Raw genomic sequence first — 72089 nt, 5'->3', positions numbered from 1 at the left:
GATCGGCACAATTAGAAATAAAAAGAGACAGATAAACTTGGTGCCAATCAGCAATAGAAGTGGTTTGATCCAGTCGACTGAGTACAGAACCAGAAACCAGGAACTGCTGGTACTAATCTTAGCTCTGACATCAACTTCCATTGTGGTTTTGGGCAGATGACTTAACTGTCTCTCATTTTCCTCACATCTGTAAAAATGTGGATAACACCACAAGATTGTTGTGGAGATCTAGTTGCTAGCAAAGTGTCTTGAAGAAAAGCACAATGTAGGTATTATCATCATCATCACACACCAGATTGTTTCACAAAGATATTGAAGCTCTTCATCTTTATTGTGATTGGACTGTATAAATTCAATTTCAGATGATTTCACTACAACCTTGAAATCTCACTGCTCAACAGGAAGCATAAATGATATCAGACAGGGAAGATCTGGTACAAATGAGTAAGACATGCAAATTCAAAACCATCAAACTTCAATGATTTTCAAAAACTAAGCTGTGCAATCTCTGCAATAAACTGGACATTACCCAATGCATAAGGCACAAACATGGTTGAATTTCAGGCATGTGCCACCTTCTATTCCAGCTGTTTTTTCCTTGGGCAAATATATTTACTCTTGGCATAGAGGCAGAAGTCTTAGTCCCAGTTAGATCCCTTATTCAATTTTCAAATATATTTATGCAGTACAGGCTTGTTCCAAACCAAAGTCTCTACCTTTGTAATTCACAATGAAATGCTGAAGCCCCATTTGTCCTGACTGGCCAAAAAGTGACCATCACCAGTAGTCCCATTTTCTAGGTACTGAAAATAGCTGTCACTATCTGGATACAGGGTCATATGTGCCTGATTGCTTGACAGCATGTGCACTGACACCAACATCAATGACATGAATGCAGAACAGGGATAGCAGAAGTAGTTATCAAAGCATCATGACAAAAAAGCATTCCAGCTCCTTTCCTTCAGTATTTAAAGAGTGCAATTAGTTCCCTGTGCACTCTGCAGTGAAGAAGACTCCTTTCCTACTGGATGTCACAAAAAATGGAGAGGTAACTTTCGGACATATTATGCATATTCCATTCCAGGGTTAAACAATCTCCTTTGCCAAAGTGACCTACACTCACTCAGTTTCATGGTGGACCCCATGCTGCCTGGATGTACTTTAAAGCATCCACACACTCTAGAATGGTGTGACTCTCCTTCAGTCCTGAACCACTGCCTCCTGCCCTTTACATAACTCCATTCTGGGCTGCATGAATTATGTACGTGCCATTGATTTATGAAATGGAAAAGACAGCACTAAACTTTATTCATTATTATAAAGAAGTGCGCAGGGGAAAAGCCAAGGAGGGTTACCATGGCCTTTAGACTCTCCCTCTCTCCTCTCACAAGTAATTGATAGTTTCAAACATTCTTCTGAAATGTTAAAAAACGAAGTATATAGAATTCAAAATGGCCACCTTCAGGAAGTCTGCATACACAGCTGACATGCTGATTTCCATCATCTTTCTCTTTGATAACAAAGATTTTACATGCTAAAATTCCCGATGCAAAGTTTCATCACCTGATGCATGCATTCTTTTCCTGAAAGGTCCAATGCTAAGTGAGCAAATAGTTCAGCCTCCATGTTAAAGTTAAGCACATGCTTAAGTGCTTTGCTGGGTCTGAGCTGGTAAGCCATAGTTCTCACTAGGGACATGCTGAGTTAACAAAGACGGCAAGCTAACCAGCAGTCTGCCCTATACCACTGAGCGAGGTAGCTGCCTCACTGTCCCATGAACAGGACATGACTCATGGAAGGTTTGTGTCGGTTCTTGTTAATTTCCTACCAATCCAATCAAGATTAACAGCAAGTTAACCTTCTAGTAAAGGCAAACTAAAACTTTGATGGCTTCAAGCTACTAGCCTGTTGGCTGAGCCTTTAGTTTCATTTTTACTGCATGTTCATCACTTAGCCGTGAAATGTTGGAGACACAAGAACCAGTGTGTGGAACAATAGTATGTTGGCAATTTAGTTATCTTATGTTGGTATAGATGCTAAAAATTTGCAGTACCACCCAGAAATCTAATCCTTTATGTAAATCTGTTTAAGCAAAATGCCTTATCTAGAGCTGCTATTGTAACCTGATATCAAATCAGTACAGCAATCTGCCATGGGCATATCCTGATCTAATTAAGAAGATGTTCTGGAGAGGACTGAAAGATCTGAAGAAAATTCAGATAATAGAACAGGCAAAAACAAGAAAGGGAAAGGAGGAGCAAAAACAAGAGATAAAAGAAGAACAGAGAAAGGAGGATAAAGCTCTGTGATACAAAAATATAAGATTAGCTAATAGTGAAATTGTGGGAAAGGGAGAATAGAGCCACTTAGAAGAAAAAGGCCAGGAATGAAAAATCATATGTAGGTACAATTCATGCTACAAAAATAAATGCCATTGATTTATATATGAGTATGAAAATTCCTTCTTTAGGAGGAACAGGCTATGCATAATGTGTTTGACTTGAATTTTGTAAACAGTCCATTTTGACTGGAAGTCTATGGACATGCTGCTAATTGAGTTGACAGAGCTGAAATTTTATCCACACCTAATTACAACTACTTGGATTTGTCTAAGTTGATTGCACAGCATGGCACATGTAGCTGTGTAGAGCAACGTAACAACTTGCACAATGCTCACACATAGAGCAAAAATGTGGATGATTGTATTTCCAGTCTGATCAACATTTAATGTTTCATCTGAATGATGTTCACAAACATCCATGAAAATCCCTTTTGTGCCCCATTGAACACCAGCCATTATCAGCACACAGTACTTGAAAGTGAAAGATTATATTGTAATATTTCTTTCTTACAGCTAAAGAGAACAGGATTCCCATATGACCCCATCATCGCCATTCTTTAGTAGGAAGAGGGGATACTCTAGTGACACAAGGCCCTATCTTCTTCCATCCCTCCCATGACACAGCTTTCAACAGTATTTTCCGCTGGCCTGAGAAGCAAAGAAAAATGTAATATTACAAAATCACTGATAAAGAAGTGGACACATTTTCCACTAAAGCCTTTTTATTTTCCTTTTCCTTCATTTGTTGGGAAAATAACTCTTTTCTTCCTCCTTCCCCCTACCCAACTCTCTATTAGGTACACAGGTAGGTTGCTGGAATTAGAAGGGATGTGTGAGTCTGAATGGTGTCAAAGTGCAAAGGGCTCTGAATGAAAAGCCACACCTCTGAAAAGGAAAAGATCTCATTATAATTTGCACCTCTTTTGCAAGCATATATCTCGACACATAGCTCATTGTTTAGGCATGCATCTGAGCTAAACATGTGAAATGGAAGCCACTGCACAGAAATCTAACATATACAAACATACCGTGATTATTTTTAACTAGTAAGACATGGTTTATCCCCTTTGTTTAACAAACACTCAACAATGCCTTATCAAAACATTTGTAAAATTCCCTTTCTTGTTATTACTACTACTATTTACTTTTATAGCATCCAGTATACACAAGGTGCTCTACATACAGGTATGAAGTCAAATCCAGAGGGCTGACAATTAAGATGTGTCCCACCAAGTTCATCTGAAAAGAAAATTTTAACTTCAAAAATCACATTTGTCTCAGAATTATACATTTCCTGTAAGTAACACCCAAGAAGACTAGAATTGAAAGAAATTTGGAGAAATTTTTTTTTTTACTCCACTTATTTCATTTGGTTGTTTTTGATACCATCTGTGTCTGATCAGTTGCACTGCTTACCCTTAAAAATTAGTCAGTTAGCTCCTGATCTAGCAGTGGACTCTACACGGGTAAATCCCTTTAAACCCCAATGAAGTCAGTGGAGCTCCATATGGGGGCAAAAGTCTAGTCATGTTCATTGCAAAGTTAGGGCATTAACATCTCCCATGCTGAAAAGACTAATAAATATCACCAGGAAAGAAAAAGACACTATTAGAACAGATTTTTAAAGAATTATCTTTTAAAAATTCAACACATACTACTTAAAAGGTTGGTCTATAGAAACTGGACATCTTTGAAACTGGACAGTTACAAAATAGTCAAGTGGGCAGTGTCCCTTTAAAAAGAGTTGAAAGATAAACAAGTAATTTGTGAAGTTCAAAATATAAAGGTTTAATAAACGTATTTACCAGTATATGTTATCCCCCTTAAAACTATATAAACAAGTGCTTTAGACAAAAGTCCTCATTTTAAAAGAGCTGAGGCAAAATCCTTTTGGCAACATCTAAATTGCAAGTATAGTTACCTATACAGATTAAAAAAAAAAAATTCTAGAAGCACAAGCAATTTCAACACCATTGTGCTGTGGTGGAATTGTTTTAGGAGAGTGGGAGTGGGGATAAGATACATAAAAGATCTGTGAAAAAGGAAGCACTAGAACTAGCAGCAAGGTGGGGTTGCCTGGATAGACAGCCCTTCATTTGAATGCAAATGTAATTATGAGGCAGGCAGTTACCCTGACGTCAGACTAGATCTTGGTAAACCATTACCAACAGCACCTGGTAAAAACAGTTGTTGATAATACAGGATGAGGTAGAAGATTCTAGGTATAATATCATTTATTAAGATCAGGAATACAATTAAAAAAAAAAGAATGAAAGAAAACAGGATGTCTTAACAAGGTTCTTTCACTAGTTGCAACCATCATGTACGTGAGTTATCTTTTGGATAAAGAAACCAGCATGTATCCGGGATCCGTAAGGTGCAACAACAACCTACCAGTGCAAAATTTTGTCTCGACTCCATCCTATTCAGATTACATGGGATATCATCATGTGCCAAATATGGACAACCATGGACAGTCTTTGGGAGCTTGGGGATCTCACTATGGCACGCAAAGGGAAGACTGGAATACTTATGGCCCAGGACCCTCCAGCATAGTTACTGCTGCACAAATCAATGGCTCGTCTCCTGGGCAGATCTCCTACAGCTCTGCTGATTACAATTCCCTGCACCCTGCTGGATCTGGAGTTTTACCTCCTGTAGATACAATTAACACAGAGCAAATCTCTCCCAACAGTCAAAGGCACAGCTCTTATGAATGGATGAGAAAAACGCAATCTACCAGCTCAGGTAAGCGATCTTTCAACCCTCTAAAACATTTTCTATTATCTTTCACTGGTCTCATTTATAAAGAGTCTTAATTGGATCTCATACATAGCTGGATTGCTCATTATATTTAATATAACACTTTATAACTACAGTTTGAACTAAATTCGTACTAGTTTCACTTTTCTCTTATTAGTGTTTGATAATGTTGCTTGTGTGGAATGGCTGCTGTGTTCTACCTGAGATATGGCTGCATTTCACAAACTATAACGTGATCTTTGCACATACAGTCTGTAATGCACTTTAAGATCCTTTCAGATGAAAGGTATTGTAGACACAATATAGTATTAATGTTACATGCAGGCAACATTATTCATAACAACAATTATTTATCTAAAAGAAAAACTATTTAAGTTTTATGAGAAAGTGTTAAATGTACTTACTTTTAATAGTTATATTTGCAAAAATACTATGTTACTATCTTGCTAGCTATTGAGCAATGTATGTTTCGACATCTTCAGTTTGGCTTTATTCTTTCAACAATTCTTTAAAAGAGAATTCAGTTCAGGCCTCTCAAACTATGATGATTAAAACATTTTCTCTTGGTGTTAATATATTTTTTATTTCACTTACTGTATTTATCAATTGAGTAGATACATTCCCTGGCAAGAGATCAGCCTCAATTATGATTTTATTGACTGTATAAATTTTATTGGAGACATGACAGGTCCCAGTGAAAGGGAGAGCTTCTCATTTCGGTTTCATTTTCTTTTTAGTTGTCTTTAAAGGTATCTCCTTGTTCAGCAAGATTTTGTTACGTGTTACAGCTAGACATTTAAAAACTTCCCTTGTTCAAACTGTCAGAGCTTGATGTGCTTGATTTTGTGACAAACTGCATGCCAGAAGAACCTTTCTGTGTAGATCAGCTAGATGTAGATTATGTGTAGCAAGGCCTGTCAGTTGCTAAATCTATTGTTAAGGTTAAAAATAGTAAGTGTGTGTTACAAATCATCAAAGAAAATGGCCTAAGGAAAGAAGGGCAGTTACAACTGGAACAATCTTACAGGATAGATAAATTCAGTTACAGATGGATACTAATCACTCAAGAATGAGGTTAGTTTTGCAATTGTTTTTCATCCAAAATGTCCATGTTTATATTTCATTTTATTAAAAAATAAAAAATTAAACTAAGCCAGTCTTCAGATATCACAGTGTCCATTTGGAGCCTGTACATGTCCATACGTACATGGTTCCTCAAAACCAGGCATATTAATAGGGCCTGGTTTTCCCCTCACATTCTCTTGTGCAAATCAAGAGTTCATTCATGTAAAACTGATATAAGAGTTGGATGAGACTCAAAAGGGCTGTTGTGACTGAATTAAAGGGCAATGGGACAAAATTCATCCTTGATGTAATTCCACTGAACTCTAATTGGACTAGTATGTTTAAGGAATAAAATAGATACAAAAAATCAGGAAGCCTAGTTTCACACAGTACTTAAAAGTTTACCAACATCGGAAGCCATTAATAGGCCCAGACCTTGTAAAGACTTATACACAGGCTTAAATTAGTGCACTGAAGCCCTGATTCAGCCAAGCATTTAAGCAGATGCATAAGGCCATCTTTATTCAGCAAAGTACCTAACACATGCTTTGTGAACAGAAATGGATTGTTGAATTGAGGCCTGTGAATAGACTCAATTTAAGGGACAGTTAAGCTGGTACGTCTTTGCCTGATCAGGGCTTTAGTTTCCCAGGGCCCAATCTTTTGAGGTGTTGAGCACCTTCAGCTCTCCCATTTGACTTCAATAGTTTGAGTTCACTCAGAACCCCACAGGATCAGGTCCAAAATGTCTTAATCTTGTGAAAAATAAATTCCATTTGGGAAAATAAAATATATCATGTGAGATGTATATAACACAGTCAAAACAAGATTCCAGAGAGCTTGATTTTAAAAAAAAAGAAAGAAAGAAAAAAAGAAAGAAAATATTGAGTGTAAAAGGTAGTTAATGTTATTAGTGCCACATGTCACTAGTAATAGTCCAAATATAAATGCAGTTTTAACAATTTGCTAAAATGTCTCTACTTTAAAAAAAAAATGAAACACAAAAAAGATAAAATTAAATGAGGATAATATATGCTAACTGTTCAATGCTTTCTCTAGAAGATATTGCAATAAGAATAACTTAAAAAACATTCTCTCTCCAACAGAATTAAAGAAATCTAAAATGGAAAAAAACTGTTGGGTCATCGTATCCACCTTTACCAGCATAGAACTGCTCCCTCATATGTACTAACTAGAGCTCTGTCCAGTCTAATTTTACATGACTCTAGGAATAAGATTCCTATCACTATTCTTCCAAGACTACTTCATTGTTAGGAAACTATATCTGAAATATATGGCCCTGATCCTACAAAGATTTCATATGTACTTAATTTTACTCATTGTGAATAGTCTGATATAGCTCAACTTTATTTAAGCATATGTAAGTTTTTGCATGATTTGGGCCAAAATGTATTAAATTAAATGTGGGAACTTTCCTAAATGCAGTGCTGAAGATAGCAACAGAGATTACAAAAATAATGTCAAAGTCTTTTCTCATACTTAATGCATTAAATTTTGACAATATATTTTGTACAGTACATCAAAAATACTACATTTTGCTGGATAGATTTTAAATTCAGTTGCATCCAAAGCAAAACCATTAAAAGTGATAACTCACCAAACCAATTCTCAGGAAGAAAATGCTGTAATAAAAAAAGAACATTATGATTTGATACTTTCCAATATAATGGACTCTTTGAAATTTAATTATTTATAATTTTTTGTATAAACAATTACATATTATATTGTCCTCTAAAACTGTATTTTCAAAGAAAATGCTAAATTCCATTCTTCAAAAGCTCCAGTGCAATTATGCTGGGTTTTTAAAAATAAGAAACACATTATGCAACAAGAATTTTTTAAAAATGCAAATCGAATCAAGCTGGATGCCTTTCAAGACAGGGTGCCACGGGTAGAAAGGAACACATCCTTATTTCCCCAAGATTTGATCCTGTTCTCATTAGAGTAAAAAACAAAATCCCCATTGATTTTAATGGTGTAGGATCAGACCTTAAATCCAATTCATTTTTAAACCAATTCAAGTAATGCTATAAAATGAAACTCTGTATTTCCTTCTCTTGTATCATATTCTGCGAGGGGTGGAAGGGAAATGGAGGGAGGAAGGAAAACACCTTTGTATAGAGGTCCAGAGAATGTATTTCAAACTGCCTAAGAAGTGCATGTGGAAATTGTAAGGGGAGCAATCTGGCAAACTACACTGACAAAGATATCAGCGTGGAGTTCAGTGGGACTATAAAAAGTAAAAATTATTCATGCATGGCTTGCAGAAACAGGCCTTGGACATGTTTTCTGTTGCGATATATTACACACATTTTATATAGATGTGTGTGTTTAGCTAGACCACGATATACAATTAGTTTAGATGTCATCATAATAAAAATCTGTTGGAAAATGAAATAGGAAAGAAGCCATGAGGAAAAGGGCCAGGTCCCAGTTCGAATGTTAATTTATTTCACTTTGTAATCTAGCTGTGACATCTATTTTTTCCCTGGGCTACATTGTCTTGGGTTTTGAGGCCTATCTGTCATATTGAGGCAACAGACCCTTTTAACACTTCTCTCTGCTTTGATATGCAGCCTTGTCTCTTCCTTCTCCCTCTTTTCTTCAGGAGTTATATTGCCGGAAAGGGTGATGATTTTCACAGCAAATAAAGAGGCCTTCTCCTAGCTTTATTGTCTTCAGAAGAAATGCTCTGTGAATTTTATGGCCAAGCGGAATGGGATAAACTGTTCCCTCTATGATACCCCCTCGAATCTTGGTTATATTTACTGATTATGGAAAAGCTAGAATAACCCTGTTGAAGCTCTTGTTTTCACAAGTTAGATTAATGGCTTAAAATGTAATTGGAACATAATATTTAGACCACTGTTAACAGAACACTCATCACTTAAGGCAAATATTTCAAACCCAGGACTTTAGCCATCCTCAGAAAAGCAAAATATGGATTGAAATATTCAACAAATAACATCACCAATAAATGTGACTTTTAGTGATAGAAACATTTCCTATTTAAAGTAATATTGGTTTAGGAAATTGCCCTAAATTGTGTAGCTTCAGACTTCAGATAAACCACCAGGTACAAATCAGCTGTGCTGTAGTCTACAAATTAAAAAGTCATGAGCAAAGGAAATATTCCTTCATCTAGTTCTGTCCCTTTCTTTTTTTACTGAGATGAAAGAGAGTCTGACATTTGTTTAGGGCTTGTAAATTCCTAACCAATTGGCTGTGTTTCTGAATGTGAAAGAGGTTCTTGATAAGATCTTCTTGTAGCTCTTTTGTGTGGCGTGTGCTTCATCTTAACACCTCAATGGAGTTTAGGGAACCACTTTAAAGGAGTCTTTGTCCTACAGTTTGTCCCAAAAAAAACTCACATCAAAAACAACTTGGGAAGATCAGAAGGATTTTACAAAAAAAAAACAACAAAACACCACACACCAAACACACCACCCTTCCCAATCAACTTTGGAAAGTGCTAAAGAGAACAAATACAGTACAGAATGACCTCTCTATATTAACTAATCTTACTAACAGAAAATGTTCAAATATGAAAGCTTATCTTCCAAACACCAAGTAATAGTCATGGTAATATTACTAATTCAGCATATTTATGAGCATCTTCTGTCTGATTTTGTTTTGGAATGGAGTGACATTGAGATCGTTTTTTGTACACTAATGTTAGGGCCTGGTCCAGCACGTTATGATATGCCTTCAATTTCCAAAAGCAATTGAAGGCACTCTGTACCCCATAATATTAAGCTGAAGAGGCATTCCATACGCTGCAAACCTGGGCCTTTATTTTGCAGGTAATTCTAATTAAATGTTATTGAATTGGTATTTGTGTCCTAGAACTGAACAAGGTCATTGATAAACATTTTTACTATCTGTGTTTTAGTAGAACATTTCTTTAATTCTATATTTGGAAGAGATGTGAAACCAGTATCTTTATTTCTTATGATACCTTGTTTGTACATCTCAACCAGACATGGAATTAGAGCATGTTTCTAAAAAAACCAAACGGTGGCTGAATTTTAGTGCTGGGGCAGTTACTCCTGTGATGTATATGTATGCATATGCACACACAAAGACCACAGGCTCAACGCACCTGGCAGTGAAACAGAGCAACCTCTGGGGCAGAAGATAGCAAACATCAACAATGTATAGACTTACATCACATAATTTGTATAAAGTGCATTAGGATCCTCTCAGAAGAAAGGTGGCACAGGATATTTACTTTGAAAAACAATTTTGATTGCAGAGTCTTTTACATGTATTAGTAACAAAAAGTAATTAGGGAAAATTATTAAGAAATGAATCCCTAGAGCAATAATGGAAGAGAAAGTATTAGTAAAAGCATAGATATAAGGAGATCTGGATTCTGCTTTACAGCTATGCTATAGTCACACTGTGTGACTCTGGGTAAGTCACTTAACCTCTCTGCACCTCAGTTTCTAAATCTGTAACAGAGAAAATAATCCCATATGGGTAATGTGAGGCTGAATTCATTAATGTCTATAAAATTCTTTGAGATCCTCAGATGGAAGATGCCATAGTCAAAGTATTAAAATACATGTTTTTCTTAAACAGGTAAAACAAGAACAAAAGAAAAGTACCGAGTTGTTTACACAGATCACCAGAGACTAGAATTAGAGAAGGAGTTTCATTGCAACAGATACATTACAATAAGGAGGAAGTCTGAACTTGCAGCAAACCTGGGACTATCTGAGAGACAGGTAAACAGAGCAAATACAAGATTTTCTATATATTTCATATTTACAGGCTAGATCCTATTAACAGTAGTATCAGAGATGATAAGCCAATTAATTCAGTGCTGATGTTTTATAAGTATCATAGAACCAAGACACAGTTGATTGGTTGCAGCAATGTAGTTGCCATGGCTGTAGGTGCTATAGAATATGCTAAATACAAATAAATAACAGCCAATTTAACATAAAAACCTGCAGTCATATGTATTTTCTCTGGTTACTATGTGGGCAAAGTTTGCATAACTGAACATAAGAAATTAACCTCAAACTACAGACATGGAAAAGCACTCTTTCTTTCTTACACACCAGCTAACTACACATACACAGCTGGAATTTTAAAAAGACCCAGCTTAACATAACATAGTATTGTTTTAGTTCTCTCCGTAATAACTATGGCATTCTCCATTTTGCTTCATTCTTGCAGTCGCAACAAAATGGTGACCCAGAAGAGATCTACAGCGTCACGCTCAGTTCAGCTATCAGCAGCCAGAATGAAAATGGAGAATGCAAATAGCAATAAATCATAATGTCTATATATTTTTTGGTTTTGATTTATTAATATTATTTTTATGGGTCATATTTGCCTTTGATCTATGTGAATACAGTGCCTGGACTGAGGGTCTTTTATACCCCTGGATAGTCAGCAGTTTTTTCACCACTGCTTTACATTCCACAGGTAGAACACAGGTTACTTTAAACCAGAAGTTTTAGGGACAAATTCTTATCCCTATGCACAGCTCAGGGCCCTGATTCAGAAAAGCATTCAAGCCAGGGGTGGCTCCAAGCACCAGTGCAGCAAGTGCATGCCTGGGGTGGCAAGCCGGGGTGAGGGGGTGGCGGCGTGAGGGCGGTAGTCAGGGAGCCTTTGGTGATGTTTCTGCAGGAGGTCCGCCAGTCCCACAGTTTCGGCTGCAATTCGGTGGCGGGTACGCCGAAGGCATGGAACCAGCAGATCACCTGCAGAACCGCTGCCGAATCCACGTGACTGGTGGATCTCCTGCAGAAACACTGCTGAAGGCCGCCTGACTGCCGTACCTGGGGCGGCAAAAAATATAAGAGCCGCCCCTGACTCAAGCACACACCTAAATCTATCTCTAACATTAAGCATATGATTAAATGCTGTCCTGAATATGGATGTTTCCCTGCAATGGGGCCAAAGTATGCAGACACTGTTCAGGGGAAATCTATAGGGATTCAGGGTGATGAATTCCCCCCAGAAATCACTAGATTGGATACAGCACCTGTGGAGCACAGTTCTGTGGTGCGTGGGAGATATAAACTAGCGTATGGGGTCCCAGAATCCCACCTCTCCTTGCACAACAGAACTTAAACGGTTCTGCTGACGTCAGTAGGAGGAGACAGGATTTGGTAATATTGAAAAAACTATCACTTCTTCAATACTTTAGTGACAAGAGTGCCTCTTCCCTGCCCGGGCAGATCTAGAGATTTTTCTTTTTAGTTCTCTTCTGAGTAAACATATTCAGCTCTTTAGAATGGTTTCCTTCTTTAGTTGCCTCCTCTTCCTCCACATGCAGGCTAAGGCTAAGAGAAAACATGGAGTAGAGTGAGATCACTAGAGAAAAAAAGGGGTAATGATGCATAGATGTTCAATTTTAAAACCAGGCGTTGGATTTTGAGGAATACACAGTGTAAACCAGCCTACCTACATTACACTAAGGAGATTTCTAAGTAATCAGTGCCACTGCCTAGAACCAGCAATTAGTTCTCTATTATGTTCAGTTACTTTTCTCCTGTATAAAGGAGCCCTGTTTGTGAATGGCAAACTGTGCTTTTTATTAACGTGGTCTTTAATTTTATTGCTAGTAAACTTCTGATAAAATTTGTAATTATCTGCCAGCATTTCTAAAACACACATCACATACATATCTAAATGCTGCTTGTCTCTTTGATTCAGTTTCTCCACTTCTGTATATAATGGTGATCATGTGAGTGTCCTCCTTTGTAAAGCATTTTGAGTTCTACCAATGAAAAACATTATATGAGTTGGTGTTATCATCATCAATATCTATAAAGGAAGAGAAATGGTAGAATGCATAAGGAATGTCATGGAAAATATTGAAATTATTATAAAGTCATTATATCAATGCTACATGCTTACATGCAATACAGTGTTCAGCTCTGGTCACCTGACCTATCTAAAGGAATGTAGCAAAAACACAGGAGGCTCTGAAATGAATCAGTGGGGACATAAGAGTATTATTCAAGATAACAAATGATATGGTGAAGGTAGACTGGAGATTCCTATTTATCCCTTCTCATAGTACAAGATTGTGGTGATACACAATTACATAGAAAAGGCAGCAGATTTAAAACTGATAAAAGTAAAAAAAATTATATGCATCATTAGACTGTGGAACTCACTGCCACTAGATATCATAGACTCATAGACTCTAGGAGTGGAAGGGACCTCGAGAGGTCATCGAGTCCAGTCCCCTGCCCTCATGGCAGGACCAAATACTGTCTAGACCATCCCTAAAAGAGATTTATCTAACCTAATGATAACCTATATCTTTGAAGTCAAGAGCAGAGCAAGATTTAAAAAAACGTGAACATCCACCATTATGTTAAATAGTTTTAGAGGTTTTTTTTTTTTTTTAAAGTGTGGAAGGTAATAATCTCTCAAGCTTCAGGACATAAATCAACCTCTAATTAACAGAATAGAAAGAAACTTTCTTATGGGCATATTCCATAATTGCACCTTCCTCAGAAACGTCTAACACTGGCCACTGTCAGAGAAAAGATGGTGGAGTAGAGGGACCTCTGGTCTTTTCCACTAAGGTAATTCCTATGTTGCTGTAGTTCTAATCAAAACACAAAAATATCTATAACATGGGCAGACATTAGAAAGTAATAAAGTTTCTATTAGCTATAATATGTTTGCATAATAAACATAGCTTTTTCACTCCTTAAAGCTATTTTTCCTTTTCTGTTGCTAATGTTATTGTACACCGCTCTAACTACTTATAAGAATTAAACATACACTGTTTAACATTTCAGGTTAAAATCTGGTTTCAGAATCGCCGAGCCAAGGAGAGGAAAATGATCAAGAAGAAAATCTCTCAGTTTGATGGCAGTGGGGGCTCAGTTCAGAGTGACTCAGGTTCAGTCAGCCCAGCTGAGATGTCTAACCCCCTATTCCCGCCACCACATGCAATAAATGGATTACAGCCCATTGAGATACAGCAGGTCATAGTCTCAGAATGAACACGAGAAAGTGAAAAGGATTCATCTTTTTTCTCCCCTTGAAATGTCAATTTTGTAAAGGACAATTCTCATTCAACTTGTTTCAGATTGCTAGCTGTCCTGCACAGGAACTAGGACTGTTTTCAAAATTTTATAATCATTGCAGCTATCTCAGGGAACCCTTGCTGCTAAAATTCATCACTCAGAAAACTTTGAGTAGGAGATAATTTTGCTTCAGATACTGACAGAGTGAAACAACTGAAAACTCAGGTGAATGTAGTTCTAGTCTGTTTATATATTGCGGAAAAATTGTTGCTGAACTAATTATAATGGACTAATATACAGGGCCGGTGCTTCCATTTAGGCGACCTAGGTGGTCGCCTAGGACACCAGGATTTGGGGGGGCAGCAGTTCGGTGGCGGGAGGTCCTTCCGCGCTCTGGGTCAGTGGTGGCAATTCTGCGGCGGGTCCTTCACTCACTCCGGGACCCACCGCCGAAGTGCCCCAAAGACTGGGAGCGTGGAAGGACCCCCCCCCAGCTACAGAATTGCCACCAACGACCAGGAGTGCGGAAGGACTCTCGCCTAGGGCGCCAAAAACCCTGGCGCCGCTCCTGCTAATATACCAGGAAATGTATGATACTGGGTGTATTTGTGCATTACTTTTTAAAAATACAACTAGAGTAAATTGTAGCTGTTTACAAAATGTTCAGATTTAGACTATCAAATGCCACCTTTTAAAAAAAAGACAATAAAAGAAATGTTTTAACACAAGAAATAATATTCTGTTCTATGTAGGGTTTTATTTAACATGCTCATAATCATAGTCTTTTAGCATCCATATATACAGTGTTATGTTATAATCTTGGCAACAACTGAATGGCAGTATAAACAATATTAAGGACAATATAAACAATATATTGCATCTAGCTAAATAAAAAGTATCATCTTTGTCCTACATAACTGTACACAGCGCATTCAAGTTTTCTGAATACAACAGAATTTCAAATTTGTAGCATTATACACCAAACCTGCAAAGAGCTGTTCAATGCCAAAAATTTTAGCAATTTGTCAGCTATACAGACTCACAGTATATAGGAAGTGGTTCAAAAGATATAAACATTGTTCACTTTTGAGTGACTGTATATATTATTGTTTAAGAATGGGAAGGAAGTCTAACATTATCATGAAGTTGTTCAGTAATACTGTAACAAATTCTGTTTATCTAATGACATAAAAAGCTTAGAGTCAAATATCAGCCTCCAGCTAGCAGCAGGCACTACCCACTGATTTTAAATAAAATGTGCATTTTGGTCCATGGGCAGAAGGTAGCCCTTACTATTAATTTGGGATGACAGGTAGAATACCAGCAAAAGTGCCAGAGTACAGTGCGTAATCACTGGCAGCAGTCTTGCATTTACAAGCAACTCCATAACCTTACTGATATGGAAACAAAAATATTTTACTAAAGAACTATCATTCTGTTTCAGTCTTCAAACAGATTATTAGAAACAAGGACAAGAAAAAAGGGATACAAAGAGTAAAGAAAACATCAGCAGTTGTTCTCTGAAAGACTTTCACATGTCCCAAACATATTCATTACTTCAACAGGGTTGAATTATTTTTCTCAGAACTAAAGGATCAAATTCTCCCTTCACTACAGTCAAGCAGGATTAATAATAAGTGTACCTGGGAGCAGAAGACTGGTACATCATTTTTAATGCCAAGTAATGCTAACTAAATAAATAATTCTTTATCTGGTTTTAAAATTAAATAACTGCTTGCTTTCACTGCTTTCCCAATTTATTTAAAGACGTCCCACCGTAATTGCTATAAAATGGTTACCAAGATTCTAGCATAATATTCAATATTATTACTAATACTACTTTTTTATTTTTTTGGTAGAAGGAAATGTCTGTGGTTAGATTTTACAGGCAGAAAATCTGTAACCTAATGGATCAATAACCCAATGGATCAATAACCCATTCTGAGTGATTTCTCCAAGATACTTCCTAGAACAGTGCTTCTTAAAGCCGGCCCGCCGCTTGTTCAGGGAAAGCCCCTGGCGGTCCAGGCCGATTTGTTTAATTGCCGCGTCCGCAGGTTCGACCAATCGCAGCTCCCACTGGCCGCGGTTTGCCGCTCCAGGCCAATGGGAGATGCGGGAAGGGCGGATGCGGCAGGTAAACAAACTGGCCCGGCCTGCCAGGGGCTTTCCCTGAACAAGTGGCTGTCCGACTTTGAGAAGCACTGTCCTAGAATATGCTATTCATATGGAATTAAATTCCTACAGTTTATTGCAAATAAACTGCAAACAATAAATCTTTTGTGTACATGTAGGAATCAATCATTGCAGCTTTCCTAAAGTGAGAACAAAGTCAGATGATTAATGGTGCATGGATAGTCAAAAAGTGTTCAGTGGTATTATTGGAGGTCTATTAGTATGGACACTTTGGGGGACAGTTAATCATATCTATTAACACAAATATGTTTAAAGTAGTATGCCTTGGTTTATGCCAGAAGAAACATATCTGCCAACAGACTCGGCCCATACGTATGCTAATCTGCATTGTTCATTCAAAGAAGACATGTATACATCTATTCTGGTGAACGATTTGAGGGGACCGTTTCCTCAGTTTGACCAGTTTTCCTGCATATATTGTCCCTTTGTAGACATAAGGACCATGTGATGGCTGCCTAAAATATGGGATGAATGAAGGAGGCATAGAAAGTCATTCTCCCCACCCCAGCACTCCGATTCTGAAGGTAGCTGTAATGCTTTACAAATGCAAGAGGGAACATGTCTGGAGCAGGGCAACTGCCTTACTATACCAATTGCCCCCACACCAGCAAACATCAGGAGGTCAATTCTCACAGAAGGGTAGGCTACAGCTTTTCTGAAGGTCTCAATCACTGGCAAGCAAGCTCACCCTGACACCCCAGTGGTGTTACAATTATTCCTTCTCCTACTCTATGTAGGCGTAAATCCAGCCAGCCACAGCTATTCAGACAGTTCACCTCCCCCTCCCCCACAAGTGCTCCTCTGGCCTTGAAGGCGTAATTGAGACATAAATGTAACTTGTTAAATAGTGTGAGATTTTGCAAGTGGCTACAAGCACATGATGAAATGCATATTTTTCTAGTACTTTAAGAAACTGCTGCCCTTCTTAGGCCATGTCTACTACAGGGAAGGGACTATAGTGGTGCTGTAGCCATGCCTGCACAATCCCATAGCACAGATGCCATCTACAGCAATGTAGGGGGCTCTTCCATCACCACAAGAACACTACCTCTCCGAACTACAACAGCCAGGAGCATTCTTCAGTCAAACTAGCTGCTAGTCGCTCCAGGGTATGGATTTTTCACACTTCTGAGCACCATAGCTATGTCAACCTACATTTTAAGTGCAGACCAGGCTTTAGTGACTAATGTTATTCTGGCTAATTAATTGTAGGTATCAAGCAATGCTTGCTAAGTAATTAGCTTTTTATAACTTCTAGATTAGGGAAGCGTTGAAAAAAATCTCATCAAAATGCTACTGTCTGTAGCACTCTAGAGATGGATTTTAAAAAAATATAAACAAACAAGTAAATAATATTTTCTCTTCTGGTTCTCATCTAATGTATCAGTAGGAAGATTTTAGCTGAACTGTAAAAAGATTAACAAATAACAGTAAAATTTAGAACTGAAATAGCAGTTTATATTTTCAGAGCAGTGTATAAATGTTAACTCATCAATCCTCACCATACATGTGAGAAGTTGGCAAGTATTTTCCCATTTTACAGCTGAGGAAAATGGAACAAAGATTAACTGGTTTGCCCCAAAGCCACTTCAGGCGTGTTCTACACTACGTGTTTATACCGATTTTAGCAGCGTTAAACCAAATTTACGGCGCACCCATTCACACTATGATGCCCTTTAAATCAATATAAAGGGCTCTTTAAATCGGTTTCTGTACTCCTCCTCAACGAGAGGAGTGGCGCTAAGATCGGTATTATTATATCGGATTGGGGTTAGTGTGGCCGCAAATCGATGGTATTGGCCTCCGGGCCGTATCCCACAGTGCACCACTGACCGCTCTGGACAGCTATCTGAACTCGGATGCACTGGCCAGGTAGACAGGAAAAGCCCCGCGAACTTTTGAATTTCATTTCCTGTTTGGCCAGTGTGGAGCTCTGATCAGCACAGGTGACCACACAGAGTTCATCAGCACAGGTAACAATGCAGTCTCCTGAGAACAGAAAAAGAGCTCCAGCATGGACCACACAGGAGGTACTGGATCTGATCGCTATATGGGGAGAGGATTCAGTGCTAACAGAACTCCGTTCAAAAAGACGAAATGAAAAAAACTTTTGAAAAAATTTCCAAGACCATGAAGGAGAGAGGCCACACCAGGGACTCAGTGCAGTGCAGAGTGAAAATGAAGGAGCTCAGACAAGCCTACCAGAAAACCAAAGAGGCAAACGGAAGGTCTGGGGCAGAGCCGAAAACATGCCGCTTCTATTCTGAGCTGCATGCAATTTTAGGGGGCTGCACCACGACTACCCCCCTCCTGTCCTTGGATTCTGTGGTGGGGGTTGTAATCTCAGCCATGCCTGAGGATTATGCGGACGGGGAAGGTGAGGAGGAGGAAGAGGAGGACGAGCTTGAAGAGATCACACAGCACTCTGTTAGCCCCAACAGCCAGGAGCTTTTTCTGACCTAGACGGAATTACCGTCCCAGCCCTCCCAAGCCGCGAGCCCAGACAGTGAAGCCATGGAAGCGACCTCTGGTGAGTGTACCTTTGGTGAGTGTACCTTTGTAAATATAAAACATGGTTTAAAAGCAAGCTTTTTTTAATGATTGATTTGCCCTGAGGGCTTGGGATGCATTCGCGGGCAGTAAAGTTACTGGAAAAGTTTGTTAACATGTCTGGGGATGGAGCGGAAATCCTCCAGGGACATCTCCATGAAGTGCTCCTGGAGGTACTCCAAAAGCCTTTGCAGAAGGTTTCTGGGCAAGGCAGCCTTGTTCCGTCCACCATGGTAGGACACTTTACCACGCCATGCATGTAGCAAGTAATCGGGTATCATTGCATGACAAAGCATAGCTGCGTATGGTCCCAGTGATTGCAGGCATTCAAGAAACATTCGTTCTTTATCTCGCTCTGTTATCCTCAGCAGAGTGATATCGTTCATGGTAACCTGGCTGAAATTCAGGAATTTAATTAAGGGGGACAGAGATGGCCTTTTTCCTACAGGGGTGTTTGCCTGTTGCTTACAAGAAATCTTTCCTTGCATGTAGCCAAGCAGGGGGAGGGGAGGAAGGATAGCGCTGAGCTTTCTCGCGTTTGGCTAGCAGGAATCTTCCCAGCTACCAGCCACGCGGTGGAGGGGAAGGGGGGGTGATTAGCAGTGATCTTCCATGATACCAGCCATGCGGTGGGGGGAGGGGGTAAAGCAATCATCCTAGAGAATTGGAGGGGGTGTGGGAGTGGCTTCTGTGAATGGAAGTGAAGGCTGCTGAAGCCGAAAGACAATGGCTTACCATGGCCGCATGCAAGCCGAATTCTGATGTCCGGACCTGCGTCTGTGAGATCTGTAACACCAGAGCCCAGGCACTCAAAGTTAAGATGCAAAATGTGACCTTGTAGTGAAATCACATGTGCTGTGTAAGGTGAATAGTGTTGTTCACTGTGAAAGAGTATAACCATTGTTCTGTACAATGTATCTTTTTAAATACTTCTGTCCCTTTTTTCCCTCCCTCATGCAGCTGCACATTTTTCAAGCCTCCGTACTCCATCTCGAAGGCTAGCTCAGATAAGGCGGAGGAAGAAGAGGACGCGAGACGAAATGTTCTCTGAAAACATGGAAGTAACCCGCAATGAAAGAGCTCATCTGAATCAGTGGAAGGACGTGGTATCAAATTACAGGAAAGATGCCAGTGAACGTGAGGACAGGAGGGACCAACGTGAGAAGAGGAGAGACGCTCGAGATGAGAGGTGGCGGCAGGAAGATCAGAGGTGTAGGCAGGAAGATCAGCAGTGGCGGAATGAAACACTGGGGCTGCTGCGTGATCAAACTGACATCCTCCGACGTCTGGTGGAGCTTCAGGAAGAGCAGCGAGGTCACAGAGTGCCGCTGCAGCCCCTGTGTCACCACCTTCAGTACTCACCATGTTCCATATCTTCCTCACCCAGACGTGTAAGAACGTGTGGGGGAAGGCTTTGTGCACCCGCCCACTCCACCCCCGTGGACAGCCCAACCAAAAGGCTGTCATTACATTGAAATGATTTTAGTGGCCTTTTCCTTCCCTCCTATCCTCCTCCCAAACCGCACCCGGGCTACCTTGCCAGTTCTCTCCCTCTTTTTATAATGAGCTTTTTAATAAAGAATACATGATTTTTAAATGATAGTGACTTTATTTTCTTAAGCAAGCTATAATCGAAGGGGGAGGGTGGATTGCTTACATGAAATGAGTCAATCAAGGGAGTGGGGTTCATCAAGGGGAAACAAACACAGCAGTCACACCGTACCCTGGCCTGCGATGAAACTCGTTTTCAAAGCTTCTCTGATGCGCACCGCTTCCCGGTGTTCTCTTCTAATCGCCCTGGAGTCTGGCTGTGCGTAATCAGCGGCCAGGTGATTTGCCTCAGCCTCCCACCCCGCCATAAAGGTCTCCTCCTTACTCTCACAGAGATTGTGGAGCACACAGCAAGCAGCAATAACAAAGGGGACATTGGTTTGGCTGAGGTCTGAGTGAGTCAGTAATGTGCGCCAGCGCGCCTTTAAACGGCCAAATGCACATTCTACTACCATTCTGCACTTGCTCAGCCTGTAGCTGAACAGCTCCTGACCACTGTCCAGGCTGCCTGTGTATGGCTTCATGAGCCATGGCATCAAGGAGTAGGCTGGGTCCCCCAGGATAACAACAGGCATTTCAACATCCCCAACTGTTATTTTCTGGTCTGGGAAGTAAATTCCTTGCTGCAGCATTTTAAACAGAGCAGTGCTTCTGAAGACGCGAGCGTCATGAACTCTTCCTGGCCATCCCACGTGGATATTGGTGAAACGTCCCTTGTGATCCACCATTGCTTGCGGCACCATGGAAAAGTACCTCTTGCGGTTTATGTACTGGGTGGCCTGGTGCGCCGGTGCCAAGATAGGGATATGGGTTCCATCTATCGCCCCCCCCCACAGTTAGGGAATCCCATTGTAGCAAAGCCATCCACTATGGCCTGCAGGTTTCCTAGAGTCACAACCTTTTGTAGCAGCAGCTTAGTGATTGCTTTGGCTACTTGCATCACAGCAGCCCGCACAGTAGATTTTCCCACTCCAAATTGATTCCCGACTGACTGGTAGCTGTCTGGCGTTGCAAGCTTCCACAGGGCTATTGCCACTCGCTTCTCCACTGTGAGGGCTGCTCTCATCTTGGTATTATGGCGTTTCAGGGCAGGGGAAAGCAAGTCACAAAGTTCCATGAAAGTGCTCTTACGCATGCGAAAGTTTCGCAGCCACTGCAAATCGTCCCACACCTGCAAAACTATGCGGTCCCACCAGTCTGTGCTTGTTTCTCGGGCCCAAAATCGGCGTTCAATGGGTAGAACTTGCCCCATTACCAGCAGGAGCTCCAAAGCGCAGGGGCCCACAGTTAAGGAGAATTCAGTTTCCATGTCCTCATCACTCCCGTCGCCGCGCTGCCGTAGCTGCCTCCTCCTCCTCGCCTGGCTTTGCAGTTCATGGTTCACCATAGACTGCACGAGAATGCGTGAGGTGTTTACAACGTTCACGATCGCGGTGTTGATCTGAGCGGGGTCCATGCTTTCAGTGCTATGGCGTCTGCACAGTTCACCCAGGAAAAAAGGCGCGAAACGGTTGTCTGCTGCTTTCACTTAGGGAGGGGTGAGGCTGTACCCAGAACCACCCGCGACAATGATTTTTGCCCATCAGGCACTGGGCTCTCAAACCAGAATTCCAAGGGGCGGGGGAGACTGCGGGAACTATGGGATAGCTACCCACAGTGCAACGCTCCAGAAATCGACGCTAGCCTCGGACCATGGACGCACACCGCCGAATTAATTTACTTAGTGTGGCCGCGCGCAATAGACTTTATACTATCTGTTTTATAAAACCAGTTTATGTTAAATCGAATTTATCCCGTAGTGTAGACGTACCCTCAGATAGTCTGTATAAGAGCTGGGATTCGAATTCAGGCATTCCTCGCTCCCAGGCCCATTCTATTGCCCTGCTGCCTTCAAATCAAGAAGCAGAAATGGCATGAAAAAAGTTTTTGGAAACATATTACAAATTATTCACCGAATGGATGCACACAGGAATTTTTGCTATCTAAACAAGCTCTCTTCCCAACAAGTTTATTGTACAAACTGAAATCAAACCTTCATCTAGCAATTTATCTGGTTCAAATCCAAGATTATTCATAATAGCTAACATGCTGCAGTTCCACACAAGCTGCAGTTTGCCCACTAGCCTTTCCGAGAGACCAGGCTGCCAGGAAGCAGAGGTGTTCACAAGGGATGGGGGCAAGCAGGAAAGCCCCCCCGCAATATTCATCAAAAAATATGTATTTTTGCTCCAGCCCCAGCCCCTGCTACCCCTCAACTCCGGCAGCTGACCATTGTTCACTGCCCCAGCCCCAGCCGCTGCTCCAGCCCTGGCCACTGACCCAGCCCCCAGCCACTGCTGTAATGTGCCCCTCCAAAAGCAGTCAAATTTAAATTCCTGGGAACACCCCTGACAGAAAGTGTCATGGTAGGAGAAAGGGAGCAACAGAACTGCTGAAAGCACAAGATTATACTTCAGAACAGCCATTGTTTGTATAAGGATCTCCTCTAAAATGGGATTTGATTTTAGATGTGGATGTGCTAAGATGTGTAACAAGTGGAAGTCTGTGAATGGAACAGGAAGAGAATGGAGCATGTATTTAAACCCAAGAGGACATTTTAAGTAGATTCATTTTTTTCTATGAAAAAAGGTTGATGGAACAAAAAAAATAATTCTTTGAAATTTTCTATGATTTTTGTGCATTTTCATTAAAAAAAATAAAATGTTTTAGTTTCTGGCAAATAAAAACTGAAAATTTTCAACTGACCAAGCAGAATTTTTCAGTTTAATAAAAAAAAGTTTTTTCTAATGAAAACCCCGAAAATTTAGTCAAAAATGGTCATTTACTGTGGAAATTCCCATTTTGATAAAACAGACAATTTCCATCAAAAATGCTTGTGACTGAAAATTTTCAACCAGCTCGGCTTTAAAGGACTTAAAAACATATTACTAAAGATTTTGGGCTTGAACATCCAATTTGGCACTGGACTCGGGTGCCTCTAAGCCTACGTCATCTTATCCACCAATTCTGGTCCCAGACCACAGTACAGTTTAGAACTGCTCTACACTGCAGCCTTTTGTACCTACCTGCCACGGGCTCTTACAGTAGGATAGAATAGCCCTGGCCACATCCCCTGCCTGCCACTGTCAACCAGTCCTCTATGTCAGAAACCAGGACAGGAGGTCAGCACAGAGCCATTACACACCAGCTCTATGACAGCTCCTACAATGGGGCCCTGCAGGGCCATTGAAAGTCTTCATTATATCCCCTTAATGCTGCTGGAGCAGAGCAAAGTGGCTGCTTCATAAGGCACAATCTGGCCATTAATATTTAATGTTTATGCCCATGACATCCCAGGGTGAGAATACAAAGTGAAGGATAAAAATAACATTTCTCAATATTTATCTTGTCTCCTTTGAAGACTTCTCCACGGATCTTAATTAGACTCTCCCTTAGCACGATAAGGCAATTTAAAAAATAGTAAATCAAATACGATCTTTCTCACCCAGGGGTATAGTTTCCAACCTCTCACACTTCTTGTCTTTTACACTTCATATAAATATAAAATGACTAGACTGCAAATCACTATTTAAATACAGCTATTTGCTTGGTATTATTGGGCCGCATCCAGTGAAATGCTTTAAAACTATACAGATTATAAATTCCAGCAGCTAGCAAATCCTATTTCTTTGAATCATCTTTATTCTAACGTGGATGCTGCAGCTCAGCCAATGGTTTGCCAACAACTGCCTTTCTCAGGCCCACTTTCTATAAATACTTAATCAAGAACCAATGTTTTTGCCATTGAATTAATATGAAAGCAATGTGCAATGAAGTACTCAACTATTTGGATTCATGAATACAATCCTAAATACTGATCTGTTAAAAAAACCCCACTATTTAAAAACAGATTGGAAAGGACCACATCTGAAAACTTCCCAACTTCTAGAGAAAAGTGCAGAATTCAAACCCAGACCTTGTCACTAATTGCTATGTGTAGAACAGGTCAAATCAAAGCCCTTGATCAGAATTTTTCAGGGTCAGATATGGAGCCTGATTTTGCAACTTGGACCCAACTCTGGATTATACACTAATGGTCATTACCGGAGAGCACAGAACTAAATATTCCTGCACAGAGCAAGTTATTTCCTGGCCTTAAACAGTTATAAATGCCACAGAAAAGTAATTCAGTTCAGCCTCGATCCCTCTCACATCACCCATGCACTTGAATCCAGCAAATTGGCCTGTTCAAAGATGCCTAGTAATTTACATATGTTAACTAGTCCTGTAAAAAGTGCTTAGGATATCTCAAAGAGATGTTGGATATAGATAAGCGGGAATAAATTCCCATCAAACACAAAAACCAAGCAGTGAACATAGGACTCACATAAATGTAGGAATGGAAAGGACTTGAGGTCATCTCTAGTCCATCACCCCATACTGAGGCAAGATAAAGAAAGAAAAAGAGGTACACACAAGATTGCTAGTGGGATGCACTATGAAAAAGAGACTCACAATACCATGAAAATCAGCTGTATCTTTGTGTAATGTTTTCAGTCGATATAATATCTTTAATTCCCAGACAAAGAAATGCTGGGTAATATTAATGCATCCTTTTGGGACTGTTTCTAAAAAGATCACTTTAAGCCTCAGATATTTGACAGACAGCATCAAAATGGATGATTATTGGGAATTTGAATACTTCTAGGAGATGCCCTTTCAAAAAAGATAACTGAGGGGCAAATTTTGATCCCCCTACACATGTTTAGTAGCACCACTAGACCCATTAACTTCAATGGGAGTATTTGCAGATTAACCTCAGCAGAAGAATCATAATCTGTTCATGAATGATTATGAAAGAGAACAGTGTAGTCTAGTGGCTGAGCAGATCCCTGATTCTGACACCAGCTTCTGCCAAAACTTTCAGCAAGTCACTTAGATCCAATCCACAAAGGTTCTTAGATGCCTAAACCCCAGATTTAGGCACCTAAATCCCAGGCTCCACTGTGATCCACAGAATTCCTGCCAAATACTGAAGGTACCTAAACTCATCCAGCATCTATGTTTTCAGGGTAAAACTTCCCTACGTGCCTATGTTTCTGCCTCTGGGCATACATACTGCTCCCTAACTCTAAACACATCAGTCATACCTGCCACCTAAACCCCAGAACAAATCGGTGTTTGCACATAGCTCACATGCTGGACCTGATCCAGAAGGCATCCTGAGGCTGCCTCCTGGATCAGCTCCCATTAAATAGCTGGCTAAAGACAGACAAGGTGGTGGTGCTATTCACCTTGTAACTTTCAGCCCTTTGGTTAGATCACACATTTGTGATATGGAAGACCCAGTTTCAATTCTCACCCCCCCTCCACACACACACCTGTATCGGAGAAAGGAATTTAACAGGTGAAAAATCATAGAAATGTAGGGCTAGAAGGGACCTCAAGAGATCACCTAGTCTAGACACCTGCACTGAGACAGGACCAGGTAAACCTAGACCATCTCTAACAGGCGTTTGTCTAACCTATTCTTGAAAACTTACAACGATGGAGATTCCACAACCTCCTTTAGCAGCCTTTTCCTGAACTTAAATACCCTTATAGTTTTCCCCATAGCTACCAAAACCTCCCTTGCTGTAGATTAAGCCCATTACTTCTTGTCCTATCTTCGGGGGGCATGGAGAACAATTGATCACTGTCCTCTTTATAACAGCCCTTACATTTCAAGACTGTTATCAGATCCCCCCTCAGTCTTTTTTTTTTCTCCAAGACGAACATGGCCAGTTTTTTTAACCTTTCCTCAGAGGTCAGGTTTCATAAACCTTTTATCATTTTTGTAGCTATCCTCTCAACTTTGTCCAAATCTTTCCTAAAGTGTGGCACCCAGAACTGGACACAATACTTCGGATGAGGCTTCACCAGTGAATAGAGCATGACAATTACCTCCCATGTCTTACATATAACACTCCTCTTAATTCACCTCAGAATCACATTAGCCTTTTGAGCAATTGCATGACATTGCTGGCTCACAGTCAATTAGTGATTCACTATAACCTTTTTGGCAGTGCTACTGCCTAGCTAATTATTCTCCACGTTGCAGTTGCATATTTGACCTTTCCTTCCTAAGTGTAGTACTTTGCACGTCTTTATTGACTTTCATCTTGTTGACTAACACCAGTTCTCCAATTTTTCAAGGCCGTTTTGAATTTTAATCCTGTCCTCCAAAGTGCATGCAACCCCCCCTGCAGATTTTATAAGCATACTCTCCACTCCATTATCCAAGTCATTAATAAAAATATTGAATACTAACAGACCCAAGGCAGACCCCTTCATAACCCCATTAGATATATTCTCCTAGTTTGATAGCAAACCATTGATAACTACTATTTGAGTATAGCTTTTCAACCAGTTAAACACCCACCTTAGAGTAATTATATCTCCCTAGTTTGCTTATAAGAATGTCATGTGGGACTGTGTCAAAAGCCTTACTAAAATGAAGATATATCACATCTACACCTTCCCCCACATCCAGTAGGCCAGAAGGAAATTAGATTGGCTTGGCATTTGTTCTTAACAAATCCATGTGGGCTATTATTTACCTCCCAATGGCTAGTTTAAGTGGCTCCTCACTTAGTGTCTGGCTTTTGTGGATTGCATTCTTAGGTGCATATCTCTCCCCATTCGTTGTATTGGGAACCTAAGCAATGGCTTTGTGGATCACCAGGGTGTTCCTGTGATTTTCTAGTTGCCTAAAAGTTAGGTGCCATGACGCTGAGTGGTGCATGACCTAAGTTCCTTTGTGGATCCAGGACTAAAATTCTAAAGAGACTGGCTGGCTCTTGCCACCTCCAAAGCTGTGCAAGCAGATGCACATGCTGCACGAGGAACATCTGGTAGTTGCTAGAGTAGTTGTAGCAATAGGGATAGGAGAGAAAGCCCAGTAAGGCACTCCCCCCAACTTACTGTGAGGTGGAGGAGAGAGCGAGAGCGAGAGAGAGAGAACCTGGGCCACTCTTAAACTCCAAGGATTTAACACGTTGCCCCAGCAGATCATTCCCCTTAGTGGGATAACAGCCTTTTCTGACTACCAACTAATGTAGTTAGTCCTGCAATTCAAGTGGCAGCAATGAGCACTGAAATTTCAGAGTTCAACCCTGCTGAGGATACATGATGTGGAGATTGTTACAACAGTACATGACAGAATTTGTTTGAATCTTTTCCCTTTTTTAAAAAAATGTAGAAAATTAGATTAAAAAACCAACACTAAAAGGAAGTTATTTAGGTTGGAAAATCAAGCGCTTCAAAGTTAGGAAATGCCAGAATATAGGTTGCCCAGGCAGCCCTCATTCTGCTTTTTTGAGCATATGTGTTATGATAGTTTTTAATTATAAGATCACATGCTATTTTTCTCAGAGGACCCCTGTGTCAAGCTGTCCTGCAATAAATCAAGAACATGAGTACCAGCCTCAAGGCAGACTGTTAAGAGCCAGGGCACAAACCCCAGATTGGCTGTGAGTTCTATACTTAGATTTCACCAACCAAGTATTATGTGTAACAGGCATTATAACAGCCTAACTGTGGAAGTACTCTGATCTATCTTGTCAACTAGGCAAGCTTACCTTTGTGCTATCAGATAGATGGTCTCTTGCACCACAGATCACAGCAAATTTCAGGGTATTTCCAGTCCCAAAGGACCAGTTACTTACCCCAAGTCAACTGCAACTTTGATCTCACACCAAAGACAACTCCTGTAGACAATCCTATAATAAACTATTTAAAGATTTATTTAAAAGGAAATAAGAGTTATTTACAAAGTTAAAGCAGGTAAACATATAAAATTAATAGAAGCTTTTATAATAAGTGAGCTCTAGATGTCCTTTAGGGCTAACCCAGGCTACACACTGTATATCTTACGCCTAGAAAACCTTGTCCTCAAGAGTCAAAGTGCCATAGAGATACAGTTCCTCCTTGTTAGGCCTTTTTATTTTTTCCCACTTCTGCTTCAAACTGCAACCTCAGCTGGTGGGAGGAATTCACATACATTTCTCCTCTTCATGGGCAGGTGAGGGGGAATGTCAAAGTCTTTTGTTCTCTGTTGTTCCACAATAGCTCATTTGGTGTCGGTGGGCCGTCTTTGTCAGGCAGGTCATAACACCTTCTGCCAGAGACTAGTATTTCACACAGATTAAAGCTTCTCTCCTGTCTGGTGATTTACAGTTACAGACGCTTATAATACAAATGCTCAAATATTACCTTGCAATATAGAGATGTTATAACTGAGATTCATGCATGCAGCAACTCACAAGCATTCAAAGAAGTCTAAACACTAAGCACATTTTTGTAACTCTAACATCTATTTTAACAATACATTACTAACACACAAGTGACCCAGACTGGTTCCCGCTATGTATTTGTCAGTATTCAGTTGAGACAGGGGGACCCTGGCATAAGCTGGCACATGGTTTACCAGCATCACAACCTGTCTCATTCAGTGCACAGGATGGATGCACAAGGGAACAGGGCAACTGTAAATCTGGCATTTCCTAATTTTCAAGTTCTTGACTTTTCAACCAAAATAACTTATTTTAACAGTTTTTGTACGTTATTATTATTATTGTTAGAGTAACTCAAGTAAGGCAGTTAAAACATCCGGGTTGTTTTTGTTTTTGTTTTGGTCTTATATTTGCAGAGATTACAATGAATGTTGTCGTAATCAGGGATAAAGTTAGAACATTTCAAACAGCAGCAAATATGAATTTCTGGTGATTCACTATGCTCATGTTTTTCCAGGGGAAGAGGAGGAAATTATGCAGTGCTCAGGAAAGATACCAGCTTGTCCCACATTCTAACAGAGTACTCCCAGCAACTGTAGGTGGGGGTTTAACAATCCAATTCCCACTCAGAATAAAGTGGTTAAAATCCTAGACAGCAATTTGAAAATTTACCCTTAGGTCTTCACCTATTGGCTTTATAATACAGTTCTCTGTATTGTAAACACCTGCCACTTTAAACTTTTATTCCACAGACACAAAAATTACTTTCCCCTAACTATACCGTACCTGAGAAAGTGTATGAAAGTAATACAGGAATGTACACATTTGAATAATCTATAGATTACATTTTCCTAATAGTCTTGTTCAGTTCACTACTAATTAAGGACATCGTGCTGAGAAAAATAAACCTGTACCTATTTTACTAAGTTATCAGTAGGTATTTCTATGCTCTGCCATAAACTAAACTGTAAAGAGGAAATACATTCACAACCTGTCTATCAAGATGAAATAAATAAAAAATAAGTCATTCAGCATTTCCCCATTTTATAAACCCACCACAACATCAACTCCTCTTTCACAGAGCTACTTACTCCTTCATATAACAATTGAGCTAACTTCTGAATGCCTTTGCCTGCCACCCTCAATACTCCTAACGATACCATACTACCAGGTACTATGCAGCCCAGATTCATTGTTGTACCTGTAAATTAATCTCCACTATTAATAAAAACCCAAGGCCCTGCGATGGGATAGAGAATACCAGGTCAGAGAGCTCTTCCTCCTGTATTGGGTTTGGGTTCTTTTTGTAATTTTTAATGAGGGAGGGTTTTTAGGGAAAAGAAGACATTCAGATTTATTCCTGAGGAGTGAGCTGTGTAGCACACAGAGCTATATCTTGGTGTAAAGGTCTCTGTGAACGGAACTTCTGAAGTGGAGAAATTCTTTTAAGATATAATCTAGTCTCTTCTTTTTTTCACTTTTTTACTGTAACAGGAAAACCCAATATGACCTCCTGTGTAAATACACTATCTTTCCAGACCCCAGCAAACCTCAAGTCTGTTTCTCATTTGCTGCCCTTTCCCTTTGTGAGGTGTGATTTGCAATTCCTGTTTACAGCAGCTTCTAACACCACATTATGTCAGGCATTAAAGACCATGGCCCAGATCCTCAAAGGTATTTAGGCACCTTTGAGGATATGGGCCCATACTCCTAGGGAGCTAACTTGGTTTGTTTTCAGCAAAAAGATAGGGGAAGCATAGCTGGGCTGAACGAAAGGCACCAGTGAAAAAACAGGATGTAGTTTCTCATTGATAAATGATGGCTGTGGCTTTAACTGTGTGGCCTGATGAGATAGGTAGACACCATAAAAACTCACAGGCTCTCACTCTCATGAGACTCGTACTGTAAGAGAGAACTTCTGGAGAGCTGACAGAATAGCTACGGTAGTAGCACGACTCTTGGCTATGAGTAAGGTCAAGAAATCATCTGGGCCTCTTTTTCCCCCTTAAATAAGCCATCCTTGTTTGAAAAATGTTAAATTTGGACTCTGTTATTAACCAGTGCACCCAACACGTTGCCATGGTGCCCCAAGCCTTTTCAATCTCACCAGAGTTTATCACAAAAGGGATTAAAGAAGTAGCACTACAAAACAGATCTCCCTCTACTTTCCGTTCTTGTATTCAAATCCATTCATTCATTCATTTTCCCTTTTAATCAAAGTTTGCAGAAGATGATAGGGGATACCCAGATCTATATGCCTTCCTGATACTGCTCAGATTACCTGCTGTTTTCCTGAAGAAGAGTTTGGTGTAAATTTGTCTTTGTCATGCACAGAAATGGTAAAAAGATATTACTTTGTCTTTCTAATATCCTGGGACCAACACTGTAACAACAACACTGCATTTTCCAAAAAGGCTGTTTTAAAGTTTAAAAGTTAACAAAATAGTTTGCTGCACCATAAGTGAGGCATACTCAGCTCCAATGATCCCTTGCAGCCCCCTCAGCAAAGAGATCACCCAGCTTACAATGGCTCATCTATCAAACTTAAAATGTATACTGAGTCTAAAGATACACTTCTATTACTTCAGCATTATCTACATATATGAAGATGTACAATCACCCTATGGGATAAGAGTGAACTGTGAACCATTGGACTTGTTTGTTATCTATGAAATTTAAGATCTGGTTGTGTGTGAATCATGCTGAATGATGATTGAGTGCTGAGGCTTTTTGGGAGCATAGTTTGAAAAATAATACAAATCTTGAAAAAATAATTCAGAAGAGGGGTCTTCTAGAGTCAATGCTAATAGGCATCAAGAAAAGTGAGAACTATAATGCAATATTAATTCAAAGACAGGAAGCTCCAGTATTTCTCTACATAATCATCATTCAAACATATATTTGTTGTTCTAAGAAGAACCAGAAAATAATTCATCCACCCCAACTTTCCTCACAATTTCAATAGCTTCTAAGACAGAGGTGGGCAAACTATAGCCCGGGGGCCGTACCTGGTCCTCTAGATGTTTTAATCTGTCCCTTGAGCTCTCACTGGGGAGTAGGGACCGGGGTTTGCCCTGCTCCAGTGCTCCAGCCAGGGAGTGGGATCCAGGGTTTGCCCTGCTCCATGCGGCTCCTGGAAGCAGTGGAATGTCCCCCCTCTGGCTCCTAAGCGTGGGGCAGCCAGGGGGCTCCGCACACTGCCCCTGCCCCAAGCGCTTCCCCCACAGCTCCCACTGGCCGGAAACCATGGTCAATGGGAGCTGCAGGGGCAGCACCTATGGAAGGTGCAGCACACAGAGCTGCCTGGCCTTACCTCCACATAGGAGGTGGATGGGGACATGCCGTTCTTTCTGGGAGCTGCTTGAGGTAAGCACCGCCTGGAGCCTGCACCCCTGACCACCTCCTGTGCCCCAACCCCCTACTCCAGCCCTGATCCCCCCTCCTGCCCTCGAACCCCTTAGTCCCAGCCCAGAGCACCCTCTTGCACCCCCAACCCCACAGCCCTCACCCACTGCCGCACCTCCAATTTTGTGAGCATTCATGGCCCACCATACAATTTCCATATCCAGATGTGGCCCTTGAGCCAAAAAGTTTGCTCACCTTTGTTCTAAGACGATGTTAGCATAACACTTCCCAGGTTCTTTTAACAAATTTGTGCAATAATTTCTTGATTGTGCTCAATACAATCCTTTCTTTTAATCCGAATCCTCACCTGTCTGGAATTGTGGTTTCAAAAGGTTGTAGATGGCAATCCCTTGTCCCTGCAAAATGAGAGAGTTAATGAGGACACAGATTGTTGGAAGCCCCATCTACTCACACTACATAAATATTCTGACATAGTAGTTTTCATAGACTCATAGGACTTGAAGGGGCCTCGAGAGGTCATCTAGTCCAGTCCCCTGGAGTCATGGCAGGACTAAGTATTATCTTCTAGACCATCCCTGATAGATGTTTGTCTAACCTGCTCTTAAAAATCTCCAATGATGGAGATTCCACAACCTCCCTAGGTAATTTATTCCAGTGCTTAACCACCCTGACAGTTATAAAGTTTTTCTTAATGTCCAACCTAAACCTCCTTTGCTGCAATTTAAGCCCATTGCTTCTTGTCCTATCCTCAGAAGTTAAGAACAATTTTTCTCCCTCCTTCCTTTCATATACTTCAAAACTGTTATGTCCACTCTCAGTCTTCTCTTTTCTAAACAAACCCAATTTTTTCTATCTTCCCTCATAGGTCATGTTTCCTAGACCTTTAATCATTTTGTTGCTCTTCTCTGGATTTTCTCCAATTTGTCCACATCTTTCCTGAAATGTGGTGTACAGAACTGGACACAATCCTAATAAGTTTTCACACAGGTCATTACAAACCCATACTGCAAAGGTAATAGGAGCTAGCTACTTTTCCCATGAAGCCACAATTGTTGTACACTCCTTTCAACACTTCTACCTGCAACTGAATGCTAATTAGACATCTTCTAAATATCTGTCGGGTTCATTAGTATGAAGAATGCAGGCTGTTGCTCTGACACTTAGTTTTATTAGAGACACAAGATGGGTGAGGCAATATCTTTTACTAGACCAAACTCACTAATTTAATTAATTAGCATTCTGCAGGTATTGAGGCTGGAAATTGCTAGTACATAAGTGCTCTGGTTCTAAACTGTTCCACTGATTGACTTGAAACACCTCCAAGAGGGAATTTTTCTGCTGCTGACCAATGGCTCACACACAAACTTGGATTTCAGAATCTGCTTTTTTTCTTCCTGAGAGTCATGTTGGCCAAGAGGATAGCAGGGTTACGCCCCCTGCAGTTATATTTTAAATAACACCACGAAGCCTATAGCTTCAAGGACAGTCCACCAGAACCGCCAGAGCCGAGGAAAGTCTAATATAAAGGCTAAACCTTATAGTATTGTTGCATTACACCTGTCTAGGCCATGTACTGCATTATAAAGATTTTATATGCTATGACTAACAGACAGTTATATCCTTTGGGTCAGATACCACCATCAAAAATAGCCATAAGGCATTTATCTTATCCCATTGTAATATAATACTATAACTAGGCTTGGAAGGGTTAGATTTTTATTGGCAAATGTTAATAAAGGTTGATTTCACAATACACATACAAACCACCAAAAATATTTCCATCAATACTAACTGAAATTTACACGTAAGTAAAGTAAGAAAAATGTTGCCTAACAAATCGACGTATACTATTAACGATCCATTATTTGCATGTGACAAGAAAAAGCTTACCCAGGTGTCTAACTTACCAAACAATCCAGAACATAAGCTTTCATTTCTTTTAAAAATCTATAATTATAGAACACTTTCTTCCTAGGTTATGAAGAAAATTTTCCAAATGTGAATCCAGGGGTGGCTCTATGTTTTTTGCCGCCCTAAGCACGGCAGGCAGGTGGCTTTTGGTGGCACATCTGCAGGCTGTCTGCTGGTCACGTGAATTCAGAAGCAATCCTGCGGGAGGTCCGCCGGTGCCGCACCATCGGAGTCCCTGCCACCGAAGCAGCAGGACTGGTGGACCTCCTGCAGGTGCACCACCAAAAGCCACCTGCCTGCCGCCTTCACAGCAACTGGCAGGCCGCCCCCCAAGGCTTGCCGCCCCAGGAACGTGCTTGCTGCGCTGGTCCCTGAAGCCGCCCCTGTCTGAATCATTACAGAGCTGTCTTCCCAAGTCTGCAAACAGACTGCTCTGTATCTCCACTGCTGATAATTTGGTCAAGCAGCAGAAACTGACAAGACTTTAGCCAATATCACCTTGCTATTCAGAACCCTATCCGTAGCAGTGAAAAAATCCAGAAGCATGCTGGTTCCACCTTGCTGCTACTTTGGAAAACCATGAAGAGTAGCAAACTTAGGTAATGGAACTACTCACCATGGAAAACACCCCCAAACACAAACAAAAGGAGGCTAAGGGTGCAGACCCATTCCCTCTCTTCCCAGAAATGGAGGTGAAAGAAGTGGAAAATGAGCTACTAGCCTACTTCCTTCCAGCACCTTCAAATATGACTTCTGTTAACCAGGTGAAGATGGGGATTGAAGACAGCACTCTAGTAGGAATCTAAGGACTTGTCTACACTACCACGCAGGGTCGATCTAAGGTATGCAACTTCAGTTATGTGAATAGCATAGCTGAAGTCGACGTACTTAGGCCACATCTACACTAAAGAATAAAATCGAAATTATTAAAACTGGTTTTATAAAACTGGTTTTATAAGATCGATTTTACGCGTCCACACTAGGGCACATTAATTCGATGGTGTGCGTCCATGGTCCTAGGCTACCATCGATTTCCAGAGCGGTGCACTCTGGGTAGCTCAGTAAAAGAATGAGACCAATAACTTTGATTTCCGTCCACACTAACCCTAAATCGATATAGTAATATCGATTTTAGGGCTACTCCTCTCGTTGAGGAGTACAGAAATCAATTTTAAGAGCCCTTAAAATCAATTTAAAGTGCCTTGTAGTGTGGACGGGTACAGCGTTAAATCGATTTAACGCTGTTTAAATCGATTTAACGCTGTAGTGTGGACCAGGCCCTAGATCTACTTTCCACGGTGTCTTCACTGCAGTAAGTCGATAGCTGATGCTCTCCCGTCAGCTCCGCTTGCGCTCCTCCTTCGTGGAGTACTGGAGTCAACGGAAGAGCTCTCAGCAGTCGATTTATTGCGTCTATACTAGACACACTAAATCGACCCCTGCTGGATCAATCACTGCCCGCTGATCCAGCAGGTAGTGTAAACAAGCCCTAATATTCTCCTTGCCAGCACTTTGAGCAAAAGTGGGACTTCACCATGGCATTACTTTTGGATCTCCCTGGCAAGGTTTTCCTTTTTCATCACCTCTGATTAATAGTAAATGTCCAGTAAACTCTTCGGCATTAGTGGCATAGTGAACTGCATGCTGCAATACATTTGGCTGTCTAATACAGACCTGCTGGAATGTTAATTGTAAGGCACCTTCAGAATCCAGTATGCCAAGTATTGTATGCCATACTCCCCAGTGTTGTTATGGTTTAGGACTTTGGCTAAATAGTACCCAGAGTAGTGGAAATGTTAAAAAATCAGTGACCCTCCTCGCAGAAGTTATTTCACATATGGCTACTCTCTACTTTTGCTAACTCCTGGACTCTTTCCTATGGGGCTCTAATTCCTTGTCAGCCCTCCCTTCCCCTCTGCTCACCCTCCAAGCTACTCCAAAAGAGTCTCTGTTTCCCCAGTGCTGCTCCAAACTTCAGTTTCTATCCTTTGGATAACCACATAGCCTCCAGTCCATTAACAATCACTACCATTTCCCCTTCCCATCCTCCTCACATTGGCTATCTAGCAAGTTTCTTGTCTAAAACTCTTCAGTCTGGATGAACAAAAGCAGTGGTAGAAAGTACAGATGCAGTAGGCCAAGAATCCAAGAGCTCTCTAATTAAATGAACTGGTTTTATTAAATAGACAAGTCACTGACAGAAAAAGGAAAGAGTAAAAGATAAATCACCAAAAACTGCATTGCTGACAAACCAGAGGATGGTAGCAGAGAATGCCACTGGATCCCCAGCACAGAGGTGCCAGTTATCTGTTCAAAGTTAATATTATTCATCCAGGACCTAAAGAAATAGTGCATTGACTCCTGATTGCTAAGCTTTCCTGCTGTAGAAAGTCCTTGAGTAGACATGCACTGAAATGCTTACAAAAACATGCAGTAACACAGGCAGTGTGACCTAAGGAACCAGAACTCGTTTGACCTGGGTTTTATTCCTAGCTCTGCCACCCACCTGCTGAGTGACCTTGGGCAAGTTATTTCACCTCTCCGTGCCTCAGTTTCCCCATCCGTAAAACAGGGCTACTAATAACGATCTTCTCTGTAAAGCCCACACAAGCGCTAGCTACCACTGGCACTGTACGGGGCGCACACACCTGCCACGGCAGGAGGAGTTTCTTCCTTCCCAACAGAGCTACTGCCGCTCAGCACTGTGTGGTGCCGCGCTGCGCCTCTGCCCCGGGGCGCGGGTCGGCGCTCCCCGCCAGAGGCCCGGGGGGTGGGGGCGCTGCTTTCTGAGGCACGAGGTACTGGCTACGGCGGGACGACCGGGCTGAGCTCGCGGGGCTGCTGTGCACCCAACCCGCCTATCCCAGGCAGCCTCCAGTTGGCCACAGGAGACCCCCAGCCTGCCCACCCCCTTTACACACAGGCGGAGGGACCTTGGCTGCCATGACCTGACGGGGCCCTAGGCAGCAGCTGCCCGCACCACCTCGCTTTGCTGAGAACCGGGAGAAGAGGCACACAACACTGTGAACTAGCCTATCAGGCAGCGCATGCGCACACAGCGCTCCCCTTCACCCTCCGCGAGCGGCCCGAGCCCCGCCCACTTCGGGTCAGTGCGCATGCGCACTGGGCGTTTCGGTGGGGGCGGGGGGAGATGAGCGTATTGCTCCCCAATATGGCAGACTTCGACACTATCTATGAGCTCGAGGAGGAGGAGGAGGAGTCCGAGCCGGTGGTGAGGAGCCAGGAGCTGCCCCGGCCCCGAGACGCGCCAGACCCTGTGGCGGTACGGGGCGCCGGGCACATCACCGTGTAAGGCGTGGGGGCTTGTGGGGGCTACTGGGGGCGGGGGTGAGGGTGAGCGAGTAAGGGGCGGTAGGCAGGGGAAGGGGGGCTGAGGGAGCGTGGGCAGGAGCCCCGCATGATGGGGGAGCTGCCTTGCTGAGCAGTCAGATCCGTGCTGGTGGGGATGTGCTGCTGCTGCTGCTGTGGGTGGAGGCGATCAGGAAGTGTTCTTGGCTTCGGGCTGCTCTGTCAACACTACCACGAATAATGCAACAAAAGTAGCTCCCTGCCTAAGGGCTTTGTGACTCAGGCCTGGCTCCTTTACATCTTTGTTTCTTTTGTGTATGCTTTGCCTTAGGCTGGGAAACATCCTATTTTCCAGCAACTTGGGTCAACCAAAAACCTTGTCACTATCTATTCTAGCTGCAGAAAAAACAGCTGACCAACACTTAGTATCTTAAGTTCATTGCTCCAGACTGAAAATAGTTCCTGCTTGGGTTTAAAAGTTAACACCACAAGACAATAGAATCAATGGATGATTTAAGTGTCTGTGCCCACAATTTTACTATATTCCTTCTTGGGTTCAACTCAGCCATTGGGCCTCCACGCAGTACTGCAGAGAGAGGACATCTGGGTATGTTGTGTTGTAAATTTGAAACATTTGAGTTACTGAATTTAACTTTTACCATTTTTACCATGGGCAGTTCAGAAGTTTTATAATGAAAAAATCTGAAACAAAATTAAATAAATTGAGGAATTTTGCCATTATTTTATAGTATTGTAATACATAGAATGATCAATCAGCATAACACACTGTCAGCTGTTTAAAAATAGGCTGTTTCTTACCAGTGAAGAAATTGAACAGAAGGCAATGTACAGATCATAATTTATCTTACACAGTAAATGGGATGGGAAATCATCAGTATTTCACATTTGTGTATTGTATAACTCCATAAACCATGTTTCATCTTATGCTTGTGTTTGGACTGTTAAAAGATGATGCATTTCTCTCTGTGGTGTGATCTAATGGTTTGAAGCAAAGGCATGGGGAATAAGAGAATCTTGCATTCTAATAGACACAGTATCAAATATAGTTTTGGTTCTATCTGTAAATCCCTAAATCAGGTTTGGTTTGAGCTAATATTTATGTACAGGTTATTCCATGGCACCACAGAATTTCTGCTTGTGCTGATGGAGGTCCTCTCTATGATGGCATTAGTCTCTAAGGCAGTCTTTTGTTTACATTTTTCTGGTGTACTGGGAGCTTTCGAAACACAAAAATACAAAGTTCCTGCCCCAAATAGCATACAGTCTAAAAAGGACAAATGATAGGGATAAAAGGGATGTAACACAGCAGCAAAGTGATTGGAATGATAGGCACATATCTTACTAATTATGCAGTTAGTATTTAAAACATGTGTTAGATAAAAATTGGCTTCAGTCACACATTTGTTTACTTCTCTCACACTGTCTTTGTGCTCTCTTCCCCGATGCCTATATTACATCAGTGCCTTCACTGAACTAATCCTTAGATTTGCTTCTCTTTCAGTTCCCTTCTCAAAATCCAGCTCTAGTGTGATACCTACAAGAAATGCGCCAACTAGTAATGTCTAAGTCAGGGGGTAAAAGAAAGCAATACATTAAATAATTCAGTATCATCAAGTTGTGTACTTGGCCTATATAATTGCATGATCTTATTATTGGTATTCTCATCTTCCCTCCCCACCTCTTTGAATAAGAAAGGTATGGCAAATAGAAATGATGGTATAGTAGTGCTCTTTATTGCCTAGTCCCAGTGATGTGATACAGATCACTCTTACATCTTAAAACACCTCAAACTAATACAACCGGTTAATAAACACAGTCAATAGAACTCAAATGGACTCTAGAAGGTCAGAGTAGGTGATGCTGACCCACTGGCAAATGAGAACTATTGTGTCTCTTAATGGACTCTGTCGATACATGCTGTCTCTGAACTTTAGTCACTTTGTGTCATAAAGCCACTTCTTCTGTTGGAAACAATACCTTTCATAAGTGGCCTGTTGGATAGGGCACCAGGAGGCTTGTTTGTCTTTTGAAGATGCCTAGAATACTCCTGATAGCACTCCTGTTCTGACAGAAGTAATACAGGCTCACCTAGTCAGTGAAAACCATAGAGAGAGACAGGGACCCATTGTACTCCTTGGGTTTTATTTAGATATCTTCTGTTCTTCCTTTAGAACTGAGCCTTATGGATGGTTATGATGCATGATCTTGGTACAAATGGTATAACGTATCTTGGCAGGTTGCCAGCCATTTTGGAATCTTGGCATTATCTACCACTTACAATGAGGCAGAAGATAATTGTTCTTATTCCCATCTAACTTTCTGGTCCAGATTCCTTGAATGTAATTACTTCAGGGTTAATAGGCTCAAGAAACTCGTTAGATATTGGTGCAAAGGTTTTAAGCCCATGGTGATCCTAGTAAAGCACTTTAAGGTGGCCTGCAATATGCTACAATACTAAATATGGATCCCTGGATTCCACTAAGGCCTTTTTTTTAATCAAGTTTTTTGCTATTTGTACTGATTCTTCTGCTAACCTTTTGCCTGTGCATTTTAGGGGCTAGAGAACTTGTTATTCAGCTGATATTATAGTGGGTGCTAGTTGCAACTCGTGTATTTAGGTTGCCTAACACTTTCAGTTTTAAAAGATAGGAAATGCCTATGCCACCTGAATTCTGCCCCTTTTGCATATGCATCATGATATGATGATTAGTGGCATCATATACTATTTTTTCCATAAGATCCCTGCATAAAGTGTACAGGATGGATGATGATCTGGGAATGAGGCAATTCAGTATCTTTTTATCCTCAGCATTCAATGTGTGATCTTTGCCTTGTTTACTGCATACCATCAAAACCCTGTACGGAATATAAAATTAACTATTCCTTCATGGCCTTTACTGGAGCACTTATCGCTATAGAATCTGAGGTTTCAGAGTAGCTGCCGTGTTAGTCTGTATCCGCAAAAAGAACAGGAGTACTTGTGGCACCTTAGAGACTAACAAATTTATTTCAGCATAAGCTTTCGTTGGCTACAGCTCACTTCTTCAGATGCATAGAATGGAACACACAGACAGAAGATATTTATACATACAGAGAACACGAAAAAGTGGAAGTACCCATACCAACTGTAAGGGCCAATCTATTGAGATGAGCTATCATCAGCAGGAGAAAAAAAACCTTTGAAGTGATAATCGAGATGACCCGTAGAAGGCATGAGGAGAACTTAACATGGGGAAATAGATTCAATTAGTGTAAAGACCCAACCATTTCCAGTCATAGAATCTGAGTGCATCACAAATATTCATGAATGTATCTCCACATCTGTCAGCAAGATTCATAAAATTCTCCCCATTTTACAGATGGAGAAACTGAGGTGGAAACTTATCTGAGGTCACACATTGAATCCATGGCAGAGGCAGAATTAGAATTCAAGATCCCTTGTCTCCCGAATTTATGCTAATACCTTATTATCAGAGATGCTAAGCATCCACAGCTCCCACTGATTTCAGTGGCAGTCGTGAATGCTCATTACTTTTGCATATCAAACACCACACATGTCAAGTAGCTCACCTACAGAACAACACACAGTTAGTGGCCACCTACTAAAATCTTAGTTTAAATTACTTATAGGACAAATACTTAGTTTCATCTGGCAAAAACTACTTTGCTTCACTTGCTGTTTTAAGAGTTGCTAGGGGATAACTATGATCTGTGTCTGTTGTGGCTGGAGAAAGCCAATGAGGAAGTGTTAGAGCCACTAATGCAATTGATTACAGTCTCCTTGCACGAGAGCAAGATGCCAACCTCTTTTAAATAGTTTGTGGTTTGCCCCTTACTCAAGACTCCATCTCTTGAAGCTGACAGCCTGTTCACTTATTGTTGTGCTCCAATTCTTCCTCCTCTGGGGATGATTAATTCATTTTGTGAACTTGGACAAGTACTCAACCTTCTTATGCCATAGGCCCATCTATACCGAGGCCTGGAAGTATTAGATTTTTTTACCAGTAAATATCAGTGAACATCAATTTCACCGTACATACACGAACCAACAAAAAATATTTCCACAATTTAAATTTGATTATCAGACAGGCAGAGTAAGAAAAATGTTGCTTGAGAACTTAAGGATTTGATTTAAGGATATTTACTTATATTTTGATGTGATAACTTTGTACAACTGTGAAGATTTAAATCGATAAAAATTGCTTACAAATAAACACCATTATCTGTAAAATTATTTTTAAAAAAATCATATTCTGCCAAGCCTATCTATGCTACACAGTTTAACTTTTTGAATCACCATGTAAGGCTTTTGATGTAGTCCCACGGAACATTCTCATAAGCAACCTAGGGAAATGTGGTCTAGATGCAATTACTATAAGGTGAGTGCACAATTAGTTGAAAGACCATACTCAGGGTATGTCTACACTATGGGATTATTCCAATTTTACATAAACCGGTTTTGTAAAACAGATTGTATAAAGTCGAGTGCACGCAGCCACACAAAGGAGAATAATTCGGCTGTGTGCGTCCATGTACCGAGGCTAGCGTTGATTTCTGGAGCGTTGCACTCTGGGTAGCTATCCTGTAGCTATCCCATAGTTCCCACAGTCTCCCCCGCCCATTGGAATTCTGGGTTGAGATCCCAATGCATGATGGTGCAAAAACAGTGTCACGGGTGATTCTGGGTAAATGTCGTCACTCATCCCTTCCTCCATGAAAGCAATGGCAGACAATCATTTCGCGCCCTTTTTCCCTGGATTGCCCTGGCAGATGCCAGAGCATGGCAGCCATGGTGCCCGTTTTGCCTTTTGTCACTGTCACCGTATGTGTACTGGATGCTGCTGACAGAGGCAGTACTGCAGTGCTACACAGCAGCATTCATTTGCCTTTGCAAGGTAGCAGAGACAGTTACCAGTTGTTCTGTACCGATCGATATAAAGTGCCTCGTTGTGTGGACAGGTGCAGCATTAAATCGGTTTAATGCTGATAAATTTAGTTTAAATGCGTAGTGTAGACCAGGCCTCAGAGAGCAGTTATAAAATATCAGTGGTTCACTGTCCAACTGGGAGGGTGTATCTTGGGGCCCTGTAGAGTTCAGTCTGGGGTCTGGTATTAATCAATATTTTCATTAATGACTTGGATAATGGAGTGGTGAGTCTGTCTGTAAAATTTGTGGATGGCACCAAACTGGGAGGGGTTGCAGGCACTTTGGAGGATAGGATTAGAATTCAAAATGGCCTTGACAAATTAGAGAGTTTGTCTGAAATCAAGAAGAAATTCAATAAAGACAAATGGCAAGTACTTCACTTAGGAAGGAAAAATCAAATGCACAGCTATAAAATGGGGAATAACTGGTTAGGTGGTGGTACTGTTGCAAAGCATTTGGGGTTATAGTATATCACAAATTGAATATGAGTCAATGTGATGCAGTTGCACAGAAGACTAATATTATTCTGGGGTGTATTAGCAGGAGTTTCATATTTAAGACACAGGAGGTAATTGTCCCATCATCTTGTCACTGGTGAGGCCTCAGCTGCAGTATTGTGTCCAGTTCTGGGTACCACACATTAAGGAAGATGTGGACAAAGTGGAGGGAGTCCAGAGCACCGCAACAAATTGGATAAAAGGTTTAGAAAACCTGACCTATTGAGGAAAGATTAAAAAAAGGGGCATGTTTAGTCTTGAAAAAAGAAGACTAAGGGGAGACCTGATAACAGTATTCAAGTATTTTAAGGACTCTTATGAAGAGAGAGTGATTGGTTGTTCTCCACCTCCACTGAAGGTAGGACAAGAAGTAATGTGCTTAATCTGCAGCAAGGGAGATTTAGGGTAGATATGAGGAAGAACTTTCTAACTATAAGTGTATTTAAGCTCTGGAATAGGCTGCCAAGGCACATTGTGGAATCTCTGTCATTGGAAGTTTTTAAGAACAAGTTGGACAAACACGTGAGGGATGGTCTGGGTTTACCTGGTTCCGCCTTAGGGCAAGGGGCTGGACTGGATGACTTTTTGAGGTCCCTTCCAGCCTGACATTTCTATGATTCTATGTTATAACTCACACATATGTCATAGAAAGCCTACCTTCTAGTGGTGGACTCGGAGAGCACAAACTACGTAACAAAGATAATGGGGTGACTGGATTACATTTTGTAAGTATCTAAATGGAAAACAAATTATTAATAATAGACTCTTCAAACTATCAGAGAAAGGTACATAATCCAATGACTGGAAGTTGAAGCTAGTCCAATTCAGACTTGAAATAAGGCATATATTTTTGACACTGATTGTAATTAACCATTGGAACAATTTGCCAAGGGTCATAGTAGAGTCTCCATCACTGACAATTTTTAAATCAAGACTGAATGTTTTTCTAAAAAATCTGCTCTAGGAATTTCATTTGGGGAAGTTCTTTGGCCTGTAGTATAGAGGAGGTCAGACTAAATGAACACAATGGTCCCTTCTGGCCTTGGAATCTATGGATCTGAATTCAGGGCTCAGAAATTATTGTTGCTAGTAGGCTTGTTGAATGGCTTCCCTGGCTGCTGTGAGTAGGGATTTTGGTTATCTGAGAACTGCATAGTAGAACATGAAGCATGGTTCTTAGAGGGAACCGCTAGGCACACAGTAGTAAAAATGTGCTAGAACCCTGCAAGGAACTGCTGTCTAAACATGTAATTTAGCACAGTTTTACTCCCAACATAGACAAGGTCTCAGACATCTCATCTGTAAAAATGAGTAAGAGAATCTGGTTGTAAACAAGATACAGTTCCTCAGTTGAGCTTTCTTGAATGTGTTATACATTAAAATTTTTATTTGAAATTGGAGGGAATGGTTTTGGGACTGATACAGTAGTGGTGAATGAAGGTGTGCTACAATAATGCCTTCAATGTCCATTCAGTAAAATATACACTGCTATTTTAGAAAAGCACTTGTCATTCTTACCAAATGTAATTGAAAAGTACTAATCTATTTTTCCCCATTGGTGGGGTTGGTTGTGCTGAAGGAATTTTAAAGGGACATAAATCAATGAGTACCTCAGAATTATATTAAGTGTCTCAATTTTCAAAATGGGGTATCTAAATACAAATATTGTCTTATTTTATTGCTCAGATTTTGTAAACTGATTTAGATCCATCATTGCTAATAGTTGGGAAATCCCATAGTAGATGCTCAAGAACAGACTTCTTTAGTTGCTAGTTATGTATTTGTACACCTAATTTTTTTCCTTAAGGTTAAATAAAGACTATCTTATTACTCTTGTAGTTATGTAGGTTTAAATAAGAAGACAAACTGAAAATGAATTCTGGCATGTCAAAATACATTGGCAGAAAGTGGAAACAAGATAAAGTTTAGTAACCTTTGTATTTGTCTAAATGCTTAAAGGTAATCCAAAACAAGCACGAGTTTAATTTAAGAATTAGTGTTTACAGTGAAGATTAATAGAAATTAACTTTTTGTAAATATTAATGAGAAATGTCTGTTTTGACTTGTAGTACTTCTGCTTTCTATTACTAGATTTATAATGTTTCTTTAGCACCATGGGTCTAAAATTTGTCTTTTACAAACTGTAGTCTTGGGTTGCTATTGCTGTGCGTAAGAACTATTAATATACTTAGTTAGAAGTGATACGCTAATGTTTATACTATATAAGAAATTAAGAGTGCAGATACTTGAGGAAGATTAAAAGGACAAAAGCATTTCTGTAAAAATTGGACCATTGAGCAGACGTACGGAGTAACAACACAACACTTCAGCTACTTAGCCAGCTGACTTCTAGAATTTAAGTGTGCATTTGAGTGTCCTAATTGACAAACTTTAAATGAAATGAAATGACCACCTAGTTTTATTTAAGCATGGCATCAGGTGTGCATTTGAGGTGCAACCTCAGGTATACATTTATGTATATCTGATTTTTATTTTTTTTATTGCACATTTTATGCAGGTGCTGCTTTTAACAGATTACTAGCGTCATGGCTCTGACTGTTATATTAGCTATTTGAATGCTTTATAAGACTTCACTAGTACTGTTGACAAACATTGTAATGGGCTTAGTTATAGAGTTTTTCTAAGACTGCACCAGTTTTCTTTGTTATGCTTCACTTTTGTTAAGAGTTAATTATGCACTAATCTACACTGCCGATTTCATGTGTTGAATCAGTGATACTAAGACCTGAGTGGTTAAGGAGCCAAATTAGCGATCAACATTACCCAAGAGTCACAGTCATGTGAATTGATTATATAAATAATTCTCACAGCCTAACTTAATTGGTTAATAACATAGTAAAAGCATCCTGACTGGTTGTTAACTTAGATTGGTTAATAATTAAATCACACAGTGTTTTAATAAGTACTGCAAAGAGCCACTTGCGGCTTCAGGCCGCACTCTGAGTATCACTGTTAAATTGTCAGGTTTGTCTGTGGTGTTACGGTATGCAGAATGGTAGTGGACATGTGTGGTGGTCAGCAATGTTGGAATTTGCATAGATGACTGATGTAACTTTGAGGGGAGAGAACTTGTGATTTGTCTTAGTTTTTGTTTTTGGAGGCTTGTTATGCATATTCTCCCCATCCCCAAAAACACTTAACAAAGATTGCTACAAGAAATATAACTGTACAAAACACATCAAAGGAATATTATGATTAAAAGGAAAGGTTGGAAGTAACCAGGTAGGATAATTTAGTAGGGTTTGTAGTGAAGCACTAAACTCAGTGCACAGTAAACAGCTTTGTTTCTTCAAGTATAAAAGTTTGTAGCTCAGTGAGGCCATGTATATCACAGGATCCTGTAGAACTGTGAAGGACAGAGCTTCATAGGAGAAGGAAGTGAAATATCTCAGGGACCCAGCAATCATAACAAAGCCACAAGGTGCTTGCTGAGTGGCAGGATTAGCCTCTGAACCTATTTAACTTCTTAGTTTTACACTTGTAAAAAGAAAGCAGCTTTCACCGCACCAAGTGACATGTTTAAGCATGAACCTGGCAATCTACAAACCAGTTTACTTACTAAACTGATTAAAATTTTCAGTTTGTGTAGGATCAGGAGCTACTCCTATTTCCAGTTTCCTTGCAGAGCTACTAAGCTCTGCAAGATACCTGGCTCCCTTTAGGTTTCACTGCCTATTGCTGAGCAATGTGTAAATTTTACACAACTACTTTTCTGATAGAAATCCAGCCACTATTGTTGATGAATGTAAAATTTATTTTGCTTAAAATTCATAATCCTTAAAATCTATGGTATGCATGAGTTTTCATAGGTATTGCATGTGTGAATTTGCTTCAACTTAATATAACTGTTCTTAAATATTAGGCTACAGGGTTTGTATAGGGAAGACAAACTCGTTTATTTATTGCTAGATATATCTGCTATATGTGAATTTGTGACATGAACAAGCACAAACTAATAACTTGTATAAAACGATTAATTGACCTCTTCAAATTGCAATTGGAGTCTAATATTAATAGTATTTTTTTTATTTAAATTTGATTTAAATTTGAGTTACTTCTGTTTTCTGAGAATTCTTTGCCTGGCCATCTGTTTAAAAATTACTTGCTTCAAGAAGGCAACAAGCTACCCTTCTAGTCACAATTTTTTTTTCTGTAAAAGCATTTTAGGTGTAAAAACACTTTACATTTATGAAAACTTACATAATATGTTAATAGTACAAACAAATATAGGAAAACATTCTACTCTCATTCTTTTTTTTCCTTAAACACCAAATCAAGTGTTGCATAACTTATATTATAAAAAGGGACACATAAAATAAGTTGGATGGAATATATTTTGTTTGTCTCTTTTATCTTCAAGGTTTGGCTTGAGCAACAGGTTTGACACAGAATTTCCTTCTGTCCTGACAGGAAAGGTAAGTCTGAGTTTGCATTGAAATTTTAAATTCAGAAGACATTTCATCCAATAATTTGTGCATTACAAATGTCTAGAAGCATTGTTCTTGAATTCAAGTAGAATAAGTCTAAGCCAAATCCTTTCCAGGTCAGTAGTGACAGGAGGTTGTTACTGTCTGCTACTCTGTCCTACATGAACCAATTTGGCAATCGCTGCCCAGTTCCTAGTGCATATCTCCACATCATAAAAACTACTCACCACAATTGCAGTCATTGGCAGTCTGAGCAAAGAAAGACCAAGGACCAAGGGGGTCTGACATCACCTACAGTATCTTCACTCCTCTATAGGCAGTCTCTTCAAAACATGACAATGCCACACCCTGGGTTTATGGATCCAGAAGCCTGTGTATGGATTAAATAAAAGACCTCAGTGCCTTTCAATCTGGTTTCTCTCTCAAGCACTGAATTCAATTTAACACTTTTTTTGGGTGGGGGATAGAATTCCGTTTCTCCATAGACTGTCTGGCCTCCGGTGTAAGCCTGTAAATGGAAAAAAGTTTGATTGCTTTGCTAAGCACATCTATAGTTATTTGGTCATTTGTAGAGATGATATTTTGCAGAAGAAAAAGTACAGTTGGCTCACCACGTCTTTGGAGGAAATTCTCCCACTTTTCATAGTATTCTGTATCTTGACTGACAGAGATTAGCAGAAATCCCCTTTTTAAATTGATAGTCATCTATTAATGAAATGTTGTGACCAGATTCTTGGTTCTTGCTTTAAAACCTTTCCTTGTTCATACATATCTCTATTTCAGATTTGTGCTGCTTTATTCTGACTTTGACTTTTCTCATGTCTTTCATACCTTTAAATTCAGTTATATTACTCTTACTTTTCCCTTGTTTCACTCCATACTGTATACTATTCCCTTTCAGAATCTGGGGGTGAAAGGTTCAGCTCTTGTTACTCTCCCTAATGACAAAGCATGTAGCTAAGGTCTCCTACTGCCTTTTCACTCGCTATTGAGTCATATTAACATTGTACATACATGCATTTGAATGGCATCCCCTGTCTGGTTCTGACAAATCCACCTGTTTCTCCTCCTGGAACATGATGATTATGAAAATACTGCGTCTCTGTCCCACATATTATTTGACAACAGTTGAATTAAATGGTGAAAAGGCAAGTTGCCATTTGGATTTTCAAGGTGTCAGAAGGCAACCTGGTAAATCTAGGCCTAATCCCAGATTAGGGAAAGGATCTCAATGACGTCATTGGGTTTTGAATCAGACCCAGTATCACTAAAGGGGTTTTTGCCATGTTACATGTTGTTGTAGTCTCCTGGGCCTTAAGTTAAACTTTCAGAAATAATTCCTTGATGTAAAGCAACAAACTAAATTCGATTTGAAAAGAATATGAAAACTCAACGGATGTTTCAAATAAGCATATTTTTCTATAAATGAAGCTACCGGTATGGAAAATTTCATGAATAATTGTTAAAGCATAATTCAATATTGAAATTAACAAATGCTAGTTTAAATAAAACTTTAATGGAAACGTCAGTGTGTCTCATATTTTCCTCTTAATGGTGTTTTCAGCATTAACTGGTTTATGAGCATTCTCCAGGTTCGATAGCAAACATTTTCATTACAGGTCAACTGACTTTTCTCTTCTTTAGATTCAGAGGGAAAAAATAGAAGTTGACTGGTTTCTTATATCCCCCTTTCATTCTTTCTTGTTGAGGGCTTTCATAAATGTTGTAAATAATAAATCATATCTGATATAACTGAGTGCAGGATATAGTAGAACCTCAGAGTTACGAACACCTTGGGAATGAAGGTTGTCCATAACTCTGAAATGTCTGTACCTCTGAAAAAAACATTATGGTTGTTCTTTCAAAAGTTTACAACTGAATGTTGACTTTGAAATTTTACTATGCAGGGAAAAAATACTGCTTTTTAACCATCTTAATTTAAATGAAACAAGCACAGAAAGTTTCCTTACCTTAGCAAAACAAAATTAAACTTTCCCTTTATATTTTTTTAGTAGTATTTAGGTTTGTTTTTTTTATATATTTAACACAGTACTGTATTTGCCCTTTTTTTTTTTTTTTTTGGTCTCTGCTGCTGCCTGATTGCGTACTTCCAGTTCAGGTGTGTGGTTGACTGGTCAGTTCATAACTGGTGTTTGTAACTCTGAGGTTCTACTGTATATTTTTTGTTTTCAGAAATTAGAATCTGTGTTTACCTTTTCCCCATACCAATTTGAGAAGCTGTTCTCAATTACAGAAATCTTGAAATAAACAAATAGTCTCCTGCGGGATAAAAAGTAGGGCTGTCAAGTGATTAAAAAAATTAATCACAATTAACCATGCGATTAATCGCACAGTTAAACAATAATAGAATGCCATTTATTTACATATTTTGGATGTTTACTACATTTTCAAATATACTGATTTCAGTTACAACACAGAATACAAAGTGTACAGTGCTCACTTTATATTTATTTTTTATTACAAATATTTGCATTGTAAAAAACAAAAGAAATAGTATTTTTCATTCGCCTAATGCAAGTACTGTAGTGCAATCTCTTTATCATGAAAGTTTAACTTACAAATGTAGAATTATGTACAAAAAATAGCTGCATTCAAAAATAAAACAATGTAAAACTACAGAGCCGAGAAAGTCCATTCAGTCCTACTTTGTGTTCAGCCAATTGCTCAGACAAACAAGTTTGTTTACATTTGTAGAAGATAATGCTGCCCACTTCTTGTTTACAATGTCATTTGAAAGTGAGAACGGACATTCATAAGGCACTGTTATAGCCAGCGTCGCAAGATATTTATGTGCCAGATACGCTAAAGATTCATATGTCCCTTCATGCTTCAACCACTATTCCAGAGGACATGCATCCATGCTGATGATGGGTTCTGCTAGATAATGATCCAAAACAGTGTAGACCAGTGCATGTTCATTTTCGTCATCTGAGTCAGATGCCACCAGCAGAAGGTTGATTTTCCTTTTTGTTGGTTTGGGTTCTGTAGTTTTTGCATCAGAGTGTTGCGCTTTTAAGACTTTTGAAAGCATGCTCCATACTTGGTATCTCTCAGATTTTGAAAGGAACTTCAGCTTCTTAAATTTGGGTTGAGTGCTGTAACTATCTTTAGAAATTTCACATTGGTATTTTGTCAAATCTGCAGTGACAGTGTTCTTAAAATGAACAACATGTGTTGGGTTATCATTTGAGACTGCTGTAACATGGAATACATGGCAGAATGCAGGTAAAACAGAACAGGAGACATACCATTCTTCCCAAAGCAGTTCAATCATAAATTTAATTAATGCATTATTTTTTTAATGAGCATCGTTAGCATGGAAGCATGTCCTCTGGAATGGTGTCAGGAGCATGAAGAAGCATATGAATGTTTAGCATCTCTGGCTTGTAAATACCCTGCAGTGCCAGCTACAAAAGTGCCATGCGAATGCCTGTTCTCACTTTCAGGTAACATCGTAAATAAGAAGCGGACAGCATTATCTCCCATAAATGTAAACAAACTTATTTCTCTTAGTGATTGTCTGACCAAGAAGTAGGACTGAGTGGACTTGTAGGCTCTAAAGTTTTACATTGTTTTGTTTTTGAATGCAATTATATAACAAAAAAAAATCTATATTTGTAAGTTACACTTTCATGATAAACAGATTGTACTATGGTACTTCTATGAGGTGAATTGAAAAATGTTATTTCTTTTGTTTATCATTTTTAAAGTGCAAATCTTTGTAATAAAAATAATATAAAGTGAGAACTGTACACTTTGTATTCCGTGTTTTAATTGAAATCAATATATTTGAAAATGTAGAAAAACACCCAAAAAATTTAATAAATTTCAATTGGTATTCTATTGTTTAACAGTGCGATTAATCATGATTAATTTTTTTGAGTTAATCATGTGAGTTTACTGCAATTAATCGATAGCCCTAATAAAAAGCAAATAATTGCTCTTGCTAACTGCCGGTTACTATCATCTTTGGTTTTGAGGAAGAATCTTGTGCTCAGGTGAATGCAAGAAGGAAACATGCCTGTCCTGGCCATTTGCTAATCTATTTTAAAAAAACCAAAACATGTCTGTTTAATTTCAGTATAAATGTATTTTCAGTGGCACCCAAAGTTCACAAGAGTGAATTTTGCAGTCAGTTGTTACATTTATTTTTAAAATAAATGTAACGTAAAAAGCATCGGAATGATTGTGCTCTGAAAGTCCATGTTATACATAGCATAGTCCCTTCTTTAGTGAACCATTCTATTGTTAAGATGTATAAGATTCTTTGTTAAGAATAATGCACAATGCAATAAAATAAAGCAGTATTTTATTCAGAACACAGGCATAACAATTTAATAGATCTGTGAGTTCATATTGTCCAGTTCAGCAGCTTGAATGCATTAGTTAAGCCATTAGATGTGAGCTGTGTTTTCTTGTATAATAAATTATTACTGGAGGAAAACTCAAAGGTAAATCCTTAAAGTAACAATAAAGGTCTAATTTTTAAAAAGATGCTGTCTAGGTAACTGTCTCCCAAAAAATATTAACACTTTGGAATTATGATACTGGCTCACGTTGTGACTCTGGGAAATTCACTTAACCTGTGTAAGTCTCAGTTTCCCCTTCTGTAACATGAGGATAGTAATACTTAAACTTTTAAAGTGCTTTTGAGATCTATAGACAAATGCTATTGAAGTGCTAGGTATTGTTGTTACAACACTAAACTGTTTCTTAACTGAAATATTCCCCCATTGTTTACAGATACTGGTTATTCATTATAGAGTTCTTGAGTGCTAAGATGCAGAGAAAATAAGCAAACAAAAAATGGTAACTGAAAAGCACACTGAAACTTTGCTCTCTTTTTCTGGGAAATGGGCACATGTATAGTGGAGGTTATATGGACTCTGAAAACAGATATATAGGGGCAAAGTTTCAGGGGGGTCAGAAATGGGCCTACTAATCTAATCAGTTTCTCAACTTTCAAGATAAATTGATACTAACCTTAACACATCTACCTAGGTAGAACCGGGTCTTCAAACTGTCGATGTTGCATGTTTTTGATTTTTTACGGTTTTTAAGACATGAACAAGAGGTAGGATCTAATATTTAAAATACAGATTGTATAACTTCATTATTGTAAATCTAGCTTGGCAGGTTTTGGTGGCCAAATTCTATATGTATATTTTATAGGTATGTTGGGTCTATTTTAAATAGTTTGTTTAAAATGCTATTTAAACTAAGACTTAACTGTAATCTTGTATGCAAAATAACTTATAGGACTATAGGTTTAGGAAAGAGGAGATTCCTTCATTGTCACAAAGGCTAAACCAAACTGGAAAAGTACTATTCATGATATATGGCACAACAGCACACTGCTCCAGGTGACAAGAAAATGACAGAGCCAGTGAACCTTAAAGAAGAAAGTGGAGCTTCCTGCCCTGATCTTGAAACAATAAGGGGTCCTATACAGAGATTAGTGTGCAATTCAGGGAAGTGTAAGCCATAAAATGTACCCTTAGTATTGTGATCCAACACGGCATGTGATGGATAGCGTTTGTGATCATGATGATTGAAGGAGGCAGATCAGGCCTGCTGGGCTTTGCTTGGTCTGTTCCTCTGTTTGCAGATTCTCTTGCATCCTGTTGTAAAATATTACGATCCCCCTTCTTTTATGTGTTTTTAAAGGCCTAAAAGGAACTAATCTCTCTTTACAATGTGGACTGCACAGCCAGAAGCAGTGTACTTATCTTTCTTTTCAAGATCCAGACAGAAACCCTCCAAGCAATTTTTCCAAAATTATTCAAATGCAGAGTTTAAGCATGCTGTGAATTATGTATTGACAATTTAACTAAAATCTTTCCAATACAACACTTTTAGATTAATCTCTCAAAGCTTCAGAATCAAAGGGAGGAAAGCTACAGATTCAATATGGCAACAAAATGGATATGGTCCACTTAGAATTTGTGTTCTGGAATGCATTGTATTGGTAAATTGGCACAATATTACGTATTTCATAAAAAATACAGCACATTATTAATTTCTTGATGTGAAAAATGCTACATCTTTATTGGATTACAAAAAAATTTGATACCAAATGTGCAGTAACTTTTTTAATAAACACCTACTGTACCTATATATACAAATAAACATGGTATGAATGCTTATAAAATAGATGGATTTAAAACTCGGTTTTTATCTGTTGAAAAGCATTTGTTCTTTAATTCGAGACAAAGGTTGCTGAGCTGTAAATTTAATTGTAAACTGACATGAACAGAATTATATTATTTCTGTCTACACCAAGGTGAATCACCTTGGTATCGAGTACCAAAACTTACTTTTCTCCATTAGAAACTTATCTCTGATTCACAGACCTATTTATCATTGCTTGATTTCTAAAACTGTGGTAGAAAGACTTACATACTAGAGACATCTGTAACTCCATTGCCTTCAGTAAGTTTGTGCCAGGTGATGTAACTTGTGGAAACTTGATGCGCAAAGCTGTGCATGATGTAAAAGAGAGACTAGAATCCAGTTCCCACTCTTTTAGCAGAGTGGGCAACGCAGTGCTTGCAGGAGCAAAAAGTAGTCATTTATTTTTGTCATTTAAAGTAAACATATATGACTCCGAAAACACAAATGCTTAACTTCTTTTGAATGAAAAGTGCCATTTGTGTAGAGTCGCACTTCAGAACAGAACCATAATTTAAGATGTTAATTTCCTTAAAAGTTACCACCACAGACTCATTAATACACTCAACCCCAGCATGCCTGGAGAATAAGCATCCACCATCTGTAACTGCAAAAATTGTGTGTTACTGGGCTATGTAGCAGTCTAGCAAGATTTGTTTGTTTTAATACAAAATTTGCATTAAGAGTACAGATGAAGTGTTATGGAATTATATCCATTTTTCATAAGTCTCACAAAAGTTAAAGATGGGGAGAAAACCCTCCTGCTATTGTAGGATTTTTTTCTTACACTATATGTTGTTGTTTTTTCCATTTTTCTTTTTAAAAAATTCCAAGTCGGGGGGGGATTCCTGGGCTTTCCCCACTTCCCTTAGTTGATTATTTTGTGTGCCATGTGCCTTAATTTTTAAATTAACATAAACCCATCCACAAATAGCTGTGATGATAAACAAATTTCCTTTATTCCAGTGAAAGATCCGGTGCAAATAAAGTATTTTAAATTTTGACATTTCAGTCACTATCAATTGGAATTGTTCCATTTGTGCTCATGAAAAGAATTAATTTAATTTGTTTTTAAAAAATTATTACATATACACTGTATTTGAACTTGCCCATTTGTCAGAGAATGTAAGCTTGTTTCCTTAGCCCCAAAAAGTAAATACTCTTATAAAATATTCACTGCATAGTTATTCATTCATGCTACCAAAAAGTACCATGTTCTTTTGTTTACAGGCAGCAAGCCTGGCTCACGTGCACACCCAAATCACCACTGATTTTAATGATCAGTGATCCAAATGGTCAGGAAACAGCTGTTGTGGTTTTTGGCACCCACTCCTGCAGTCTTTTCTATGCTCTTGGCTCTTGGGAGGTAGCAGGATCCTATCTTCAACATTTCCTGCCCCCTCCTCTGCAGATGTGGAAGAACAAAGGTGGCAGTGAAACTGATGCATTTCTGATGTACAGAAATTGTGGGATGGAATATAGCAAGATTTGGTTGAGGTTATGTAGGGATTGTTCATGCTCTGTGTAAAGCAGGGGCGGGCAAACTTTTTGGCCTGAGGGCCACATCGGGTTTCTGAAATCGTATGGAGGGCTGGTTAGGGGAGGCTGTGCCTCCCCAAACAGCCAGGCATGGCCTGGCCCCCACTCTGCTTCTCACCCTCTGATGGTCCCCCTGGGACTCCTGCCCCATCCCCCCCTCCCTGTCCCCTGACTGCCCCTGAAACCCCTGACCGCCCCCTGCCACCCAATCCAACCCCTCCTCTCATTCCTGACTGCTCCCCTGGAACTCCTGCCTCATCCTACCACCCTTTCTCCCTGTGCCCTGACTGCCTCCTGCCCCCCCATCCAACCCCTCCTCTCCTTCCTGACCGCCCCGCCCCCTATCCACACCTCTGCCTCTTGACCACCACCCTGAACTCCCCAGCCCTCTATCCAACCCCCTCTGCTCCCTTACCGCACTGCGTGGAGCATCGGTGGCTGGCAGCGCTACAGCTGTGCCTTCCAGAACACCAGGACAGTCCACAGCTCTGCAAGAGCCCTGCCACCCAGAGCATTGTGTCGGTGGCGTGGCGAGCTGAGGCTGCGGGGGAGGGGGAACAGCACGGGAGGGGCTAGGAGCCAGCCTCCCAGGTCAGGCACTCAGGGGCCGGGCAGGAGGGTCCCATGAGCTGGATGTGGCCTGTGGGTCATAGTTTTGCCCACCTCTGGGGGAAAGACTAATTCTTGCTCTGAGAGTTGCTAATGGCGAGGAAATAAACCCCATAATCCTTTCTCACCAATCAGGATGGATGGTATTGCTGAGGGAGATGGGATTTTTGCCTTAATGCTAAACAAAGATTTGTAACCTCATATAACAATCCATTTACTGTACACTTCTGAAAAGTTCTTGCTATGGTAGCAATGATTTCTGTTAAAGTAAATTGACAATAATATCAGTTGTCTTTGATTGTAATGATTCTAGAATTTACTCAGCATCCGATGAAGTGAGCTGTAGCCCACGAAAGCTTATGCTCCAATAAATTTGTTAGTCTCTAAGGTGCCACAAGTACTCCTGTTCTTTTTGCAGATACAGACTAACACGGCTGCTACTCTGAAACCTGTCAGCTGTTCCAGTGGCTGCCATTAAAAGAATATCTGTAGAATTAAATCTCATCATCTTAAAACCTACTAATAGAAAAATGCTTTGATAGTCAATACAATGGAAAAATAAAAGCTTCCTTTTTAAATATCAAAACAGATTAATCAATTACTATGACCAGTGTTGCAAATTGTTATACTTTTTTGAAGTTGCATATATATATAAAACATAAAAGTTCTAATCTCTAAGTGATAACCAGATATATTTCAGAAGACTTTTTACCTTATTCAGTATCAAATTTAAGAGCACATGTGGCGTACGTGTGTGTTCAGCAAAGGTCCTGTTAAAATAATATGTTCATGTTATATTCTCCATGACTTAGCCCCCACAGATCCCATTATGAGATCACAGGTCCTGCCATTCAGCAGTTGGACTCATTTCAAAGCAGCTTTTGCGGGAGTATTTGTGTGCCTCTGTCACAGCATTCTAAAATCAAGGATGTAAGCTCTTCCACACACACACACGCAATTATACATCATTACCTCTTTCCATTGGCCTAAGTGGACAGAACCCTACCCTCTGCTTGCATTGGGACTGGACTTAATTGAGTATTTTAGTTCATGAAGTGTTTATGTAGTAGTAAGTTCATAGATTTTGTGTGGACTCTATTTAGATTTCCTTTGCAGGTCAAAAAAGAGATTGTAGTTCAGGACTCCATGCCCTGACATGGAGAAAGCCATGGGGACTCAGGCACTTAAGAGCACTCCTGCAAGAGGTCTCTCAGAATTGTTGCATGATGCCAGAAGGTTCTTCTGGGTCTTTGCCCATGAAGTCCTCATATCTGTTGGAGAAGGATCTAGTCATTGGATTTTTGGAAGGCTCTGCAAGGTCTGAACCTGGATGCAAAAAGATGATTTGCCTATGAGTAGAACAGCCAGGTACTCTTTAAGAGTTTGATGCATTCCCCAAAAGCACATGTTTCAGCTTCTAAAAATAGCAGAAGGCATAGGGGAAAACAGATATCCAGTAATGTACATTGGTCCTCTTCATCTGGGATAGACTTTGCTGAAGATTGGCTCTAATTATGAAAGATCTCCTTCACTGAAGTAGTTCAGAAATTTGCAACATTTATTCATTGATGGTCTGCAACAGGGGTGGCCAACCTGTGGCTCCGGAGCCACACGCGGCTCTTCAGAAGTTAATTTGCGGCTCCTTGTATAGGCGCCGACTCCAGGGCTGGAGCTACAGGTGCCAACTTTCCAGTTTGTCAGGGGGTGCTCACTGCTCAACCTCTGGCTCTGCCCCCACTCCACCTCTTCTCACCTCTCTCAAGCCTGCCATGCCCTCGCTCCTCTCCCCTTTCCCCCAGAGCCTCCTGCATGCCACAAAACAGCTGACTGGGAGGTGTGGGGAAGGAGGGGGAAGCACTGATCGGCAGGGCTGATGGTGAGAGGCCCTGGGAGTGAGGGAGGAGCTGATGAAGGGCTGCTGACACATTACGGTGGCTCTTTGGCAGTGTACGTTGGTAAATTCTGGATCCGTCTCAGGCTCCGGTTGGTCACCCCTTTCTACAATGACATTTCGGACCCTGCAGCTAGGTCCCTGGTTATGACCACTGTAGTCCATATCATGGCTGGCTTTGTAATTCTGCAATCAGATTAATAGTTAGAAGACTGAGGCTGGGAAGCAACAGAAGCTGCTTTTTTTTTTTTTTTTTTTTTTTTTTTAAAGAGGTTCTTCATCACATCACTCAAGGGTACAGGAGATTTATTTTTTGGTCACTGCAGAAACAGTCATCCATCTTGGTCCATCAGCTTCTTCTGCACTTCCAGTGAAACAGCAGTTTTTCCAGAAGATCTGGAACCCATTTTAATTTTTAAGATGTTCGCAGGCATTGCAGAATATCAGGTATCTTTCCAGATTGCTGGTTCCTGGAGTTCTTGAATGGATATATGCTTTTCAGTTTGAGTTCAGGCCAAATCCTGATCCCCAGTCCTTCTCATAGTAAACCATTACAGGATATATTAATATCTCATGTGAAAATTGAGACTACAGAATTGGTGCTGGTGGCAAAGTCTCACTATATCTGTGAGCCGTATAAGTCCTACTTCAAATTGAAAAGATTGCCAGGACTCATGCTCCCACATCTTGATAAAACAAACATAGGAAGCACCTCAGGTTCAATGGGGGAGTTTCTCAGTCAGTGAAATTGCACGCTACAGAGTGGCTTGTGTCCAGCAATTGTGGTCACCAGCCTTTGTCAGCAGAGCCTGAAGTTGTTTCCATATTAGATATTTGACTTCTAAGAGTCATCTTGTTGGGGCATGATTAATTTTCTAAAGATCACTTGTTCTCTACCCAATGCTGAAGTTGAGTGAAATTGGGGAAATTTGGTCTTAGTGCCACTCAGGTTCTGACACTTAAGAACTTTTCTGAGTTCTTGGAAGGTACTAGTTTGTCTTCTGTAAGAAGACTTGTGGACTTCTAACAGGTGTTGTCAATGATCAGATCTCAGGAACTTACATAAACAGTAACTGGCTGGGGCTGAGGGCTTCATGCTTTTATTCCTCTGATCAGAGCAAAGCCGATGGATATTCACACTGATAACACCTGTCAATACACAGTTTATTTGAACAGGCAAGGTCATCAGTCTTCTGTGTTGTATCAACACGCAGTGTATTTGTGATGCTAGTGCATCCATACGCGTACCAACTTCAACTTGCATTTTGGCAGTAATGAAGAACATCCTAGCAGGAAAGTAGCATATGGTTAAATCAACGCATGGGGTTTTCAGAGAGTTTAGCAAATTCCTTCTCTGTCAAATTTCACCTGAAGGTAGTTGCTTTACCCTGAATCAGAGTACAATGTAGCCGATTATATTATTCCAGGATATTCATGATCACAGCATGGTTTCAAATGTTGTCACATTGGAGAAGGGAATGCACATATGTATCTTCTTACAAAAGTTCTCAGGAATATTTAGCTAAGAGGGCCAGGTGATTCTGGTTGGGCTTGCCAGATATTCTCAGTTCCATTAGCTCTGCTCCTGCTTGCAGTCTTTTAATAAAGGTTCCTTCCTGAAGGCTATGCCGTTTGCCAGGAGATCTTAAGAAAGGCAGTCTTTAATGGCATAACTTCCTTGTACTAATTTTCACACAACTGATTAATAGTCTTAATATTCTGTACCAAATTATTGACTTTTTACTATCACGTTTGTTGATATCATATTTTTGTCAGTGTTTTCAAAGCCATGAGATCTTCTGTGTTGATCTTTGCTGTACACCTTGGTTGTTGAGAGGGCTGTTGATTATTTCTTGGACAGGGCAAAACCTGTTAAGAAATCCTCAGAACTGGCTGAATTTGCTTTTGAAGTTTCAGCTGTAGTTAAAAAAGGAACTGAAAAACAGTTGGATGCGTGTGGGCCTTTGTACCCTTGGGTTTAAAATGCTGGAATAGGGGCATGCAGCCCTTGGGGAAGCTCATGCATACAGTCTTGCAATGTGAATCTGCAGAGGCAGTACACAATTTACTTTGGTAAACATCCTCTTGTTCACTCCTCTCCCCCAAAACAATAGTCCTTTAAAAATAAGTTTGTTTTTTTGAGAAAACAAAGTAAAATATACTAAAATTTATCAGATGAAATATCAAAATCATTATTTGTCTTGCTGCTTTAAATTGTTTTATCTTGAAAAGGTTACTTTGCAATCTCAGATAATGTCCCACCAAACCGTAGGGATACAGAATCTAGGGTTGTCTGTCCTTACAAATTTGCTTTGTTCAAATCTTGTTTTGGCTATTAATGGAGACTTTAAAAGGTGGAGACACTCTTGTGCTTCCATTGCTTTGTAACCAGAATAATCATGAGTCTTTCTTTGTGACACTTGCAGTAGTTAATCATTTCATTGGATGGGGGGATGTTTTATAAATCGGGGGGTGGGGGGGGGTTCTGTAAGTGAAAGAGGGTAAATTTACTTCACTGTATATCACTGTCTTAGTGAACTTTCAGTCATGAAGACCTTGGCCAAGGCTTTCCAGAGTGATTAGTGATTTTGGGGTGCCTTGGTTAGTGAGTGTGTCACTTAGACTTTAAAGAGCCCTAACTTTCAGAAAGCACTGAGCATGCACTCTCTGAAAATCAGGCCCCTTTACAGTCTTTCAAGTTAAGCACCCACTGACTGAGGCATCCAGAACCACCAGTCACTCTGGAAAATCTTGGCCAAAGTTTTTGTAACTTTTACTTATCTCAGCATCAGCCACTCTTCAAGAACCAGCCACTCTTCATTGTATGACTTATACACCATGGCAAGCAATAAAATTAGTTGAAATAGGAAGGAATACATCTAATGCTTCAAACCTTCACATCACTGTTCAGCATGCTGCTGATCCTAGGCATGTTTTATACTCCTATATAAAGCATAGTTATTATAACCCACCTGTTCCCTCCTTGGTTACGCCTCCTCAGCAGGATACCGTAATTAGAGATGTGGGATGGTACCAATCAGTAATTTGTTCCTGGAAGAAATATTTTCATTTCTATTGGCAAGCACAGCTTTTCGCTCCAAAGAGAGGGCAACTTCACATGCATGTTACAAACTTGTGATAGGGAGAAATTAGACAAAGTGATGAACACTTGTTTTGCGTGTGAAATGGCACCTTTTTACATACAAAGGTACCTTTTGTTTCCATGAAAACCAAAATGTCTCTTTCATCCAATTTTTTGTCAAAGTCACTAATTTTGTCTGTTGCTTGGCCCTGTTCCTAATCTAGTTTTACAGGGGATGGTTGTGTTATCAACACGATTTATTAGCAGTTGCAAGAGAACATGGGAAGAAACTCTTCTAACTTACTGCAATTATCATTTTTACATAAAAAAAATTTCAAGCATAGAGGGTAAATGGACTTAATTTAGGAAGGCGAACTTTCACACTAGCTGTACTAGCAAGGTTTTTGGAGGATTTATATAGCTTTGTTTCACACCTAATAACTGTACCTCTGTCACTTATGTTGTAATCCATGGAACCAGTGAATAAGAAAGCGCATCTGCAGGGGCTTCCAGTTAAAGTTTGCCATTTCTGTTGTAGGTTGCTCCTGAAGAATTTAAGACTAGTATCAGCCGTGTGAATGCGTGTTTAAAGAAGAATCTCCCTGTCAATGTAAAATGGCTGCTTTGTGGCTGTCTGTGCTGCTGCTGCACCCTGGGTTGCAGCCTGTGGCCTGTTATCTGTCTTAATAAAAGAGTAAGTGCACATTTCAAAGTTGCATTGTGACCAAAAATTGACAACAGCTGCTAATGTATAATAGCCTTTAAGTAAAGGTGCCTTTCTTTATTCTGAAACTTCTTTCTGTATCCTCAGTTGCTGTCATACGTCTCCCTTTAACTGGTGAGATATGTCTGCTAGCTGTTAATCTTTAATAATAACAGTAAATTTTATATATATATAATGTAAACAATGTTGAATTATGTTAATAACAATGAGTTGTGCCAGAGTAGCAGTTAATGAGCCAAAGAATGTCCTAAATAGACTGAAATCTCTTTGTAAACCTCTGTACATTGTACAATTTATTAAAGGAAGAAACAGTATACTCCTTCATCTTTGTTACTTTTCTAGTTTCATATCAGGATTTATCATTGTGAATTGAAGCTAATGTTATAGACGTTCAAAAGATTGAGCCATTTCTCCCATTGTCTAGTTTTGTTTCTATCTCTGCTGAGCTAAGTGTGAAAAGGAAAGTCCACTAAACTCTGCCCCAAAAAAAAGCCTACAGGTTGCACCACATGCAGAGAGAAGTGGTTTGGCAGCTCCTTCAATTTGCTTATGAAAGTAACAATAATAGAACTGCTTGGAGTGAAGCAGAATGCAGGCAGGCATTTTCCTTTACCCCTCTTCCAGATCATACTAGTTCTGCCCTGCAGCATCCCTTATTATGATTTTTGGGCCTTTCTTAAGTAGAGAGAACCAAAATATGTGTGTTTTGTAATAGAGGACAAACCTTTGCTGAGGTATACAAGGAGACTTTGCATTTAACGTTTGACCTCATAAGGGTTGATCTCAGGGTTGAAAAGCATAGTGCTTTAACCCACTGGGCTGCTGTCATACAGCTGGCTCCTCATTAAGTGTCCTTCCATGTCAGGATGCAGGACGACAGCGGCATCTGCTTCAGTTTCCCTCCTTCACTGGTCCCCAGAAAGGATCTCCAAGCACTCTTACCTAGGCTTGGTCTACACTGAAAATTGTATACTGTCATAGCTATGTCAGTCAGGGGCATCAAAAAAAAACTACACACCTTTGCAACATAGCTATACCAGCAAAAAAAAAAAAACCCAGTGTAGGCCCAGCTATGCTTACATAAGAGTGTTTCTGTCAGCATGGCTAACATTGTGGCATTCCTACACCAACAGAATAGCTCCTTCTGTCAGCATACATACTATGCTGGGCTGTGACCCGACATCAAGTGTGAAAAATCGGGACGTGGGATGGGGGTAATAGGAGTCTATATAAGAAAAGCCCCAAATAATGGGACTGGACTGTCCCTATAAAATCAGGACATCTAGTCACCCTAATGACAGCATATGCTCTGTAGTGTAGACATAGCCCTTGTCTAATCCTATACAGTGTACATCAATGTATCTGAATGCTTCCCAAGTATTTAAAATACAAATAACGCTTGTATCACTCTTCCTCCTGGAAAGCAGTAACTCTGAAAAGGATTTAGATATGATGACAAACATCCAAATGAACATAAGCTCCCAGTCCAATGCTGGAGCGAAAAGGGTTAGTGTAATCCTCAAAGGTATAAACAGGTGTATATAGAGTAGGAGTAGGGAGATAATACTGCACTGATCAGACCATAACTGGAATATTGTTTCTATTCAGGTATAAACAGTTAAAAATGTTGAAAAAGTGGAGAGGATTCAGATGAGAGCTATAAAAAATGATTTAAGGACAGGAAAACATTACAGGTGAAGGATTATCGATTAATCTGTTCAGTTTATTGAAGACAGGGTTAAGTGATCTGATCACTGTCTACAAATACCCACATGTTGAGATGTCTGATAGTAAAAGGTTCTCTAATCTGACAAAGACATAACAAGATCCAGTAGCTGGAATTTGAAGCTAGACCAACTCAAACTGGAAATAAATGCAAATTTTAAAAATGAGAGCAGTTAAACAATTAGAAAAACTTATCAAGGGAAATGGTGGATTCAGGGCTGTCTTTAGGACGTGCGGGGCCCCATTCGAAAGAGCTGCCGCTGAAATGCTGCTGAAGACAGCGGCAGCAATTGAGCTGCCGCCGAAGATGGAAGTGGCAATTCGGCGTCAGCTCAATCGGTTGCCACTGTTTCCAGCGGCACTTCAGCGGAGGGTGTGGGGCCCTCCCGGGTGCGGGGCCTGATACCCGGGAATTGGTGGAATTGCCCTAAAGCCAGCCCTGGGTGAATTCTCCCCCACTTGAAATCTTCAAATCAAGATTGGATGTCTTTCTAAAAGAGATGCTCTAGCCCAACCACAGTTATTGGGTTTGAGACAGGAATTACTGGGTGAAATTCTATGATTTGTGTTATGCAGGGGTCAGACTAGATCACAACCTTTGTGGCCTTGAAATCTATGGATCTCTCTTTTTTTCCTTTTCACCTTATTGGTGAAATAGTTTGATTAGTTTAAGAAATGAATTTTCCATTTAGCCCTCCAAGTGGCTATTTCGAAGTTGACTTATTTTTTTAGTTCCATGTTGTAGATCCAGGTCCTATGTATGTTCTGTTTCCTGTACTTGTGACTCTCACAATGTGTTAAGAGTTCCCTTGCCCTGGTGGAACATAACCATCATGGCATGTTTGAACTGGCTGCACGACAGGTGATCTGTTAAGTACATGTGGCCAGTCCCTTAGAGGATTTTGAATATCAGGCCGTAGACCTTGAATTGGATTCAGTGTACTTGGAAGCCAGTGCAGAGAGCAGAGCACCAGGATGATACATTCAGAGTCCTATGTTGCTAAGCATACTGGTGCTGACTTTTGTACCAGCTGGAGACTTTTTTCAGCATATGAAGTTTCATTCCTAGATATGAGTTGCAATACCGGAGCCCAGAGGTCACAGTTATGTAGATCACTGTGACGGGTCAGATGGTTGTAATCTTTTGACCAGTAACAGATGGAAGATGGAGTTTTGCTGACTTAGCTACTTGAGCACCCCAAAATGCTTCTGAGTCCAAGATAACTCCCAAATTGTACAGCTGAGAAAGGTAGTGGGAATGATGGAGCTTCTAGACAGAAATCATAATCTATAGTTCTGATGAGACGCCCTTACTCTTCCACCCCTATAATCTATGCTTGAGACAAGTGGATTTGGGAAGGCAAGACTTCTCCAAGGTGAAATTCTTCCTTTCCTTAGTTATCCTTTCCTAAAACATACTTTACCACTTTACATGTGATGTTTGAGAGCTGCAAATATAACTTTAAGACTTTTGGGAATGAGATCGATAGCTGAGCCATTTCTAATATAATATTGATTTTCTTTCCTAGACTAGAAGATCAATTCAGAAGTTGCTAGAATGGGAAAATAACAGACTATATCATAAGGTAAGAAATATTAAGGACTAGAATCTATAAATTTTTTTCCACTTTTATTTAGAATTAATAAAATACTGCACAATTGGAATATAGGAATACTATTCACTTGTTTAGGACTGGAGCTAAAATACTAAATTCATCTCACACCTTAAAGCGTAAGAAATGTAAAAAGACATGCTTGAGATCTTGAACTGTTAGATATTGCTGAAGCTTTTATTATGTTGTTGATGAGAAATAATGCAATAGTACACCTTTAATCCCACAATAATTATTTTCTTAGCTTGGTTTGCACTGGAAGCTGAGTAAAAGGAAATGTGAAACTAGCAATATGATGGAATATGTAAGTATTCTTTTTCTGTTACATTTTTAGTATCCATCACTACAGTGTGATTTTAATAGTTCAAATGTCATTAACTGCCAGACTCTTTAGCCTTCAGTTTCCTCACGTCTAATTCGTTCTCAGCTGATGCACACACAACCTTTGGAAATTCACCATTTGTGTCGCTCATTACAGAAACTCTTGGCTAGTAGAATGAAAATCCTATTTGATTTTCATGATACATGAATATGGCAACATAACAGTGCAACTGCTGCATGTAGTAAAACTTTGACATTATCATCTGAAAACAGAGTTTCTCCTTCATAACATTGCCTGCTCAGAGCCCTGCTGCTGGAGATTTGTGTTGAATAATAGTTGACAGTTAGAGGAACCTTATCTGTTATAGTGAGGTTACAGATTCCCTCACCCCTTCTTAGTTCTCACCCACAACCTCAGTTCCTCTTCGCCTGTTGAATACTCACTGAACGAACCTCTCTCTTTCTCCTTTATTAAAGTAGCTGTAAATAACTCACAAGTAGCTAGTATAGCATAGACTTAAGTGTTTAATTTTTGTATTTTTTGGTTACTTCAGCAATTTTTTGTTGGTTTGCGTTTGCCTAGAGCTTTGACCAAGATAGTGGACCCATCTAAGAAAGCAGAGTTCAAGATGTTCATCTTGTTTGACTACGTTTTCCTCTTCAGATGGGCATAAAAATTATCTTTTATACTTCGGGGAAGGTCACTTAGCCAAAAACTTTGATGCATACTGTAGGTCTAGTCTTAGCAAGGACGTGAAACAATGAACAAAGCGTAAGTTACAGTACCCTTGTAAATATGTAAAAGGTGTAGCTAGTAGAAAAGAGAGAGAAGGATAGTAAGCAATATGTGATAACTTGCAGCTGTAGTGGAGTGGCCTAGCATGTAGTGGAGTGCACAAACAACTCATGATTTAGTTAAGGATTGGCTACAAAAAGTAGTAGACCAATCAGTGTGCGATATGATGTAGTAAGTGTAAGTATGTGTATAAACTGGTTCGTGATTATGTATTTCGGATGTGTGGTATACCCTGTACCAACCCCTACACTCGAGCCTGATCAGCTCAAGTATAGTTTGATTGTATACCAATAAAAAAACAACTCAGTGACGAGCCTGTAGTTGAACTGATTTCTTGGATTCCAGAAGACTGAATAAAGTGCTCTCCCACTACTGAACGAGGTGTTCTGAGATATGCCGAGCGGAAAAAATTGTGGAGGGAATCCCAGCACCCACAACATCCTTTCCAATGGGATCCAGGACAGAAGGACTCTGCTCAGTACCTGATTTTATTTATTTTTAAGCTGGGTGGTATAGGTTCTCCACATGTCAAGTCCAGTAGCAAGCACATAGCAATAAATATGTATACAGTTTCATCAACATTATTCTAAAGAACAGTTTGATTAATATGTTGGGTTTTTTCTTCAACAGGTAATACTAATAGAATTCTTACCAAAATATCCCATATTTCGACCTGACTGAGGAGCAGTATTCAGTCTTTCATGTTACCTGCCATTTCCTACTCTTAGTGCCTTGTAGCTGATTTTGAAAAGAAGATGGTCTACTTTGCTGTGACTTAAAAATGTTATTTGGTAGAATATCTTCCTTGCTATGTTGTTTTCTTTTGTTTAAGACGAAAACAATTTGCACAATTTTTATGTTAAATGAGGCTTCTATGTTGCACTCTGAATTTTTAACATTAACAATAACAGATATAGTTGCCGCTAAGGATCTAACATCAGTGCTGCTTAAAACTTGTTCTGAGCATGCTGCCTTATTAATTTCCATACTTACTGTTTCCACATGTACATCCTAACTCTGTATCATATTGTATTTCATTCTAAAATCTCATTTCTATAAATCCTCAATAGAAACATCCAAGTAAGCTTCCAGTAGTTAGCAATGATTTTACTATAACTTGCTTGCATAGGACTTGCAATTAACAGCACTGGTTTTGTCCCGCACTTTGCAAAATCATCACTTACATTAGAGGGTTAATTATTTTACCCACTGTGGATTTGTAAATAGTGCCTCGTTGCATAATGTAAAGTGTGGTGTGTCAGGGTTTACAGAATGTAATATAGCTCTGATTGTATTGCCAACAGTTCTACATAGATTTATTAATGACATTTATTAGCATCCTGATTCTATGGACCCATTCATATGCCATTTTTATGGTAAAGCCATAATGAGTTTGTACATACTATCAGATGTAGGGCTCAGATGCACTTTGTTAGTAAATGGATGAAAAATGCACAGCATTTCTGTGTTTCTTCAGAGAGTTTTCAGGTGTCTTGGTTAGTACCTGAAATAAGGAATCTTAAGTATTCTCATCTTTTGGAAAAATTGTATTTGTGGAGTAGACTGCAACTAATATTATCAGACTATCCTAAAAGCCTATTTTTAAGACACAAATATATGGAAGTCAGGAAAAAAACACATTTAAAAAAAAAAAAGCAAAGAAGCAAATTTAAAGTAATTGGACCAAATTGTTATAACTAAAGCCAACTACTTGGGACAGGTAAATCAATACAGAAGAAACATTAAACTTATTATTTTTATAGCACAGTGGTACCTGATATTATTTTTTACATATTAAGTAGTTAACTAAAACTGCACCCTTTCCAGAATGAAAAAGGAGCAGCATACATATTGTCAAACAGAATAACAGAGAACCACAAAACAGTCGTTTGATGTGAGCCATGATGAGCTGATATTTGCCTCAAGGAGCTTTATCATAACTTAGTGTCCAGGCATTGCTTTACCGTTATTTGGATTCTTTGTGATGCTATTTGGTGCCTAAGTTTTCCAGTTCCAGATTGATTTTAGACTTTCCTCTGAAATATTAATCCATACAGAAAAGGGATGGTACAAACCCTGGTTGGATTTGAAGAAAGCATTTGTTAAACCATTGAATTTAAGTAGCTGCAGTTGACATGACTTCTAGCAGACTGTTTCATGGGCATGTAGTCTTGTTGAGTCAAATTCTTCATCCTTTTTGTTGCTCAGCTGAGGAACAAGAAACTCCTGTACTTGGGATGTAATTTCCAACCACAGCTGCCAAGAATGATGCTTCAAGCTGAGAAATTTGAATGCTGAAATGGATTGTCAGCTTAGTAAACAGGTTTCAGTTCACGTTAGTAGATCAGTGTCAGCTAACTAACTGCATTTTAAAACACTAGAATGTAAGTAGTTTAAAAAAAAATCTACAATAATGTCTGACTATAAACTTCATTGAAACTTTATTACAGAACTACAAAAAGCATACATAGACACATTTCATCATAATGTGGCACTAACTGTGGGAAGCAGAGGGAATGCTTAAAGACTCGGAGAAAATAGAGTGCAAAACAGAATTGGAATAGCATGCTTAATTTTATATTCATTTCTGTTAAAACAGGATTCTGGGCAGAAAATGTTGCTAATAAAAGAATAATTGTAAGCATTTTTAATACCTTAAAATCTTAAGTAATAGAAGCTTCTTACTGTTATGCTAGAGGTAGTTAATAATTATTCCGTCTCATTTTTGTTAACCAACAGCCCAGAAACCACACCACACTCTTTATTTCCTTCCCTCATTTGAGTGACTATATTTTCAGAATGTTCCTCTGCAGCTGAGGGGACAAGAAAGCCAGTGAGAGTTTGATGTCATGGGTAGTAGTGAATATTGAATACTCTTTAGTCTCATAGTTATTAGCTGTCCTTCCCCTTAAACCCAAGTCTGTGTCTGACCTTAGGATATGCAGGTCAGAATTGTTCCATCTGATTTATAACACATTTTTGTGAAACACTGTGCCAGGCTGAGAGAAAATACCATCAGCTCTCCACAGTTAGACAGTATGTTCAATGGGTTATTCATTTAGAAGACTTGCACTTGTATCTGTATGAAAATGACACATTTAAGAACATAAATTCTATAGGGGTTTTGGGGCATTTTTTTTGGGAAATGTCAGATTACAAATTGTTTAATCTTCATCCATTAATATTTAGTTCAAAAGTGAGCACCTAAATTTTTCCCAGCTATGAGACAATACTAGCAAATGTCCTGGAACATGAGAGCCAAGACAGCTGATTACGACAAACTTGATCTGAATAAAGAGGTAATTTTGGATTGTGTTACAAATGCCAGCATGCAAATGACATAGATCATTTTTTTCATTTAAAGATAAAGGCAGCCACAGGTTTTGCTTTAGATTATAGGCTGCATTCTGCTGACAGGTTCTATTTTTGACTACCATTTTCTTTAATACATGAATATTCATCTGATAGTTTTCAATCTTCTAAAATCTGTATTACCTTAAAAGCTATAAGTAAATATGAATTTTGTAAAAACCAATCCACGATGAGTCATTGAGAATCAGAGAGGGCGCATAGCGATACAATGAAGAGTAGCGGTAACAAAGTTTAATGCAAATGGAAAGGAAAGTGCCTTGACTGGTTCAAATGAAAGAGAAAATGCTGTGCAAAGAGGGAGAAAAGGGAACCAGTTTAAGTGAATATCTGTAAACGTAATTTCCCACAAATTTCCTGAAAAGTACGTCTGGAAACATTGTTTAGTTTAAGTTTTGTCAGAATACTTTGATCATTGTTTTCTTTTCCAGACTTCTGTATTAGGAAATGTCGCAGTATTATAGAATATTGGCAGAGAAGGAAAACTCTCATCTAAAGGCTTTAAAATGACTCTTTTGAGAGTAGTTTCATGCTGGCCTAAAGAAATATAAATGTATATGAACATGTGTAGAAAGTTTAGATTTGATTATGTATGAGACTAGAAACAAAATACATTTTTGCTAAATTTAGTGTAGTCTTGATAAAGTTCACATGCTCATCTTGATAAGTACAGAAATCTGTATGCAAAAACATGAATATGCGTGTATTAGTGTCTCCTGACATCAGTTTACTGCATTTATCTATAAACATTAGCGTTTGAGCAATAAAAATGTCAAACAGTTAATATTCAATGTAAATAGTTCTGACCATTTTAGTAAACAAGGTTGTCTGATATTCCTGTTCTGCAATCTTTGTTTTTGTTGTTTTGTTTTTGGTGTTTTTATGAAAGTGTAATATTATTTGTAACTCATCAGAAATCTGTTTTTGTTTAAGTTGTATGAAAGGATTTTTAATTGAGTCCTTAACATTTTTATTCTGTTTACAAGTAAATAGCCACTTTTTTAAATAGGACCTCATACCTTGAAGTTTTTTGAATAAAATCCTAAATAAGCTTTGTCTTTACAATTTACTGCATTGACCTGTGCCATTAAAGAAGCTGGAAGTCAAACTTGGTTAATCTGAATCATTTTTCAAAATGTTTTTATTTTAATTAAATCCAGAGATGAAAACAAATATTGCAAAGTTTGTGTAGAAATGGAAAACACGCTTTTGCGCCTCTTCTGTTGTTACATATATGTCAATTTTTTAGTCTATCTGACCCAGCCAGATAGTTCTTTACATCAAGGCCTCCACCATGTTTACCTGCTCAAGGTACCAGGAGTCAGCAATTTATGAAGGCTCTGCTGGACTGAGGGTAGTGGAGGCCTTGGAATCATTCTGGGCCATGCTCCTACTTTTCCATAGAATCTGTCCAATTGGTTGATACTGACTTTTTTCAAGAACTGTTTTCTACTTGCCACCGTGGAGATAGCACTCTGGGCAATGGGAACCACAGTTTTGGACTAGCCCATGCCATCTTCAGATCCAAGGCATCTGCAATGCCTGCTGGATCGGAGCTCAATGGTGAGGACTTCTCAGAACTGAGAAAAGCAAGTTCTTTTCATTCTGCTGTAGGTCCACCTCAAGGGAAGCCTGACTGGAGCACAAGAATGTGTGCCTGTTAAGACAAAAACAGTTGAACAGAAGACTGTATATGCAGCACAATGCTGTAAAGCACCATTTCCCATCCCATAGTTGTTGATATACCAACTTTTCTTATGAGAGTGGGATTTTATACATAAGTCCTTCAGCATTCTGTGTAGTGGGGAATGCATGGGTCCCTGTAACTAGCATATGTACATATATTGCTCAAAGATAGAGCACCGTTTTCTAGAGCTCTGCATTTTCTCAGTACATTAGGCAAATGAAAAAACATTCCAATGTGTGCACTTCACTGACCAGTTTTCTGTCATTGCTACAACCCAATACTCAAATCCCTCTAAAACAGAACACTTCTGGGTGCTGGGCCAAATCTCCATTAGCCAATTTTACTCTGACTTGCATTTTTGTGTTTTTTAATAGCTAATGAGTCTAGTCACTTGTATTACATGTTGTACCCCCTTGCTTTACAAACTATATGTACAGAGCTACTGAAAATGCAGCTGCCTCTGGAGTGGACAGTAGCACCTAGAAGGACAATCGATCACCACTATGTTGCACCTTTGGAGAAGGAATAGGGGGGAAATTGGCATGAGTCTATATATGCTTCCATTTCCTCCCATGGGAAGGTTGATTTTGTGATTAAAGCAGTAGATTGTGACTCGAGAAATCTGGGGTTTTGTCTCCGCTCTGTTACAGACTTCCTCTATGAGTGGGTAAATCAATCTGTCTGTGCTTCCATTCCCATCTGTAAAATGAGGATATTTCCTTACCTTACAGGAATGTAGTGAAGCTTACAGTGCAATTTAAGTGTAATTGTAGCAAGGGTTAATTTACCTGCACTAGCTTTAATCTAGTGAATAATGAAGACATGTCAGCACAGACTAGCAACCAAGTATAAGCCCACTGGGGACCCTGGGTACGTACTCAGGTTGCTAGCTCATGCCGGTGTTTGTGCCACTGCATCTTCACTGCTATTGTTACTTGTACTAGCTAGAAGAAAGCTAGCTTGGATATATTTATCCACACTACAATTACACTAAATTGCAGTGTAAACTTGCTGTAAATCTGTTACTGTTTATGTAGTGCTTAGATACTAAAGGGACAAGTGCTGTAGAAAAGATTTTTAAATTGAATGAATGGAAAAATCCTCTTAATTATACTCCTAAGAGAAAATGGTCAAAACAGTCCACTCATGATAAATTACATTAGAAAGAGTCCAAAGAGGGGAGGAGTGGCAAGTGAAATAAGCCTACCACCAGCAACTGTGGTGACATCCATGTTCTACAGATACAATTTTTGCATCCAATATGCTATTATGAACACTATTGAAGAAAAAGGATTTGAATTGTTTAATTAT

The 72089-nt window shown here is 39.7% G+C and overlaps 2 protein-coding genes across 2 annotated transcripts; both read left to right on the top strand.

Moving 5' to 3' along the window:
* Positions 1 to 4633: 4633 nt before the first annotated feature.
* Positions 4634 to 14178, top strand: CDX4 (caudal type homeobox 4). The gene is made up of 3 exons (XM_050964709.1): positions 4634 to 5089; positions 10775 to 10920; positions 13972 to 14178. The coding sequence occupies exons 1-3, from the start codon at positions 4663 to 4665 to the stop codon at positions 14176 to 14178; spliced, it is 780 nt and encodes a 259-aa protein (XP_050820666.1). The 5' UTR covers positions 4634 to 4662.
* Positions 14179 to 37178: 23000 nt separating this feature from the next.
* On the top strand, positions 37179 to 70199 carry LOC127056626 (cysteine-rich hydrophobic domain-containing protein 2-like). The gene is made up of 6 exons (XM_050964712.1): positions 37179 to 37337; positions 47164 to 47218; positions 61082 to 61237; positions 64522 to 64578; positions 64850 to 64909; positions 66353 to 70199. Exons 1-6 carry the CDS (start codon positions 37180 to 37182, stop codon positions 66401 to 66403), a joined length of 537 nt encoding a protein of 178 aa, XP_050820669.1. The 5' UTR covers position 37179; the 3' UTR covers positions 66404 to 70199.
* Positions 70200 to 72089: the final 1890 nt, after the last annotated feature.

The sequence above is a fragment of the Gopherus flavomarginatus genome, chromosome 8 (genome assembly GCF_025201925.1).
Source record: "Gopherus flavomarginatus isolate rGopFla2 chromosome 8, rGopFla2.mat.asm, whole genome shotgun sequence".
In the NCBI taxonomy this organism is placed as follows: domain Eukaryota; kingdom Metazoa; phylum Chordata; order Testudines; family Testudinidae; genus Gopherus; species Gopherus flavomarginatus.
The sequence above is the reverse complement of the archived record's forward strand: the minus strand, read 5'-3'. Positions and strand labels throughout refer to the sequence as shown.

Excerpts from the sequence above, each read along its gene's own strand:
- CDX4 (XM_050964709.1), top strand. The coding sequence starts at position 4,663 with ATGTACGTGAGTTATCTTTTGGATAAAGAAACCAGCATGTATCCGGGA. Across the intron at positions 5,090-10,774 it reads AACGCAATCTACCAGCTCAG|GTAAAACAAGAACAAAAGAA; the intron begins GTAAGCGATCTT and ends TTTCTTAAACAG. Across the intron at positions 10,921-13,971 it reads TGGGACTATCTGAGAGACAG|GTTAAAATCTGGTTTCAGAA; the intron begins GTAAACAGAGCA and ends TTAACATTTCAG.
- LOC127056626 (XM_050964712.1), top strand. The coding sequence starts at position 37,180 with ATGAGCGTATTGCTCCCCAATATGGCAGACTTCGACACTATCTATGAG. Across the intron at positions 47,219-61,081 it reads CTTCTGTCCTGACAGGAAAG|GTTGCTCCTGAAGAATTTAA; the intron begins GTAAGTCTGAGT and ends TTTCTGTTGTAG. Across the intron at positions 64,910-66,352 it reads CTAGCAATATGATGGAATAT|GTAATACTAATAGAATTCTT; the intron begins GTAAGTATTCTT and ends TTTCTTCAACAG.